Below are 72,089 nucleotides of genomic sequence, written 5' to 3' on the forward strand. Positions count from 1 at the left end.
AGAAATGGGAGATAATGTCTAGATGCTTTTTATAGTGGGGATGAAGTTTATAAATTGTCTGGCTGGGCTGATGAGACAGTGGATTGCACAGTGAGATGGAACAGAGTAAATAGGCATTTCAATATCATAGCTTTAGCTTGTGGTAATTTGGGGAATAGACACCTGCTGGAATGCTGTTTTAACCAATTAGCGTCCAGGATCAGACCCACCCGTTGTATAATTCCCTATAACGCACAGTATATCAGCATAGTAGAATTCAATGGCTATAGTTAATTCTTTCATGTTCTATGTTTGAGCTGCTTTTGAAATAAAGTCCAATTGAAAACACTATTGGCATTGTTGAATTTGATTTTCATAATAGCAAGCTGATGGTTAGCTAAACCAGCAAGTCTGTTTGGTTACCAAGGCATCTCCTGCAGCTATCTAGTAAACTTGCTAGCTTCTTCAGTGAATGTTGAACACATTTCTTCCTGCAAGTGAACACATTTCTAGTGGCAAATGCCAGGGCTGCAGGTAGCCTAGTGCAGGTAGCCTAGTGGTTAGAGCGTTGGGCCTGTAACCGTAAGGTTGCTGGATTGAATCCTGAGCTGACAAGGTAAAAAGCTGTCATTCTGCCCCTGAACAGGGCAGTTAACCAACCCACTGTTCCCCGGTAGGTTGTCATTCTAAATAAGAATGTGTTCTTAGCTGTCTTGCATAGTTAAATAAAAATGTACAAATTATGTTTTTTTTTAAACAATTTGAGCCATGGTATAAAAGGGATAATCAACTCAGGGCTCTGTGTTCTCTGGAAAATAATGTGTCATTTGTTAGATGCCACCTTGCTAGCGCATCTTGGAACACACCTTCCATGTTGTTCATTATTTTAGTTGATTATCCCTTACTCATAAAGGCCTGTTTGTTGAGTATATCCCATTCTTACTCAAAACTATTGAAAGGCTGTGATAGGATAACAGTGAACATGGACCGAACTAGACGGACACTGTAGCAATGTTCCATAATCAAACTGCAAGACAATTCATTTGCATCTATCCAACACTATTTTAAAATATACTTGTTACATTATTAGTAATGTAACATTAGTATTGTTCCATTATTTCAAAAGAAAAAAACACAAATAGAATATAAAGTGACAGAAATAATTGACAGTTGTAGAATTATAGCATTCATCGCATAGCCGTGCATTAAGTTATGACTAGTCTACAACACCAATTGCTAGATGGGATTTTACAGCAAATGGACAACTACAAAACGTAATTTAGATGCAAAACATTCACCCTAAAACAATAAATACTCAACATTGACCCTAGAACAATAAATAAAGTGACAAATGATAAAACAAGAAGAATGCACTTCAAGGTAATAGCGTAAACACATTTTCTTTACCCTTATATCTACAAAAGTGTTTTCTTCCAATTCTGTCAAAAAATGCCGTATGCCTATCAGACTGTTCTCAAAAGTGCTACTCAGCCTCCATCTTCATTCAAGCAACTATCTCTAACATTGAGATGAACTGAGCTCCTCAACTACAAACAAGATCATTGAAGAACTGGGATATAGTCTGTTGTGAGACAGAGGATTCTGAGCAGACAGTCTTTGAGGGGTGTTTCTGCAGCAGGGGCTGCAGGATGAGGCTAGGGGTCAGTAGGTGGTATCTATAACGTTGCCTTCCATCTGATGTCTGTAGGCCACTCTTGCCTTGTGGGAAAAGTAGACAACTCCTCCTCCAGCGCTGGCATAGGTTGTCGGGGCAAACTGGGGCTCCGCTTCAATGTATGGAACTAAACAGGAAAAGGTGAGATGAGAGGATTAAAACCCCATTAATATTACATTAATACTGACATTCATCTCTGTTGGGAAGTCACATTCCCATACTGTACTACTATTGATGATGATGAACTGTCAAAGGGTTGTCAGTCCAAAATTACATTCCAAGTCAATTGTAAATGGCCTTAAAGTCAAACAGACAGCACTAGCAACATCAAATCTTATAAAAATCTATTCATATACACCCCGAGGAAGAATACTTCTTTCAATCTTTACTAACGACATGTCACTGGCTTTGCAGATGACTTAACACGATACACGTCAGCTACTACCGCAACTGAAATTACTGCAGCACTTAACAAAGAGCTACAGTTAGTTTTCCGAATGTGTTGCAAGGAATAAGTTAGTCCTAAAAATGTTAAAAAATAAAAGCATTGTAATTGGGACAAATCATTCACTAAACCCTAAATCTTGTAATGAATAATGTGGAGCAAGTTGAGTGGACTATGCTTGGAGTAATCCTGGATTGTAAACTATTATGGTCAAAAAATATTGATACAACAGTAGCTAAGATGGGGAGAAGTCTGTCCATAATAAAGCGCTGTTCTGCCTTCTTAACAGCACTAAAAACAAGGCAGGTGTCACGTTGGTCATAGTGAGGAGACCAAGGCGCAGCGGTGTAAGCGTACATCTTCTTTTAATGGAAGAACGAACACTGAACAAAACAACAGAACGAACCGTGACGCTATATGACTAGTGCAAACAAGCAATTAAACTTAGAATAACAACACACAAACTATCCAAGGAATATGGCTACCTAAATATGGTCCCCAATCAGAGACAATGATAGACAGCTGCCTCTGATTGAGAACCAATCTAGGCAACCATAGACATATAAACACCTAGACTAGAAAAAACCCTAGACATACAAAAAAACCTAGATAATACAAAAATTAAACAAACCACCCTTGTCACACCCTGACCTAAACAAAATAATAAAGAAAACGAAGATAACTATGGTCAGGGTGTGACAGCAGGTCCTACAGGCCCTAGTTTTGTCACACCTGGACTACTGTTCAGTCAGGTGGTCAGGTGCTACAAAGAGGGACTTTTGGCTCAGAACAGGGCAGCACGGCTGGCCCCTGGTTTTACAAAGAGAGCTAACATTAATAATATGCATGTCAATCTCTTCTGGCTCAAAGAGATTGACTTCATCACTACTTGTATTTGTGAGAGTTAATGACATGTTGAATGCACAAAGCTGTCTGTTTGAACCACTGGCACACAGCTCAGACACCAATGCATACCCCACAATACATGCCACCAGAGGTCTCTTCACAGTCCCCAAGTCCAGAACAGACTATGGGAGGCGCACAGTACTACAAAGAGGCATGACTAAATGGAACTTCTATTCCACATCAAGTAACTCATGCAAGCAGTAAAATAGGATTTAAAAAATACATAAAAATACACCTTATGGAACAGTGGGGACTATGAAGCAACACAAACATAGGCACAGAGACATGCATACATACACACATGATAAGATACGCGCTATACACACATGCACACATTGGTTTTGTGTTGTACATATGTGGTAGTAGAGTAAGGGCCTGAGGGCACACACTTAATGTGTTGTGAAATCTGTTGTGAATGTACTGTAAGGTTTATAGAAATGTATAACTGCCTTAATTTTGCTTGACCCCAGGAAGAGTAGCTCAGCTAATGGGGATCCATAATAAATACAAATACGATGACAAGCGAGCACTTAGATATGGTCATTTTCACGGTTTCATAAATTCATAGAATGTTTCGGAATGACGTAGAGTAAGGCATTTGTGGAAACTCTATATAAATATAGAGTGGGAAAGCAGCTGTGCATTTGGACTATTAATAGACACTGCACTAAATAAAACCAAATAAAGACATCTGTCTCATCCAGGACCGGAGTCTATGCAGATCGGTGCACCATAGCCAATAAGAGCTACAGTAGGCCTTTATATGCAACTAAGCCTTTGTGCAAATAAGCAATTTGCCACAAGGGCCTGCCATCATTCACTTTGAACTGGACTGTGTGTTTACAGGCAGTAGCAACAGCACAATTTAGATCATTCGAAAAGCATTCGCCAAAAGCCACAAAATACATCTGAATGGATTTCTGCAAATCAGTAAATACCATGGGAGGACTCTTACATTTGGGAACTTGACATACCTATTGATCAAACAACCATGAAAAGTAGTCTCCCCTTCAGTTATGCACATCAACAACAACAACCTCAACAACTAATGCTAGCCAGAGCAAGATAAGCTCAAATCTAATGAGGAACATTAGATAAACCCTCAAACTTTTTTCAGCTAGTTGGCCGTCAAAATTGCACTGATAAACGACGGGGAATAGTAGCCTGCTCGTCCTTTTGCAGCTTGCCTGCCAATGCACGCATGTTCCAAGACACGTTTTGACAACGGAATGGGAACTTACCTGCCAACCCATTTGATCGATGCCAAATACATTTCATTGACAACTAAGGGTGCCTGTTTCTGCTCTCAGGTTCAGGAATGGCTGAAAATGCATAACATTGATCTAAAATTGACCCTAGAAGTAGTACTGTTGGGAGATCTGGAGAGACCGGGTCAGTCAATAGCTAATATACTAATACTCTTAGTAAAAGTATTTATCTTCAATCTGTGGATTCTATTCGATTAGATAGATTGAAATTGTATGTTAAACATCACAGCATAGCTGAAAGATATATGGTGCATAGAATTCCGAAGAGGGTGGCCAGCAGAGATAGGTGGGATGGGCTGAGGGAAGCTGAGGGATGGAATGACGGTCAAAGATAAAAGTATAAAAAATAAAGTCAAAATAAAACATAACAAAAAGTATGTTTGAATGACACTGAGGGGCAATGTTGTTACTGCTAATGCCGGTTTGCCTGAGGCTGATGCTGTGCAGGCGTTTGTGCACATGCATATACACACACACTCATTCAAATGCACACAGGTGCACATACATGGTCACACACACATGTAAATAGTGCCATACATGCACTTAAACATATTCAGTTGTCCTTGATGTTTTTTGCTTTCTGTTTTCCTTTGTCTTTGTATTTTTTCTCTTTTGTTCATTTTCTTGGTTACTGGGGGAGGTCTTGGGGGTGGGGAATGGAATATTTTTTTCTACTTTATTTTTTTATCTTATTTTCTCAGGGGAGGGGGGACTGTGTATGTGTGTGTGTGTGGGGGGGTCTCAGATGGTTAAAGGGCAGCTCTTGGGAAACTGTGGGGGGGATCTTGGATGGCTGGTGGCCTGGTGGTTAGGAGCTTGGGCCGGTGGCTGATGGATTGAAAAAAATGTAAACCCATTTGATTTACAAATAAAATCACTCAGTGTTTCAGAGTGCACTCTGGGTCGTTCGTAAACGCAGAGTGCTGTCAGATTGTCTGTTGGTAAATTCAAAGCGTCCCCCCCACTGCACTATTGATATTGGACACTGGCCATGGAGTATGGTTGATCCGAGCATTCCTCACAACAGCCAAGCTAAGTGACTAAAGTTGGCTAACCTGCTAGCTACTTCCAGACACAAATGAGGGAACACTTCGCTCTGACCATTTTACTTGCCCTAGCAGAGCTGGTAAGGCTGTTTACATGTTATCTAGAGCGTAGTGACTAACGTTAACTGTGCTGATGGCAACAATTGAATTACTTTTTTTGCCAACGTTTACTGACACCGGTCATATTCAGCCAGTGTTAAGTGTTCGTCAATTCATCAGTTATTCTGCGCTCTGGCATACTCAGACAAGGAGAGTGCTCTGAAATTGGACTAGATAGCCATAACAGTCGTTCAAGTTAAGCATAACTAGCTAGCAAAGCGATTCACATTTCTTGCAAGGTTACCAAATGACACCAGCATCTCTAGCTGTAGCCACTGAAAAAGTATATAAATGAAAAAAGTCGGTCACTCACCACTCCTCCAATGACGTGACATCCTCCCAGCAACGTAAAAAAAAGTGACTACCTTTTACCTTACTTGTCCAGTTACCCCAAAAGTTAGAAACTAATTTTAAAATGTTTTCTTCTATCTACCCTGTTAATGATTTCTTGCACAAAAGATTCAATTTTGACAAAATGCCTTGTGGTTTTTGTTCCCCTGATTCTGATTCAGAATCTATAGAGAATGTATTTTTTGTCATGCCACCAATCTAGTAAACAATGGATTGAAATTCATGAATGGTTGTGTATAAAAGCTCCAGAATTACCTATGTTACATTATGCTTATCCTTGTAATTGCGATCATAACTATTTTATTAACATTATTACTCTCTTGGCCAAATATTATATTCACAAATGTAAATGAGGTGGAAAAATTCCTTATTTTGTAGTTTTTTTTTCATTGAACTGTTACAATTGTATAAATCCCTCAAACTTGTGAAACTTAAAAAGGGGGGGGGGGTCATATTGATGTGTAATATTGTTATTATTGTCGCAATAATAAAAAAATAAATAAAATAAAAATAAAAATATAGAAATAAATAAAATAAAAAATAAAACACTAGGCTCTGCGTTTTTAGCTTGCTAAATAAATACCTAATTAAATAGATATGCTAGCCTATTAGCCACGTTATGACTGACTTGTGATCATTGCCCTTGCTAGTTTTATTATATTGACATTCCCATCCTTAGTTACATTCGTCTGTTTTTGTCCAAAAAATGTAGTAATTGAAAATGAAACAGTGCATCCCGAATGGGTGGAAGCAACAAACAATTTTCCAGACCAGCTGTTATTTACAACCTGATAGCAGTATTTTTGGGAAAACCAACAATTATATTAATCATGCATTGAACTACGCCTTACTGTACGTCATGGAACTTTGACTTAAATATAACTTATTTTCAAAACCTCTTATAAAGTTGGTTTTGTAGCATAAACTGGGATTTTTATATTTTTAACTGATATTACGACTCTCTGTTTGTTTCATATCTGCACATTGGTTAAAATGCTGTCAGTTCCAATTTAATGAACACAGTGTTCTTCTCTTTGCAAATAGTGCCCCATTGAAAAAATCAAAACAAATACAGTGCCTTGCAAAAGTATTCATCCCCCTTGGCATTTTTTCTATTTTGTTTACAAAATTACAATCTGTAATTTAAATGGATTTTTATTTGTATTTCATGTAATGAACATACACAAAATAGTCCAAATTGGTGAAGTGAAATGGAAAAAAAATGACTTGTTTAAAAAAAATTGTAAAAATAAAAAAGAGAAAAGTGGTGTGTGCATATGTATTCACCCCCTTTGCTATGAAGCCCCTAAATAAGATCTGGTGCAACCAATTACCTTCAGAGGTCATATAATGAGTTCAATAAAGACCTGTGTGCAATCTAAGTGTCACATGATCTGTCACATGATCTCAGTACCTGTTCTCAACACCTGTTCTGAAAGGCCCCAGAGTCTGCAACACCACCAAGCAAGGGGCACCACCAAGCAAGCGGCACCATGAAGACCAAGGATCTCTCCAAACAGGTCAGGATCAAAGTTGTGGAGAAGTACAGATCACAGTTGGGTTCTAAAAAAATATCTGAAACGTTGAACATCCCACGGAGCACCATTAAATCCATGATTAAAAAATGGAAAGAATATGGCACCACAACAAACCTGCCAAGAGTGGGCCGTCCACCAAAATTCATGGACCAGGCATGGAGGGCATTAATCAGAGAGGCAACAAAGAGACCAAAGATAACCCTGAAGGAGCTGCAAAGCTCCACAACGGAGATCGGAGTACTTGTCAATAGGACCTTAAGCCGTACACTCTACAGAGCAGGGCTTTTCGGAAGACTCCCCAAACATATGGAAGAAGGTACTCTGGTCAGATGACACTAAAATGTTGCTTTTTGGCCATCAAGGAAAGAGCAAACCCAACACCTCACATCACCCCGAGAACACCATCCCCACAATGAAGCATGGTGGTGGCAGCATCATGCTGTGGGGATGTTTTCCATTGGCAGGGACTGGGAAACTGGTCAGAATTGAAAGAATGATGGATGGCTCTAAATACAGGGAAATTCATGAGGGAAACCTGTTTCAGTCTTCCAGAGATTTGAGACTTGGACCTCAATCCAATGGAGAATCTGTGGTATGACTTAAAGATTGCTGAACACCAGCGGAACCCATCCAACTTGAAGGAGCTGGAGCAGTTTTGCCTTGAAGAATGGGCAAACATCCCAGTGGCTAGATGTGCCAAGCTTATAGAGACATACCCCAAGATACTTACAGCTCTAATTGCTGCAAAATGTGGATCAACAATATATAGACTTTGGAGGGTGAATAGTTATGCACGCTCAAGTTCAGTTTTTTAGTCTTATTTCTTGTTTGTTTCACAAAAAAACTATTTTGCATCTTCAAAGTGGTAGGCATGTTGTGTAAATCAAATTATACAACCCCCCCCAAAAAATGTATTTTAATTCCAGGTTGTAAGGCAGCAAAATAGGAAAAATGCCAAGGGGGATGAATACTTTTGCAAGCCACTGTAGGCATCACACTCCTGCAAAAACTGTAGTTGGTGTTGTTACCTGCTTTAGGGGGGCAGTGTCTGCCCTTGCCTCTGTCTTTACACCTCCTGTACCAGGGAAAACACTGGAGAACCTTCACACCCATGGGCGCAGCAGCTCGAAGAGCCAGTCTGAAAAAGAGAGAACAAGGATTTTGTTATTTAAAAGAAGCATTAGCACTGGGCACTCTATACCTTTCAAAACCTGAAAACTGAGAAAACTTCAACAACCATATTGCAAATGAATTATGAGCCTTTTTCGGGGAATTTAAGAGCTACTCATCCCTCTATATGAATTGCACCAGCAAAATTGGGTTGTTATACATTTCTAAAACTGACACACTCCAAACTTTCCCTAAATGTGTCATTCTGGTTTGGTTTTTAGGACTATCATAATAAAATATATTGATAGTTTTTATGTTTAAGAGAGAGAAAGAGAAAGAGAGAGAGAGTGATAGCTTTATGGTATTTTCTTAATATTTTGGACCCTGGAGGCGGTGAACCATTTAAATGATTACTTCCAGCTATGACAGAAGATCGAATAGATTAAAAACAGACAATTCATCAAAGGGAGCTTTTAAATGAAATAACCCACTAGGCACAGACCTCAGTTCAACATCTAGTTTAGATTCACATGTGGTTGAGTTATCAAGTAACGTAAAAAAAACATTTTTTTTAAATCACAATGTTGTCGGGAAGTAGTTTGGGGGTAGATAGCTATATCGGGCTAATATAGGACTATTAAATGCCCAGTGCACTACTTTTGTGAAAAAAAACATTTCAACCCCCCCAAAAATGTTTATTTAAGAGGCTCCTCTGTCCTTCACTCGTTACATGTATTAATGGCACCAGTTTGAGCTTATCAGTATAAAAGACACCTGTCCACAACCTCAATCAGTCACACTCCAAACTCGACTATGGCCATGACCAAAGAGCTGTCAAAGGACACCAGAGACAAAATTGTAGACCTACACCAGTCTGGGAAGACTGAATCTGCAATAGGTAAGCAGCTTGGTTTGAAGAAATCAACTGTGGGAGCAATTATTAGGAAATGGAAGACATACAAGACCACTGATAATCTCCCTCGATCTGGGGCTCCACGCAAGATCTCACCCCGTGGGGTCAAAATGATCACAAGAACGGTGAGCAAAAATCCCAGAACCACATGGGGGGACCTAGTGAATGACCTGCAGAGAGCTGGGACCAAAGTAACAAAGCCTACCATCAGTAACACACTACGCCGCCAGGGAATCAAATCCTGCAGTGCCAGACGTGTCCCCCTGCTTAAGCCAGTACATGTCCAGGCCCATCTGAAGTTTGCTAGAAAGCATTTGGATGATCCAGAAGAAGATTGGGAGAATGTCATATGGTCAGATGAAACCAAAATAGAACTTTTTGGTAAAAACTCAACTCGTCGTGTTTGGAGGACAAAGAATGCTGAGTTGCATCCAAAGAACTCCATACCTACTGTGAAGCATGGGGGTGGAAACATCATGCTTTGGGGCTGTTTTTCTGCAAAGGGACCAGGACGACTGATCCGTTTAAAGGAAAGAATGAATGGGGCCATGTATCGTGAGATTTTGAGTGAAAACCTCCTTCCATCAGCAAGGGCATTGAAGATGAAACGTGGCTGGGTCTTTCAGCATGACAATGATCCCAAACACACCGCCCGGGCAACGAAGGAGTGGCTTCGTAAGAAGCATTTCAAGGTCCTGGAGTGGCCTAGCCAGTCTCCAGATCTCAACCCCATAGAAAATCTTTGGAGGGAGTTGAAAGTCCGTGTTGCCCAGCAACAGCCCCAAAACATCACTGCTCTAGAGGAGATCTGCATGGAGAAATGGGCCAAAATACCAGCAACAGTGTGTGAAAACCTTGTGAAAACTTACAGAAAACGTTTGACCTCTGTCATTGCCAACAAAGGGTATATAACAAAGTATTGAGATAAACTTTTGTTATTGACCAAATACTTATTTTCCACCATAATTTGCAAATCAATTCATTAAAAATCCTACAATGTGATTTTCTGGATTTATTTTGTCTGTCATAGTTGAAGTGTACCTATGATGAAAATTACAGGCCTCTCTCATCTTTTTAAGTGGGAGAACTTGCACAATTGGTGGCTGACTAAATACTTTTTTGTCCCACTGTATACAAAAGTATAAGACTAAGACGTGTAGTGGTAGGCCACACAAGCTCACAGAACGGGACCGTTGAGTGCTGTAGCTCGTAAAAATCATCCACCACCATGCTTCATTGTGGGGATGGCGTTCTCGGGGTGATGAAAGGTGTTGGGTTTGCGCTTTCCTTGATGGCTAAAAAGCTCAATTTCACCAGATCTTATTTAGAGGCTTCATAGTAAAGGGGGTGAATACATATGCACGCACCATTTTTCCGTAAAAAAAAAAAAGTTAGTTTTTTCATTTCACTTCACCAATTTGGACTATTTTGTGTATGTCCGTTACATGAAATAAAAATAAAAATCCATTTAAATAACAGGCTGTAATGCAACAAAGTAGGAAAAATGCAAAGGGCGATGAATACTTTTGCAAGGCACTGTACATCTCATATCACTCTTATTATCTGAGGACCGTGGTTACGAAAGTAACCTTAAATTTTGCAAGCAGCAAATCCCAGGAGGCTTAGCGTGTTTCTTCAGGGAATTGTGAGAACAAGGGAAAACACTGCCAACAAGATGATCTAATCTCAGATCTCTCTCCTTTACAGTACAGGACAAGGCAACCTCAACATGGTGATCCCCACATGCCCAACTAAGCTGTTATTGCTTGTGTGTCTATTTCGGTTTGTGCCCACAATTCTGAAATAATGTGAGGTTCCATATCAATGATTTCACATAGTCCTACCTGATACAAGTATAGACATTTAGGGGGTGCAGACTTAACCTCTGTGCAGTGTCAAAACATTGTAGGCTACTCTTTTGTGAGGCAGACCTGCAGGAATAACCCCAATGGTGGGTAAGAACTGCACAACAGATGCACTACAAAGGCTGGGTCCTGCTGTCACCAGTGTAGCAAATAAGTGGAGAGATCAGCAACCCTAAGGTTACAGGGCAAGTGCACTTACTTTGCTTACTGTATAAAGGTGCTGTCCGGAGGGTGCTAAACTTGTTCGCATGCCAGACTTGTTGCTGTCAACCGGTAAGCTACAGTAGGCTATTGATACACTGCGTTCTCTGAAAAGACAGTTACATAAACCGGCAGTAGCATAATCTGTTGTTGCCATTGAAACTAGAGCAATTTACGCAGAGAAAGGCAGACAGATCTCTCAGTATCCCATAACGGAATTCAATGCACAAATGAATGACTGCATTTTTATTTCTCTAAATTCTGATCTTAAAATGAGAGATTTTGTGTGTTGTTATGCACAAAATAGCTCATGTATAAAGTAGGCCTGGGCTATATGCAAATTAAGAAATCATGTAAGAGCAATAATTCTGAATTTCAATAGCCTTTCAAATATTTTAGAGGCCCAAATGCAGTCAAAATGATGTTTTCTTGTGTTTTGTATCATATTGTACAGTAGCTGATGAAACTAACACTGTAAAAGTATGAACAAATTTGATCATTGTTTGATTTCCTGATAGTTGCCAGTTGAAAATGCAATCTACACAGGACCTTCTATTCAGCAGGTTTGCATGGGCAGGAGTTTTGTACGTTTGTTAATAGACCAATAACAAAAAGCATTCCAAACCTCTCTGACAATGGCTAGTTTTCAGTTTTCTTGCTTGAGAAATACTTTTTTGCTTTAAAAAAGCATTTTCTTGTCAATTTTAATGGAAAACTATTAGACTTCACTAAGATATTTAATTGGTACCCAGAAATTATATTTATATAATGGCTGCATTGGGCCATTAAGATATTTGTCTTCTTACTCCCTCTCCTTCCCAATTACTCAAATTTAAAAAATCACAATAGTCAAATGTAGCCATACCCTACAACCAATCAATAACTGTATGAAGGTTACATCAACCTAATACGAAATGTGAAAACAAAACATTGAAATATCCCTGTAAGTTATGGTGCTATTGAATAGCTAAAAGAATAGAATAGTCTATAACTCACCTGTAAATAAAAGATCAAAATGGTATGAACTTGTTTTTGTGAGTAGGTTTGGTTGGAGTTCTCTAAAAAATGGTATCATTTGCTTTTTGATGTCTGATCTTCTGGTTTGATGTCACGAGGCAGTCAGAACTCATTCCTCTGACCACTGATGCTGTAAATGCAACCTGTCTTGTCCCTGGTAGAGCGTCTATCACTCTCTCATTGATACAACAAGGGCATGGAAATTTTCCACTGTCGACTCTGCGTCTTTAAATAGCTAATCCCTCAGCGCGTGGCCACAAAACAAAACATGCTTCCCCTGACGCTGTCCCGCACTTACAGTGTATGTGTGTGTTGGCAATTTAGTATGAGCAGTAAATAGATTTCAAGTGAAGTGTTGCTATGTATCCTTGTAAATAACTGTTAAAAACAAGGACATGAATGGTGATCTAATTGGTAAGGGATGCAATGATAGTCAATATGGTGTGTTTACCTACACTAATATGTAAAACACTTTATTTTGCATATTATATCTCCACATAGTAAGATACAATTTTTTTATATTTTTTTAAAGGTCAACATATGCTGTTATTATCTTGTCCATCATCAACACGACGACACCAGTGCATTCAACCAACACAAAAGTCTACCGTAACGTTGATCATGTCTGAAAGGTGTCCTTACCTGCCTGTTTCTGAATAACCTATTTTGAATGACAGGCAGAACAACGCTGACCTTTGGTGACCCTGAGCAGTGAACTTTCCAACAGCTGACATACAGCACAACAGCTGACATACAGCACCACCGCTGGCATACAGCACAACAGCTGACATACAGCACAACAGCTGACATACAGCACAACAGCTGACATACAGCACAACAGCTGACATACAGCACAACAGCTGACATACAGCACAACAGCTGACATACAGCACAATAGCTGGCAGGGAGAAAATAGGTTATTTTGTAGTTGTTTATATGAAATTGGCATAGCTTTAATAATCTTTTGGGGGGGATTATCTATTTAATACCATTCTATTGCTATAATGGGCAATTAGAAAGCCTGTAATATACTCAAAGTATTTTTTTCCAGGTATTCTCAATTACGTTACAACAGCTATTCACAGGCCATGATTATATAAACATGACAGAAGTTGATTGTTTTAGCTTACTTTAAAAAAAACACACATTTGGCAAGTTACTCATGTATTTATTACTGCATGACAACTGTTTTTGTTATCCACAAAATATGAGTATAGGTTGTCAACAGTTTTCTATGAATGTCATCATTCTATTCAAGCCCAACAAGGGAATCCAAGCAAACCCTTCCTGAGTGAAGTGATGTCATGAAGTTACTGAGTGAAGTGATGTCATGAAGTTACTGAGTGAAGTGATGTCATGAAGTTACTGAGTGAAGTGATGTCATGAAGTTACTGAGTGAAGTGATGTCCTAAAAAGCTTTTTGATTGATTCTGTACACCATTTATAGGATGTATTTGTGACTATAACTCCCTTCAAACTTGGATTAAAGAGTCAATATTTGACAGCTGCCAAATGGCATCAGAGAGATGGTAGCCTTGGTATCCCACAGGCTTGTGAGGTGATGTCATGGTAGAGGACATCTTGTGGTCCACTAGAGGGAGGTGTTGCCATTTCATGCCAGACAGTCCACAACAGAACCTGATTCCCTTTTCTTTATTTCTTTAACACAAAGCAACTTTTTCGATATGATGGAACATTTTATTCTAAACAAGCATAGAGTAATAAAAGTACAGCATTATTGAATATTTTAAAAAACAAACGCAATAATGTGACATTGAATTACAGCGTAGTTACAGGGATATTTGATAGTACTTCATGTAGCATAGTTGTGTGTTTTTACAGCTTCACCTTTGCTCTCTACTTATAAAAGAACCAGTGTATTGTAAGATCCACCTCCACACCACCCCCAGACCTACAGACATATGAAAGATGTCCATAATCTCCACACCTCATGCTCTGTTTTCTTTCTCCATTCCTTCACATTCTCCCCCTCCCTGCTCAAAGTACAAGTTGCCCCTATCCACAGATCTAGGATCAAATTACTTGACCCCCAATCCTAACCTTCACCATAAGGAGGAAGAAAATGTTATCTGACCCTGCATCGGTGGTTGGGTCAACATCTACTCTACTCACACCCACACACTGCCTTTGCCCTCCCCCTCTGAGGCCCCATGCTGGCCGCAGCAGTCCCCTCCACGGTGGCGCGAGGCAGGCAGGTTCTTGTATACGGCCCTGCTGTAGGGGATGAAACAGAGGCCCAGTTGGAGGTGGCGGGCCAGGCGGCAGTAGGCAGCCAGAGCCAGGACCAGGAGGGGGGTGACCAGGATGAAGCCCACCACCAGCAGGGCCACACAGCCACCGTCATCCAGCAGGTCTGAACAGTACAGGGACGTGCCATTGGGCTGCACCTGGGGACGACATACACACATATTTAAACTACTCATGTGTCACACTGCAATGTTCAGGTGGTGACTCATGCTCTTTCTTTCCCCGCGTGTCAATGACTCTTTCCTCTCTGTTTCTATCTCTCTGAGACACACAGACTTCCTTCCTGGATGGCAGTCTTACCGTGGAGTGACACAGGAAGCCAAACACGACCATGACCAGCGCTGGGGTCAAGATGGTGCCGAACACGATGCTGGCCAGTGTGCCGTTGACCAGTGCGATGATCAGGTTCTGAGCCGTCACCAGTACTGAGCACGCCCAGCAGTCCAGAGAGCCTCTCAGCTCCAGAGGGGCGTCTGTACCCCCTGATGCGCTGCCCGCCACTGAGTACGGGGGTGGCACCACCACTCCTGACCCCCCCGTGGGTGACCTTGGCACAGAGGTCACAGAGCCTGTGTGCTGGAGGTGGGATGGCAGTGATGACAGAGGTTCCCCATTATTAATGTGATTCAGCTGGGTGATGCCCTTCTCCAGGGTCCCGTTTCTCGACAGACTCATCCTCCCTGGGCCTTCAGAAAACAAAATGATTAGGGTTGTTTAATTAATTCATTAATTCATTTATGTGCATATCGTACAGTACAATGGTATAGTCATTATTACTAGTGGCAGTGCAGTTGGTTATGGGTTAAGTGGTATTGGGCGGGCCTATTACTTCTATTCTGTTAGGGTGCCTTAGGAGTTGCAGTTACATAGACTGGGAGCCCTGATAATGAATCCCCTTTACAGAAAGGAATCTGTTTGGCATGCCCATGTTTTTACATGATGGAGTGAAAAAAGCCTCTGAATGTTGCTCCATTAAAGTGAGAGTAGCAAAGTTTCCTAAAGTACAGTGGTGAGAGCTGCGGAAAGAAAACACAGATAACTACGCAACTCGGGGAAGTAGGAAATAGACTTCCCTTGGCCCCACCCCCAGTCTCCTGGATGACTACAGTCTCAGAACAATGAGCCAGGAACGAGCCCCCCCCAAACACCCCTTCTGAGAAACCCTCTACCACTAATTTTAACAGTCAACAACCTTTAGTTAAGTTGGATTTGAAATGAAAATGGATCATTATAATGGACTTTAAAATATATATATTTCACACAACTTCCCAGTTGTCTTTAGAAGTGGGGTGGTACCTCAGCCATAAGTAATGGTCACAAATCTAATACTAGACTGTTGGTATTGAGATGAAGGTAGCATGTATGACCTCTGAGAACATCATGGTAAAAAGGATCATGGATTTAAATAGTTCATTTTCCATTCAGTCTCCATATGAACCTAGCAATGAACGGGTGGATTAAAACCCTTCAATTGAAGTTATTCAACTCTCCTGTAATACAATGCCAAATGCTAATTGTCTCGTCACACCCAAACATGCACTAGCAGCATAAACACTACACGCTGCAAGAGAGTTGACCATGATCTTTGTTAGGATGTTTAGTTTTAGTTTCCATGTCCCTCCTTCATCCCTGGACACCCATAACGACCACAGTGAGATGTGTTTACTCACTGTGTGATTGGTGGAGTCGTTCTGAGGATCTGTCTCTCTCTCCTCTCACAGTCGCGGTGAGACGATGAGAATGTACTCTGTTCTTTAACCTGTCCTCCCACTCTGAGAACGCCCGTGGAGAGAAGAAGAGGTCGGCCTCCACTGCATGAACATCCAGATCCTGAGGTCAGAGGGATGGGATTGATCAGGTGGAGGTTAATAGCCTTTATGTCGAGGGTTCAGACCTTTCTCTGCTGTATCCGGGTCTTTCAGAAGGTAAACTCCCGGTATTCAGCAGATGCTTTGTGCCCTCACAGCCCTCAGTCAGTGTGACTATCGTTCTCTTCTGCTTTGTGCTGAATCCGACGTTCTGAACAGTTAAGGCAAATGTTGCTTTCCTGCTTGGCTCTGGCTCTTCATTTCCTGCCGTGCCGTTTCCTCACTTTTACTCCAGCTTGTTTAGTCACGGAGTCTCCCCTCTGTCTCCTGCCTGTCTCCTCTCTGCTGGGTGCGTGTCTGTGGGCTGCTGGTGGGTACAGAGGCAGCTGGGGTGTGTTAGGGGTTGGTGATGGTATTTGGGAAGGGCGGGGGCACACAGGAGGGATTACACTGATAACCCCTGCACCCAGTGGGGAGCGAGGGGGTGGGGAGGGATGGGAAGGCAGTCACTCCAGAGAGGGAGAGTGTTTATTTGGATAGATTAGGAGTCAGGGGTGAGGGCCAAACTCTAGCAGTTGCTACAACCACTAACCACTACCTTCTGCTGAAGTCACTACAACCACTAACCACTACCTTCTGCTGAAGTCACTACAACCACTAACCACTACCTTCTGCTGAAGTCACTACAACCACTAACCACTACCTTCTGCTGAAGTCACTACAACCACTAACCACTACCTTCTGCTGAAGTCACTACAACCACTAACCACTACCTTCTGCTGAAGTCACTACAACCACTAACCACTACCTTCTGCTGAAGTCACTACAACCACTAACCACTACCTTCTGCTGAAGTCACTACAACCACTAACCACTACCTTCTGCTGAAGTCACTACAACCACTAACCACTACCTTCTGCTGAAGTCACTACAACCACTAACCACTACCTTCTGCTGAAGTCACTACAACCACTAACCACTACCTTCTGCTGAAGTCACTACAACCACTAACCACTAACTTCTGCATTCGAATATTGAAAATGTGTGGATAATAAAATCCTAAACAAATGAGAACAAATAGTAGAGTGGAACTTTCTGAAGCAAGTACATTTAAGCATTTAAAACAGGAATGTGTAATTTAGTGAGATGGTGATAAGACGGAATAAACTGTTAACGTTTTGCAATGTGTCTCCATTGCAAGATAATCCGATCCAGTACATCTGTTTTACATTTGCCATACATTATTCAGAACATGGATAGTTTCTCACATAAGATCCGTACATTCCTATCTACTCCTGAGTGAGATGTAGATGACGGGGGAGGGGAACTCACTGATTGCACAAAGATAAGACGTAGCTTCTAATAGCACTATAGTATACAGACCCCGTGACAGAGCACAGAACTGAACACATGAACTATGTAGACGGTAGGTAGGGACAGCGGCTGCCTGGGCCATACAAGACATAGTTGTTTTAATGTTGTGCCGAAGGTCAAGAAGGAAAAGGGGACTGGCACTTGCCGTCTTGATGAAAAACAGAACACCAGGTTCAGAGAACGAATAGGAAATGTGGATGGGGTAGAACGGAGTGATGTGGCAGGAGAAGGAGAGGATCACCAGATTGATAAGAGACCAGTGGGAGTTTAGTTCAAAGAGCGAGAATTATTATTGGATGTTTTTCCCATTTTTTCTTCTTCTTCATCTCAGTCTGGGCAAGTTTTGTTTATTTCTTCAGGGGGCAGATAGGAGCTCCCTCTGGAATGAGAGGGAGAGATTGAATAAAGGAGGGGGGCTGAGGAGAAGAAAGAAAGGTGATAATACAGCCTTTTGTGTATGTTGAGAGGTGTAGGGTTGCGGGAGGAAGAGCAAGACCAGTCTTCCTGTCTTAGGAACCAGGATATCCTGCTCTGTCCGTAGGTCTAGGGTGAGTTGTCCCTGCATCCTCTTTAAACTAAAGGTTTCCTATTCCCATGTCCCCAGCAGTGATACATCAAAAACAATACGCTACTAGCATTCTCTCTCTTTCTTAATAACTGGGAGCAGAACCATTCAAGTCACTCTTATGTCACCACTAATCCAAACACTGTCGTGTGTGTGTGTAATGAAGGAGATTCTGGTTGACGTGCTGTATTAAAGCAGGCAAAGTGCAGGACGTGGGTAAGGATATGACAGAAGACATGATGGCTAAACGCTGAGAGGCGTTGACATCAGCAGGGGATGAAGAGAGAGGGTAGATCCTAGGGATGGAATACATCTCCCTCCATAGAGATGTTGCAGCTCAGACATAAATCAGACCGTACTCTGTGAAATGATCAAGGCTTCTTATCAATACCGGGAAACCAATTCAATTACAAACATGACTCAAAGAATTCCTTCAAACATTTTGATTTTATTTGGATTAATATTACTCACAATAATGTCACAGAAACATCACAGGGTGTTTGAGACAGGTCTGGATCAGGCCTCCTTTGATAGGAGTTTTTTCTTCTTTTAAAACAGTGCAGCTTCAATAAACAGTCAGAGGAGAGCAAGATTACAACCTTGAAATGATACTCATGAGGACAGAACACGGAAGGAACCCAAACCCACACCTATACATCCCTAAAAGTCTCGTTCAAAAGTGGCTAAAACTACAAATACTGATAATATCCATCATAAAATCACAAATGCGTCACAATTTTATGAATTTCGTATTAATGCAAAAAAGTTGAAAAAGGGTATTGTTTTTATCAGTTAGATACAGTACAAAGACATCATTCTATTCATTTACCAGTAAGCGTAATGACGCGGTTCTAAGCACCAACCTCTCGGTTTCAGTTATATTCATTGACTTATATTCATAGATCATTTATACACAGTTAGTGAGGGGTTGGGCGAGGCAAGAGGGGGTTGAGCACCATTAAAATCCAACCTCCCCCTGTTTGCCCTTCCCTGTCCACACACAATAGGAAACTTTAAAAATAGCTGGTGTCCCCAGAGAAGCACCATCAATATGCAATAAATACATTTAAGAAAGCAAAACATATACATGTATAAATAAAGTCACAATTTACAATTCTTCCATTTTCTCTGTAATCCAGAAAAGAAGGAGATAGCAACCAAAAAAAGAGGTATGAAAACAGGGAGAACGATACCATTTATCAAAAGAAAAAGGAAGGGGGTCCTTTTTAGGGTATATTGTAGCAATCACATCTCTCTCTACCAAACATTATTTAGGATTATTATGCAAAAACTAAAATCACAAAAAAACAGACTCGATTTCCAACAAAGAGTGAAACCAGATTAGTCCTCTCATAAACCCGTATTTCTTAAATGAATATTCCTAACGCTTTTCGAAAACATTTTCTGCATGTTTGCATTCTTCCCTTTCATCTAAATACAGTTCGGAAGGCCAATGAGGTGTACTTCTAGGCTGGTTAAACTTTTGAAATACCTAGGTCAGAATAAATGAAATGGAAATAGCACCCCAAAGAGTATACAGACAGGAATTATAAATGTCAGAGTTCACCTGAATAGAAAACAAAACCAAAACAATGTAATTTCATTGAGACTATTGGCTACTTTGCTAGTGAAGCGATTCCCCTGCTGTTAGCGTCGCAACACAGTAAATTCATGGGTGTAGAATAACTAGATTGGTGTAAAAAAGTTCCATCGGATTTGCATAAAAGTACCTGAATTAATGCACCATATACCGGCTACTTGACGCTTTTGAATCACAGCAGTGTCCGTTTTAAATAAGACCTGATTTTTCAGTGCTAACTATGTTCACATTTTCTGTAGTTGTCTGACATGTTTTTAACGAGTAGTTGTACCAGTCTAGTCATTCTATCTCAAGACTCAAGTCCAATCAGCAGCTGGTAGGAGGGGAAGACAGTGAGCTGGAATTCAATTGGCTGACGGACGATATCTTACGGTGATGTAAACAACACTGAGTAAACATGGTTGGCTGTTCACCAAGTGTTAGCAGTAGTAGTATTCCTTGAAGACGACGCCTGTGCTGCCACTGTGTAGGAGTTTTGGTTATGGCTGTTGGACAACAGGAAGGAGGCCTCACTTGGAGCAGGGTGATGGAGTCTGGAGAGAGAAAGAGAAGGAACGAAAGTCTTAAAGGGGGGGTAAATAGGGTGGACATGACCTCACAGCACAGATAAACTGTGTGTGTGTCTCTCACCACACAGAGGCTGTCGTAGGTTCTCATCAGCTCCTCCACGCGGTACTGCTCCAGCACCACTACTCCTGCCAGCGAGGGGCTCTTGGACACAGTCCGGGCACAGTCCTCACAGTGCACCATGTAGGTCTTCCTATTGCCAGACTCACTGGTCACAAACAGCAGGTCAAACACCTCCACCTGCACACAGACACAAACACAATCGCTCACTGCAGAAATAACCAAAGGCATACATCAACACTCTGTTGGTAAGCTACTTGGGTCATGGTAGTTCATAGCGGGTCTGATTCAGGCATACATCAACACTCTGTTGGTAAGCTACTTGGGTCATGGTAGTTCATAGCGGGTCTGATTCAGGCATACATCAACACTCTGTTGGTAAGCTACTTGGGTCATGGTAGTTCATAGCGGGTCTGATTCAGGCATACATCAACACTCTGTTGGTAAGCTACTTGGGTCATGGTAGTTCATAGCGGGTCTGATTCAGGCATACATCAACACTCTGTTGGTAAGCTACTTGGGTCATGGTAGTTCATAGCGGGTCTGATTCAGGCATACATCAACACTGTTGGTAAGCTACTTGGGTCATGGTAGTTCATAGCGAGTCTGATTCAGGCATACACCAACACTCTGTGGGTAAGATGCTCGGGTCATGGTAGTTCATAGCGGGTCTGATTCAGGCATACACCAACACTCTGTGGGTAAGATGCTCGGGTCATGGTAGTTCATAGCGGGTCTGATTCAGGCATACATCCACAGGCTGTTGAGAGGGACTTACGTCACACTCGTTGCAGTAGTAGGCTGGTTCGTCCTTCACACGGCTCTGATAAGAGATCTTCTTCCCTGCAGCAACCAGCTGGTCTCTCAGAATCTGGATGTGCTTGATGGACTGTAGGAGACAATGTCTGAGAGTGAGAGCGAGAGAGAGAGAGAGAGAGAAAGGTAAGGTGTAGCAAGAAATAAACATGCATACTAGATAGGTGACGAGGCGCCCACACAGTCTTGTATAACTAACACACGCACACGCACACACACCCACTTGACCATCTTGTAGGTTTCTTGGTCTGTGATCTTGATGGTGCGGGCCACATTCCAGGAGACATGGATCATGGGAACGATGGACTTGACCTTCTTCACCTCGTTCCACTCAAAGCGCTCCAGAGCCAGCTGATACTGGTATGCTGAAAGGGCAAAGACGACACACAAGGCTCACATTAGCAGTGTTAAGGCCAAATAATGGCAGTGTTCAGACACTATGGAGTACATTTGGAGAGGGATTTTAATAGTATACTGAACAAAAATATAAACAACATGTAAAGTGTTGGTCCCATGAAATAAAAGATCCCAGAAATGTTCCATACGCACAAATACTTATTTCGCTCAAATGTTGTGCACAAATTTGTTACATCCCTGTTAGTGAGCATTTCTCCTTTGCCAAGATAATCCATCTACCTGGCAGGTGTGGCATATTAAGAAGCTGATTAAACAGCGTGATCATTACACAGGTGCACTTTGTGCTGAGGAAAATAAAAGGCCACTCTAAAATGTGTAGTTCTGTCACACAACACAATGCCACAGATGTCTCAAGTTTTGAGGGAGCCTTCAATTGGCATGCTGACTGCAGGAATGTCCACCAGAGCTGTTGTCAGAGAATTAAATGTTCATGAGCCTAGTATTGTAATAACCTCTGGACAGGGATAGGCCAAGGAGGCTTCAAAGGCCTTTACATTTGGGTGGGGGGGCTGTGGAACATTTTCATGTCTCTACCATAAGCCTCCTCCAATGTTGTTTTTGAGAATTTGGCAGTACATCCAACCGGCCTCACATCCGCAGACCATGTGTAACCATGCCAGCCCGGCTTCTTCACCTGTGGGATCGTTTGAGACCAGCCACCCTCGGACAGCCGATGAAACTGAGGATTATTTATGTCTGTAATAAAGCCCATTTGTGGGGAAAAACTCATTCTTATTGGCTGGACATGGCTCCCAAGTGGGTGGGCCTATGCCCTCCCAGGCCCACTCATGACTGCGCCCCTGCCCAGTCATGTGAAATCCACACAGTAGATGAGGGCCTAATAAATTTACTTCAATTGACCGATTTCCTTATATGAACTGTAACTCAGTAAAATCGTTGAAATTGATGCATTTATATTTTTGTTCAGTATAATTTGACTGAGGTAGAGAATAGTGTACAGCCAACTACAAGCTACACTCTTCTCTGCTGTTCTGCACTGTGTATGACCCAGCTCCCCTTTCCAATCTATGGCTTCCCCTGCTGGACACGGTTAGTAACTCACAGTTGAGAGGTCCAACATTCCAGGCGATGTTGTTGCACCAGCCCACAGCCTGCACCCAGTGGATGGACCCTGCGTTGATCCACACCAGGTCCCCTGGTCTCTGAATGAAGCGGTACACGGGGATGTTGGAGCGGTACAGATCCTCCAGAACAGGCCACCAGGACCCCGTCAGGTAGTCTACTCCATGCCTGAAGGAGGGAGCAGAGATGGCATCTAAGTGGCTAGTTTCTGGTTCAAATCCTCTGTGGGTCACCGCTATGCCTTTTTTTTTTAAACGAGCAGAACAGCTCAAACGCTGAACTAAATGCAAAATCCTCACACACACACACACAAAAAAAAAACACCTCATGACTCACTTCTCACAGAAGTTGTTGACGTGCTCCCAGTAGTGCTCATGGACTGCAAACCACTCACAATCCCCCGGCCCGATGTTGATGTTCACAGAGCAGAAGTTATTATTCTCCTGGTGGCCTGAAAACAGACATACACAGAGATATTTAAGCCCGTGTTCAGATGCGTGCAATACGCACCTAAAAACACACCCAGGTAACACTGACCAGGCGTGCGGCTCCCGGGGACCTTCATGTAGAGCTGGACGGTGTTCATGCCCAGGATGGTGTGTCCCACGTGGCTCAGCATGTTTCCATTGAACTCCACACGCATAAAGGCTGGCAGCTTCAGCAGCTCCTGCAGCTGGGGCTTCCACCTGGTAACACACGTACATTATAACACTCTACTTCCTCTCCAACGGTGTCCTTTGAGCTTTGAAACAATCTGCCACGGGGAAAGCTCATCTCACCTCTTAGGATCAGAGAGGTCAATGTTGGTGCCGAATTTGATGATATTTCCAGTCGATTTTGCCTCTGGCCTGTAGGAAAGAGGAAGTGTATTTAAAAATAAATAAATTCAATAACGTTGGAATATTGTTTTGATTAAATGTATTGCATTTGGTTAATTAAAGAGTTTATTAAGGATGTTCTGACCTGAGTGTGTTAGCAATAGGGGTAGGGCCGACTTTGCTAGCAACCACAGAAGGGTTGGCTTTGCTAGCAACCACAGAAGGGTTGGCTTTGCTAGCAACCACAGAAGGGTTGGCTTTGCTAGCAACCACAGAAGGGTTGGCTTTGCTAGCAACCACAGAAGGGTTGGCTTTGCTAGCAACCACAGAAGGGTTGGCTTTGCTGGCGCCAGACGCAGCGGTGGTTGATGGGTCAGAGGACGGAGCCTGCTTCTCTTCTTGTTCTTCCTTATCCTCATCCTCACTGTCCTTCTCTTCCTGTAGACACATAGAAGTACACATGAACTTAGCTGGGCAAAGAGAGGAAGTGGGGGGAAATGTATGGAACTGTGTGTATGTGCACATCCCCAACCTGGAGGCTCTCCTGGAAGCTGGAGGCCTGGTACTGGGCGTACTTGGCGATGGTGGTGTGTGAGCGGCTGCTCTCGCAAGGCCAGGTCTGGCCTGAACCAGTGGCGTCCCAGTTCTCATCAGCAGGCTGCTGTACCTGGGTCCTCACCTCCACAGCATGCTCCGCATTGGCCTCCACCAGAGACTTAGTGGAGAACAGACCCAGGTCTGACATATAGAGGGAGAGAGAGGGGGAAGGAGAGAAAGAGGGAGTGATAGAAGAGAGAGGTACTATATAGTGAGTCAATTTGAAATGATGTTGCTGTTTTAAAAGGGCAACTCCACCACTTTTCAACCTGATTTCCATTACCTCCAGCACAATACCAGTGCCTACATATGTGGAAACGGCAGATTTGAACGTTTTGTAGAAAATAAACAAAGTTAAAAAAGTTCTACCCGATGACATGATCAAAAGTGAAAACATTTTAAAACGGTGAACTTCAAACAATATGACATTGGCAGTGACGTGGGGAGCAAGAAAATGCCCTTTTATTCCTACCCTTTGATGTCACAAAGAAGCATTATTTAGGACCGTGTCTTTTTAAACCACAGACCATCGAAACGCACCGTTTTCACATATAGACACTGGTATTGTGCCGGAGATACAGATATTTGAAGTTGAAAAGTGACGGAGTTGCCCTTTAAGGTTTTAGCCCGGAGAAACATCAAAATACGTCAACTCACTGAGCCGGAGGGATCCAGCCAGGCCTCGGATGACAGTGACAGGGTTCTTGGGATCAGTACAGAACTGGAGGAGGACTGGGGAGAAGGCATCTCTCTTACTCTCCAACTGGACACAGACACACAAGACGATACAGAAGTCCATCAACAACGTGTTGCGCAAATACAGAACTGTGATACGTGAGAATGAAGAAGAGAATAGGAAAGAGAGAAGATCAACTTGAGATGTATTTCTGTTGTTGGTGTTGCTTTATCCCCCCCTCCCCCCAAGGCAGCTTGAAGCATAGGGCCAACCGCAGTGCAGCGCCCCTGGAGTGAGGACTCACATAGATGCTTGGTGTGGGGGGGTTAAGCTTCTCTCGTGGGATGGGTGGGTCGGTGATGAGAACAGGCTTGACAGAGAAAGCACGGAGCAGATAGGACTCCCGAAACTTCCCCTTTACCTTCGCCCCCCTGAAACAGACAGAGAACGAGACAGATGAAGAGCTAGAATTCAATCAGATGTCCTTTAGCCCACTTTTCCTTGTGCTGTGTACTCACTTGCAGGCCCTGATGACCTCGCTGGCTGTGTGTCTGATGCTGACCTCTCCTAGGGGGATCCGGTGCTCCTCGACCTCGGAGGCGATGAACGTCTCTCGGTCTGCACTCTCCACCTTGATCAGACGGATCTTCAGCTCCTTGGGAGGGCCCATGGACAGAGCCTTCAGTTTCAGGAAATCAGCAGCAGCCAGGGGACAGGGGGTCCTCCTCACTGGGGCAGCAGGCGGGGCCGGGGTGGGGGTAGCAGTAGAGGGAGTGTTGATGGTGCTAGTTGCGGTTGCCACTGTGTCTGTGTTGCTGCCTGGTGTGGACGTCATGGTTTCAGGCTCACTGCACCTCTCCTCCTTCCTCACTGTCGATTGTGCCCCCTGCTCTGTGTTTCCTGTGTGCGCCTTGTCTTTCTGTCCCTGGATGCCTTTGCTCTGGAGGCCGAGGTTCCCCGGAATCGGACGGCTCTTCTTAGTGTCTTTGAGCTGCTTGACCGGGCTACTGGGGGGTGGTGTATATGAGGACAACGTAATGGAGGAGGCTGATTTTCTGTCTCTCTTTTCTTCTATCTTCTTCTTTTCATTGCCTCCACTCCTCTGATGACTGCTATCTTGTTTCCTTCTCTTCCTTTTCCCATCCTCTTCCCTGTTTCCATCTGCACTGCTTTGTACCCTCTTCCTGCCTGTCCGCCTGCGTACCTCCCTCTGCCCCCGCTCCTCCTTGGTGGTGGCAGGGAGGCGGTGTGTGGTGGTCAACCTCAGCTCAGCGCTCAGAGACCCGGCTGTCTCCCCGCTGTCTACACCCTTAGTCCGCTCCTTCTTCCTCTCATTCTGAATCTCCTCCAATCTCGCGTGCTTCTGTTTCGTGCGCTCCCCCACGGAGAGTTGTGGTTGGTTGAGGTCTAAGGGAGGACGGGGTTTAGAAGGCGGATCTGAGGTAGTGTGAGTGGGTGATTGGGTAGTGAGTCGTGGGGGAGTGGTGGAGTCAGATGTCGGGGAGGGACACTGCTGGTCCTGACAGTTGGTTTCCGGGTCCATGGCGAGGGAGGAAGAGTACTTCACTCCTCCCATGGAGCTAGGAGGAGGACGCCCAAACGGACCGCCCCGATATGTGTACCTCTGGCCCCCCAGGAACGAGGCCAAAGACTTGAAGACATCAGCCACTCCTGTCTGGTGGAGGTGTGGCCGACGGGGAGGCAGAGAGCTGGATGAAGTGTCCCCACTACTGTCCTCCTCTTCCTCATCCTCCTCTTCCACTCCATTGGGAGTATCAGGCAGGCCATAGAGCTTGGCCAAGTCGCTATGGCGAAGCTCATCAGCACCCCTCCCCTCACTGACCTCCTCTGCCTTCTCATTGAGCTCCTCTAAGTTCCCATGGGGGGGTGAGATGGACGGGCTGTGGGTGGGGCTGGGCTGCAGGACGGGTCTCCTCATCACTCCTCCCTGCTCTTCCTCCTCTTCGTCCTCACTCAGGGCTGATGCTGGGGAGCCTTGCCAGCTGAGCACAGGGGGGCTGGCGGGGGGGTTGTCTCCCAGTTCCTCCACACTGCCCACCCCCGCCGCAGGCTGGAGATCTGGGGCCCGCAGGACCCCCCCTTCTGGACACATACCCATTGTCTCTGTCTGGTTCTGCTGGCTTGGGATGGACCCCCCTGACCCAGCCACAGTGGGAGCTGCTGGGGTTTTGGATGAGAGTGTGGAGGGGGTAGAATCAGCCTTCCCCTCTGTGCTGCATTTAGAAGGTTTTGGAGGGCTGGTGGGCTGAGGACTGGTCTTACTGGTCTTGCTGATGTTGATGTTAATGGTGGTGGTGGGTGGGGGACAGGTTGGCAGTGGTGAGCCCTTGACGGGGTGTTTGGGTTGAGCTGGGTTTGACTTGTACAGGGTCCCTCCCCTTCTTGACTTTTTGTGTTTGGATGGATGTGGTGAGGGTTGGTTAGGATGGGCGGCAAGCGGGCCAGCAGGTGGCACTGTCTCTGAGGTATTTGGAGAGCTGTGGTCATGGGACGTTCGACCTCTTCCTTGGCCCTTCTCTCTGTGTTTGACGGCGGTGGATGGTGTCTGGGAGGGTTGGCCTGGCTTCCCTGGAACCCTAGATCCAGACTGAGTCTTAGGGGAGGAAGGCCATACTGATGGAGGGAGGGATGATTCACGTGGGGAATTTGAGCATCCCATCTCTGCTTTCTCCAGCTGCTTAGCCCTAAGACTCTCCTCACTTTTCTCCATCTTCCTCCCTTCCTCTTTCCTATTTTTTCTCTCCACCTTGTCCCTCAACTTATTCTTTACCCCATCCTGCCTTTTCGCTTCTTTCTCCTTTCTCCTTTTCCTCTCCTCCATCTTCTTCTCCATCTTCCTCGTTGGTTCCCTCTTTCCCACCTCGCCTCTCTCCGCTCGACTTTCTTTATCCTTATGGGTCCTCTCTGTCTGTTTGTGTCGATGAGGCTGAAGCCCTTGCTTGTTGACAGTAGGTCTGTTGTTGTTGACAGTAGGTCTGTTGTTGTTGACAGTAGGTCTATCCTGGGGAGAGCTGGGTGGGGTCTGGGGCTCTGAGCCTAGCCCTGTGCGGGAGGCAGAGAGAGGGGGAGGAGTGGGACTGGGTGAGGGGGTCCTTGGTCCCCGTTTATGGGGTGTGCCAGCGGCAGTGTCAGGACTCCTCTGATTGGGTGGAGGGTCTTTCTTCCCACTGGCCTTACTAGGAGTGGTGGAGCTGGAGAGGCCAGAGGGGCAGGAGGAGCTCAGGGCTGTGAAGCCTAAAACTCTGTGGCTGCTGTTGCGGTGGGGAGGCTTTGTAGCAGAGGGCTGGGAGGGGGTCTGATCCCTCTTCTGTCTGTGGGAGCGTGGAGCTGGGGGCTGTGCTGAGGTACTGAGGGGGTGATGGGGGCGCTGGTGGTGCTGGCTGTAAGGCACGCCGGTGTGTTCTGCTGGTGAGGAGGGGGGCTGGGACTGGCCATACACCTCCACCCAGGATCCATGGTGGGGGGGTCTGCTACCGCCACAGGGCTGGGATGGAGGAGGGTGGCGGGGATAGGAGGAAGGAGGGGGGCCTTGACCATCGAAGGGGACCTGGGGAACTGGACTATGGGTAGAATGATGTGTACTATAGTTGAAACGCCCTAATCTTGACTTGATGGATTCCTGAAATAACAAGAGAGAAAGGATTGTTCATCAATGAGTAGTCTTAAGAGCACTGTTCCCTTGAAGAACATTGACTATTAACCGACTTACTTGTAACTCGGTAGACGAGGTCCTCCTGTCAGCATGGGTGCGAGAACCAGGTCTGTCATATGATTGGTTCCAGAAACCTTGTTTGGGAGGGAGGTAGTGGGGTGGTGAGTGTGGCTGGTCTGGTCCAGATAAATGCTTTGAGCCACGGTGAGAGGGCTGGTGAGAGAGAACAGTACTAAACAGTAAGTGTCTTGGTGAGGTGTATTGATCCCTACCAGAAGGTGGTGCTATTGTATAAATATCACAGCTACACGAGTGACTTCAGACGACTGTTCCAGGATCAGATATCACCATAATGGTTAAGTCTAGCAGTAGAGAAATCTGATCCTAGATCAGGTTAGTAGACATGTTCCTCAAGCATTGATACAGGACTAACTGTGGGCGGGGACCGTCCACTCCTGGCAAACAAGATCATTAGCTCAAGTGATGACTGACCTGCTCAGGGCCAGAGCTCCTGCTCCTCTTGGCAGGGCAGTCTTCCTTGGGGGGCGGAGAGTGCTGTGAGTGTGGGGAGCGGTGTGGAGGTTGGCCACGGTGGTGCTTGTGGGGGGGCGGGCGCTTCCATGGTCCTGGTCCCTGGTCTATCATCCTGCCTGGGAAGGCCCTGGAGCAGTCTGAGGTGGCCCACCTCTCTGCTGGGGAGCCCAGGTCTCCGGGGGGATCTCTGGGCCGTTGGTGCTGGTGGGGACCCCCATACTGAGAGAGACAATTATCATCATTAAAGTCATGCAATCAATAAGAAAAAGACATAAACCTAACTACTGTATGTAGTAAATAATGAGTTATGTAGAGTATAGAATAGGCTGTTGATAGGCTGCCCTCTTCCCCTCTCACTCTGGGAGGCTGGTTGTTGTAAAAGTCCCAGATGGTGTAGGGTTCCCCCGGTCCTGTTTGGTAGCCTCCCTGGTTGCGGCCATGGTTTTGAAATGACCGTGGGGAGTCCTGGTGCCAGCCCTGGGTCTCATAAGCCTGGTCTTTCTGGGCCCAGGGTCGTGTTGCTGGTCTCTGGTCCCTCTGAGGGCCCCTTCCCTGGACATGGAAGGAGGGCCTGGCCCCTCTACGTTCCAGAGAGAAAGTGGAGATCACTAAGGGATCACTGCAGCAAGGAGACAGTGGACTAACATTTCAAAGATGTGCTCTGCACTCAATGTAAGATGTGAACAATTGAGGTTTCACTCACCTGTCATAAATCTTGTTAACGTGCTGGGATTGGTTGATTCCTCCGGTGTACCTACAGTAGATAAAGGAGGGTTACCATTGGCTCAGCACAGACTCCATCACAGGTGTGTCAGTAGACTGTGGTGTAAGAAGAGGGCTCACCTGTTTGGAGGGCCCCAGGGGCGACTGTTGACGGGGGCCCATGTTCCTCTGTGAGGTCCTCCAGCAGGGTAGGAGTCCCTGGTGTTACGTCCATGATACTGCTCTGCTGGGTGATACATTCAGCCTGAGACAGGATAAAACACACTTTTTACTGGACTAGGGTATAACGTGAGCAAACATACACACATGAACACACACTGTAGTCTACACGAAGGCAAATGGTTGCCATGGACACAAACAGTACTGTACACAGAGGTAGAAATACTCACCACACTTGGTCTGTGTCTGTGTAGCCCTCTACTATAGAACTGAAGAGGGTTACACGACAACACCAATCTGTCTTTCCTTCAATAACTCTCAACCACAACCTAGAGAGAGATTAGTGTTCAGTTGCTAAACCACCAAAATATCAACCACTAACCACATCATGCTTGACGTTCACAGTCTCTGCAGACTCGCTACACTGTACATGTTAATGCACCTCCAACACTGCACTACAACTCCTTACACCAGCAGACAACTGCCACTGCCCACACACCTACAATAGACAACCTTTAGGTACTGGTCTAAGATCCTATAATGACAACAAATACAATTCACTGCAACTACAAACACACAACACTCTCCTCTCCCCTTTTCTGTTTCACTTTCTCTCCGTGTCTGCCTCCTAATCTGCTGGAACACTCATGTTTGTTTGTGGTTTATCACCAGTCAGCCAGAGCTGCACCCTGCATCCAGCCCCTCTCTGATCACCAGCTCCCTGCAGCAACTGCAGCCTGTGGCCAGCCACTGATAAAGGCCTGTCTGCTCTATTTCTCCAACCATTCTAGTCTGGACATGAAGGCAACACAGACAGCAGAGACGGAGAGAGAATAGAGGGGCAGAGCTGATATGCTGTTTCTACTGTTGATCAGGGAAATGGATGTGTGTGACAGCAACAGAGATGGAGAGAGAGCGTGTGTTTGTGTGTATGAATGTACTTTAAGTAGACAGTGAGAGAGGACTTTCCCGTCAGGCTGTTTATATTCATGTTGGAATGCTACTGTAGTGCTGAATACTACTGTGTACTACAGCACAATGCAAACACACATACAGAGAAGAATGTTTATCTTATGTTCCAAAAGGACAGCTGTACATTGCAGGTCATTAAAGGCACTAAATAATCTCTCTCAGGCCCTATATTCTCTCTGTCTAATATGCAAACCAACTCCAGTTCATTCAGCTGCGTGGTAGTAGTGGTAACAGTGACAGGTGAAAACTAGAATATATGTTGCTATTGAGACACTATGATGCTAAACTAAAACATCAGTTTAGCCTGTTATGGTTTCAGCTACCTACTTTTCCTATACACTGAATAAATAACCTTTTAGCCCATCCATAGGATCCTGGGTGCCAGTAGAGTACGGGTAGGGGAGAGGGCTGGGGTTGATTAAGATGTGTGAGTAATGAGAAAGAGATCACCAAAGAATAAAAGAGGTTCTACACACACTTGGTCTGTCTGTCTGTGTGTGTGTGTGTGTGTGTGTGTGTGTGTGTGTGTGTGTGTGTGTGTGTGTGTGTGTGTGCGCTCGACTGTGCGTTGTGTGTTTGGGATCGAGTCAAATTGAGGTAAACACAGCATTTTATATTCAGTCAAACCCAAATATTCCGACCCATGGGACTGGCCTGTGACCCAGTGAATCAGAGTACAAGCACACATTGTGCTCGGTGTGTAGAACAGCCAGAAACACACACCCCTCGCCCCTCCTCCTCGCCCCTCCTTCACTTGTCTGGCCACTCAGCCACACCCCTCGCCCCTCCTCTGTGCACTTCATTCCTGAAGAACGGACAATCGCTCTTTCAAACAGGGGTCCTGGATGGATGGGGGTGGGTATGGGGAAAGTGATCCTCTGTCTATGTGAGGACAGACAGGTCTCTCATCCAATGAGAATACAAAAAAAAGACGTCAAAGAATTTAGGCAAAACAAGAACCCAGAAAATTCATGCTATGAGATGTAGCTATTAAATATATCACCAGAGAGATAATACATAATGTCTGTGAAGGTTGAAACCATGCATTCATTTCTCAATTCTATTGGGTTCTTCCAAGTTGCATATCCAATCTAGCACTTGTAGATCTATGCTTCATGGCCTGCATGCACCACCATCATGTATGTCAGATCTAGTGACTACATATACACGTCTGCCTCCAGGCACCTTTAATGAATTAGGAGGGCAGGTGATAGAGGGGCCTTGAGAGAAGGTTACATGATATCAGCCCTGTGTGTGTGTGCACGTGTGTATGTGTGTGTGTCTGTGTGTGTGCACGTGTGTATGTGTGTGTGAGATCGCAGATGGATTATAGTATGTCAGCACACAGGAAATTGCACTCATTCAGGGGGTTGTGGGTGAGAGTGTGTAGGGGAGAAATATTTTGACATCCTCCCTACACATACATACACACGTGCACACACACACACACAGTCCACAGGCAGAGCATAGACTTTTGCTTACTCATCCACTAGAACTGCCAAAATACACAGCACTGTGGATACTCTCTGACAGAAACATTAAGCATGCATGCGCGCACGTGCACGCAAACACACACACACACTTACAATAATGGAGAATTTATTGCTCCTATGAAACCATGATAGATAGACAGATCATATCTCATCTTACATCCTCTCTGTCCAGACCACATCACACACAGTGCAGTATACAGAGTAGTAATGATCTGTGTGCCTCTAGTGGTGCCTGCCTGGTGCCTGAGATCACCATAGCAATCGATAATGATTCCATTTCCTGCACAAAAGCCTGGACTCCCCTCACCCACCCCTCACTACATTTCTACCCCAAGCTGTGTCTCACACACCACCTCTAACACACACATGTAGACATTTCTTGTGTGTGTATGATGACACTGAACAATGAATAAGATTGCATATTTGTTTACTTAAAGCAATGCAAAACAGAGGCAATACTACAGCAGATTTCCAACGCACAGAGGGAGAGTAGGAGAGAGAGAGAGAGAGAGAGAGAATGGACATTTCATAAGACAAATGGAGACTGTATAGCTGTGCAGCTGAGTTAGTAGAGGGTGGAGGAAGAGGGTGGCTCCACATTTCATCTTTACTAGCTCAGTCAGTCAGTCAGTCGCTTCTGAGCAGACTTGTCCTTCAGTTTTCAGGAACTGCAGCCCTCTATCGGTCTCTATCACCAAGGAGACCGGTGTCTTTGTCACCAGAGAAATCACTGTCCTCAACACTCACTAAATCTCCCTGGTAACCGGTGTCTCTGTCACCAGGGAAACACATAACCCTCACTTACACGTATCCCTCTCCAGGGAAACCTGTTTTTTTACTGTGACCCCCTGCCCATATGTGTGTGTGTGTGAGAGAGAGAGAGAGGTGAAGGATCATTCTAGTCTTACCTTGCTGCTGAGTGCTGTGAGAGAGAGAGGGAGGAGGGGACACCGTCTGTGTGCTCTCGGTGTGAAGACGCCACTCACTCAGGGACAGAGGCAGCAGCCCACTTCAGCTTCAGCTTCAGCCTGAAGTCCTGTTAAACAGAACAGGCGTCCACTCCCTCTGCTAGCCAGCACACACACATCCACAAACACAGGAGAGAGGGAGGAGAAACCACTGTCAGGTAGGACACAGATGTGAGGACATGAAAGGGGGTTATTGTCTAAAAAGAAAGTAGGTATCTCTATTCGATTCTGCCATCTTTTCATTCCTCTCTTGTCCTCCCCTCTCCCCCCTCTCTGTCACACACACTGTTCTCTCTGGCGTTTCTCCCCTCAGTAGACAGACAAAGAAAGGGAACGAATGGCTCGGTAGAGAAAGCAGAGAGGGAGAGGGAGAGTGTGAGGATGGCCCAGCCCCCTTTGACCAGCCAGTCGGATTTCATTTATTTTTGCCTTCCTCTCTCTGGCCCCTCCCCTATCGCCTCGTCACCTCTCCTACTCCAGACCCAATTCAACAAGACTGATTCCTCTCCAGCTCCCTCCTTCTCTCACTCGCTCTCCCACTTACTATCTCTCTCCACGTGTCTGCTACTCACTCTTTGTCTCTCTCTTTCCCTCTCTTACTCACAGACTGTGTCTTGTATCCTTGGCAACCAATGATATAATTTACCCCAGAGCCAAGAGCAAGACTCTGCCTTACCGAGACACATTTTCTTTGCTGTGTGTGTGTGTGTGTGTGTGTGTGTGTGTGTGTGTGAATGGCCCTTGAGATTTGCGAGTGTCAATGCCATTGTTATTATGGAATTCTCATTACTGAGATGCTGTTCTGTGGGTTGTGTGAAGGGAAACAAGTCTAAAACCTGTTCTGTGGGTTGTGTGAAAGGGAAACAAGTCTAAAACCTGTTCTGTGGGTTGTGTGAAAGGGAAACAAGTCTAAAACCTGTTCTGTGGGTTGTGTGAAAGGGAAACAAGTCTAAAACCTGTTCTGTGGGTTGTGTGAAAGGGAAACAAGTCTAAAACCTGTTCTGTGGGTTGTGTGAAAGGGAAACAAGTCTAAAACCTGTTCTGTGGGTTGTGTGAAAGGGAAACAAGTCTAAAACCTGTTCTGTGGGTTGTGTGAAGTAAAACAACACTAAAATCTGTTATTAATAATACATCTCTTTTTTACATCTGCTTTGGAAGAAAAACACCTAAGAGAATAAGTCACCTCTAAACGATGATATGGGCCTTAAGTTGTTCATAAAGATCCCCGCTGCTGCACATCTTAAAAACAAGACGCTTCTCCACTGACTTATTACTTATGTTCATTTTAGTTTGGTGCGATATATCGGTTATACTGTATACCGAGGTATTTCTTCTTCTTTCTAATAACTATTAGGAATCTAAATGACATCCAGCCCAGGGCTCCAGCTATGCTTTTGGTTTGCTAATCTGCTAGTTGAGTGTAGAGACGTCAAGATCAAGCCTCTTGGTTACAGCAGAGACATCGAATCCCCTGGAGGAAGATCCTTGCTGCCTAAATTGTTTTGTGCATCAACAGCAAAAAATTGCGCCCCTTGTGTGCACTTCCGTTAATACCGTGTACCCCGGTATGGTACAGAAACGGTATGACAGTATGAACATCTGGATACCGCTCAACCCTAGCTCCTGTGCTGAATAACCATGATAGAGTAAACTCCCCTCGTCCTCTATCTTTACCCATCTCTCCTTTCTCCAGTCAGGTGTCAGCCCCAGGGGTGAGAGTGCCCCTTCCTCTCCCCCAGAACGACCTTACAGGAAGTAACTAACCTCTCCAGATTAGCAGAAATGCTTTCCTCAGTGATCAACCAGCCTGCTTGAAAAGGTGCAGAATAATACCATGCATAATAGTCTTCTGACAATGGGAGTCATGCTTTAAATTCTCCAATTTGAGTTGCCTCAATAGAAGCATACATCATCCTATAATCCTTCTGCGGTCTCTAGAGTGTTGAAGTTAGCAGAAATGTTGACGTTAGAGCAGAATGTCTTTGCACTGTCAAACCCTGCCTTTCAACTGGGGCTCCCGAGTGGCGCGGCAGTCTAAGGCACTGCATCTCAGTGCTTGAGGCGTCACTACAGACACCCTGGTTCGAAATCCAGGCTGTTTCACAACCGGCCGTGATTGGGAGTCCCGTAGGGCGGCGCACAATTGGCCCAGCGTCGTCCGGGTTTGGCCGGTCTAGGCCGTCATCGTAAATAAGAATTTGTTCTTAACTGACTTGCCTAGTTGAATAAAGGTTCAATGTAAATGTTAAAAAACTTATCTGCAACTGACACAAGAACAGTAGTGTCCCTCAACCAAAGAGGCAGAGACAACAGATTCCAATACAGCATTAATGCTCACCCTGTTGCGCTACACTGACACACTGAACAGTGTGTTTGTATCTGCCTGCTGGTGGCATAGCAACCCAGTGCAGATGTGCAGCTTTCTGTGTGGGTGAACATGGCGGAGCCTCTACAATCAGGGCAGTCACACAGACAGACAGAGGTCACTAAAGCTGCTTAGTGGAGGAGGAGGCAGGAAGCATACTGATCCTATCTTATATGGGGGGATGGGCTGTACCACCAAACCACAACAGACCTGGCTCTGATACCCAACTCCCATTCCCAGGTCAACATGTGGAGCATTTAGACACAGAGAGAAAAATAGAGAAAGAGAACTGAGCGAAGAGGGAGACGTCACTTCTCAGTGACACCTACAAAACACAACTACACAAATCAACCTGGAATACAGACTGACAGGGCAGCAAGCAGACAAACGGACACTGAAACATACAGCCTCCCATCCACAGGTTAACAGGCAGAGACACTGATGCGTATGTAGCCTACTGTAAGTACTCAATGTCTGTAAGACAATGTAAAATGCTGACCTGAGTTGACACCAAGCAGAACGTATGAGATTCATAAATATAGCTTTTCTAAAAATAACTTTTTATAACCTCACAGCCCCGTTCTCCCTCCCCTCCTCTCCCACATCTACCTTCTCTTTCTCTCCAAAATGGAGGCTTCTCCCTCTGTATGCTCCAGAAAGCACAGACCTCAGACAAGTACTGGAATGTACCACTGCAGGCTTGGAACAGGGGGGCTCGAGGGGGGCATCTTTTCTTGCAAACGATACCGACAGACCAGGTGGCATTTCAAAGACGACAGCAATGAAGGAGTGTGTGTGTGTGTGGTTGTGTGTTAGTGAATGAGTGTGAGTGTGTGTCTGCGTGTGTGTGCGTTAATGTGTGTCAGAGAGAGCCTGCCTGTGCTAGTATGTGCAGAGGACTGGTTGTCATGGAGATCATCACTAGGCAAGTGCATCAGCAGGGCAGGAACTTTATGATCTGTGACCCCGCAGGGCGGTAGAGGGGCAGGGACCTCATCAGAAAGCTGTGACACTGACCCCTCACCCCTGACCTCTAACCCTGGCCTACTGCTGAGTCTCTCATAACAAAGAAATATTTACCACTAAATGAATGAAACACACGGACCAATCCGACCACCTGGAACCTATTTGGGAGGAAAACAGGCAGCTGCTGAGTGTACTGAATATTAACCTCATCATAGAATCAGCATGGTCAAGTGGTTGGGTGTACTGGTTGGTGACCAGTGGTGAACCACAGAAGAGTTGAAGAGGCCAGGTTGCAGTTGCAAATGAGAATTTGTTCTCAACTAGCCTACCTGGTTAAATAAAGGTGAAATAAAATGTTAAAAACCAGAGAAGAAATACACCCTGATGCCCAGAGTGTGTGTGTGTGTTAGGGTGATAGTATGTGTTTGTATCCACATGGGTGTGTTATTGTAACTTAGCAAGGGCAAACAAGGCTGTTCTTTACTCCTTCTATTTGCAGCTGCCAGAGTGAGTCACTGTAGTGTATAAATACAGCACTAAATGTGGGTCAAAAATGCTCGGCCATTTTTAGCACAAGGAGGACAAGTTAGCCCACTACCAGGCTCCCTGTTTGGGCTCTGCACACTAGGAAAACCCCTGGCAAGCTTCAATCAAAAAGGCCTGCATTTTCATAGAAATTCGGAACAATACACTGGGTTTATCCAATACATAAAAATAAAAAATTCGGAATACAATAACATCTTTCAGCAATAAACTGAGAAGCTGCACTCCCTATCGGGAAACTTTCTATTAACACAATGTTTATCAATACCTACACAAGGTCACGCGCTGCAATCACTGGACTCTCTCCAGCACGGAAATGTAAGGTTACGCTCTGTTTTACTACTGTATCACAGCAACCAAACCACACACATCAACACGGACCAAACACTGCGTTGCTGTAAAGCACAAGTTAAAGCCTGAGTCTAAACAGAGGCTTAAAGAGACTAACACGACAGGAATAACCATTACTCTAAAAATCTTTCAGCACAAGTCAGCTGACTGTGTTTATGTACAGTGTGTGTGTGTGTGTGTGTGTGTGTGTGTGTGTGTGCTCATAGTGCATAACTGTGCCACACAATCTGCAGACATGCAGCATAGTAATAGTACAGTATGTACAGTGGTAATATATCAACACAAAAGACATGTCCTAACATGCACCGATATATGACCCAAAACAATATTTGCACAAATGTGTACACAATTGCACCCCTTCTGTACAGTAACACAAAGAAACAGACAGACACACTCTCCTTGTTTTACCTGCACTCTCCTTTTGTTCTCTTCTTTTACTCGTTCTTTCTGCTCCACACACCCCTTGGCTCCTCTCCCTTTCCTCTTTCCTCTCTCCTCCCCCAATCCTCTCCTCTTCCTCTCTTCCCTCTCCTCTGCTCCTGGTTTCCTCTCCTCTCTGATACTCAGGCTCTAACAGCAGACTGATCCACGTGCAGAGACCTAAGGGGCGGGCCCCCACACCGCCATTTAATTCACACCAGCCAATAAGGGAGGAGGGTCTCATGCCAATCCTCCTATGCTAAACAGGAGGAGGGGACAAAGAGAGTGAAAGATAGAGACACCCCCTCTCTCTGTGTGAGTGTGTGTGTGTGTGTGTGTGTGTGTGTGTGTGTGTGTGTGTGTGTGTGTGTGTGTGTGTGTGTGGAATAAAGCCAACAGAACTAGCAGCTATTTTTAAACCACCACAGTGAGGTAGCAAAGACTCCATTTTCTCTGTAGCAGATATTCCCCAAATCGTACTGCATCCTCCATACTTAGTACTGGCAACTGTATAGGTTTCCATGAATGGCTTGATAGTTATGAACTTATGAACTTGTAGTTATGAACTTGCCCTCTAAGCACTGACTCCTACTCCTACTACAAGAGCTCACAAAACCTGCAGTTTAAAAGCACCACAAGAGAAAAGTAGTGCCATGGAATGACTGGGATTTCAATTATGTCAGAGGGTAAGACATTACATGTGTGATAAGTCATTTGCAGAAAACAGACAGAAACCTGTCAGACTGTATCCTCTTAATATAATATATTGGAGGAATATAGAGTCATAATGGTAAAGTAGGGTGCTGCGCAGACTGTGCCCTGATGTGTGTAATAATTGATGTCTGTGTGATTAATCAGGACAGTGGTGATTATGTGCAAGGCTCTGACAGACAGACATTAGAATGAGGGATGACCAAAGGGTCGTAGAGGACGACTAACCAGGCCAGTAGCACTGGACCCACAGGACGTCAGCTGGTTGTTACATGGGCCGGGGAAGGTGGGGCAGGGGGCATTGGGTTTATGTGGGGAGGGTCTTGCCTACGTGACATAAAGCCCACACCCAGTAGAGCTGCTTCTCACTGGCCCCCTCTCCTCACTTCACCCTTAATCAACCAATACACCAGAGACAGTGGATAGACACAGACAGTCTGAAGGACAGATCTGAGAGAGAGAGAGAGAGAGAGAGAGAGAGAGAGAAGAGTCCAGCTGACTCTCCTTAGCAACAGCCCCAATGCTGCCTCTACCCCATTGGCCAACCATCTGCTCACAGCACAACCACATGTGGCCATATGAGCCAATCAGCAGGCACTGCTACAGAGGCTGGATTCCATATTCACCATGGAAACTGAACATTACACCCTCCATGTACGAGTAGTGTAACATGGACACTCACCCAAGGCTCTCACACATACACACAGCTTGAATGCTGTGTGCCCCTCTCTACCACTGGGGCATCTTGAAAAGCAAATCACTGCCTACTTATTTGTATAAGCTATACATACTGCATACAACATAATGGCAGCCATAGTGTGTGCTGTGGCTGCATAATGTGGATGGTACGGTCCTGTGCATCCAGACACAACATTAAGAACCTGTGGCGGGGAATCGATTGTAATCAAAGCATTGAGACTTGTAGCAAGAGATGATTTGTGAATGCTAATAAGAGCTTGTTCGATTTACCGTCATGGGTTCCTTTATTTTGGTTATCTATGCTAAAGGATGCAAATAGTGGCTGTGGCTATGTATACAGGAATGTGGACCAGACAATCTCTTCGCGCTCAAAGACTATTTGAATTATTAATAATTTGGTTGAGCTATCTCTTTAACGTGTGATGACATTTCCCTTCCCATAGGCTGAGCAGATTTGGAAACCCACCTCATCTTGGAGGCTATTGGCTTAGTTGGACTTCATCTTCTGCAAGTCAATCAAACCATGTCTTCCATTGGCTATAGCTGACATCTCATCTTCTGTCCTCTTCTCCTATGGCCCACCCTTGTCCTAGGTGTGGATGCATCGCTCTCTGCTATTGGCCCACAGAAAGTGCTACTCAATTGTAGGTGTCTGATAGGGTGTCTACAAAGGCGGTGCCATTTTTCACCTCTCGTTACCTGCCACCACCCACTGTCAAGAGAAATGAAAAAGTGATTAGCATGTGTTAATAGCATGCAACTGACTAGAGCAAACACTGCATCGATCATTTAAATCAGAGAGTAACACAGATTGAGAGCTGGCTCATGTTAAGGAGGGCACACTTTCTTACATGACAGAATCATCATGTCCGTTCCATGTACCATTCATCTGAACGTTCTGTAACCCCACTGATCACCTACCCGGAGCCCATTTTATATGACAAACAAATAGAGAAGTACTAAATTGAGACCTGATTAGATTGGTACTGACAGAAGTTATTTGATCTAGTATCTTATTCGGAAAATTAATTATGGCTCAACTGGCCAATAACCAAACTCTGAGAAATGTAGTTAATTACTAGTGAATTACAACCACTAATTGAGAATAAACATGTAATAATCTACATTAGACAATAATCATATTCAATCATCTGCACTAAACAGACCTACGTGTAACTGTACGAAAAATAATCATAGACCTCCACACAAAAGTAGGCAGCTATATCATCCATGCACAAATATCGCCACCTTGTGGACAACAATCCATATTGCGTCACAGAAACTAGTGAAACAAATTGGGAATAGTGTGTGTGTGCGTGTGTGAGATTGAGTGGGAATATGCCAATTCCGCATTCAGTTAATTTCCCAATTCCCGCCGCAACTTCACGTGGCATTTAAACGTGATAATGCGACACCATATTTACACAACCAAGTGGACATTTTGAGAATGGTAATGATTCATAAAATGAGTAAGTAATAACCAACTAATTTATTAAAGAAAAAACAGTATAGCATGACCACCTATGGAAATGTCCTCTAAAAGTTATATTTTTTGGAGGAACTTGGTTAACTAAATTCACATACTAAAATAAAACCACAAAGGTGGATCGCCCAGTAGCCGCCTACAATAACATGTGCATTATAGTCTAAATTAATAGTTTTATGTAACTTGAATAAGTAGGCTACATTTCTATAGCTTGATTGTAGATACCTATATATCCCTTCTCATGCACATTAAGAGTGAAATATGATTGATTGTTGGCTTTTCAACGGCATTATGTAAGCTTTTCAATAATCAAGTTATGGCGCAGAGAGAAGCTTCTGAATTAGAATGTTTACTAGACAAGGTCCGTCGCTTAATAGACAACAAATAGCCTTTCATACAAACAGCCTGGCAGAGTATAGCTATCGATAACTGTCCCTCCAGCTTACCTCTGACAAACGAAGATGGAAAACATTTGAGTAGCGAAACAGTCGGGATGAGTGATTCAGCTTTCCTATTGCGCAGTTGTAAAGCCACTGATGGGAGCCACTCAATACGAACGCCTCAGTCTATGGCGCAGAATTCACCTACTCCTCCGGTCCTCAGTGGACGAGATACAGCTCGCGCCACGATGCACGCTGGCACTGTCACTCTTAAGGAAACAGAACAAAAGGGCCACGGAATTTTGAAGAAGACATGCGGTGATGTTGTCAAATTTCCCAAATAAGGACTGTGGCGCTTCACGTGCCCACAGATGAGACAAAGTTAAACAAATGTTATCATTACAGTTGTCACAAAGGGCTTTACAATAACTAGGCGGAGGTCCCTTAACAGCAGTGCCAAGGAAAAACGAAAGGACGAAACCTCTAGAACAGGGTTCCCAAACTGATGGCCCGCGGGCGATTTTATTTGGCCCCTTAAGTACTTTAGTGTGTGGAATTTTCATTGTTGGACATAAGACTGTAAAATAAAAACAGGAAATCAGCTCCAAGGGATTTTAATTTAAGAAATCTGTTCCTAAGTATTCCCGCACATAATAGAGAGACACAACTTGATTATATACAAATGTAAGCAAGGTTTGAAATGAGTTTGTGTTAGTCAAACATTATACTCTACCTTTCAAAAGTTTGGGGTCACTTAGAAATGTCCTTGTTTTGCAAAGAAAAGCACAATTTTTGTCCATTTAAATAACATCAAATTTATCAGAAATACAGTGTAGATATTGTTAATGTTATAAATTACTATTGTAGCTGGATATGGCTGATTTTAATGGAATATCTACATAGATGTACAGAGGCCCATTATCAGCAACCATTACTCCTGTGTTCCAATGGCACATTGTGTTAGCTAATTCAAGTTGATTATTTTAAAAGGCTAATTGATCATTAGAAAACCCTATTGCAATTATGTTAGCACAGCTGAAAACTGTTGTCCTGATAAAATATGCAATAAAACTGGCCTTCTTTAGACTAGTTGAGTATCTGGAGCATCAGCATTTGTGGGTTCGATTACAGGCTCAAAATAGCCAGAAACAAAGAACTTTCTTTTGAAACTTGTCTGTTTTTCAGTCTATCGGTCCCCGCTTTGATGCACCTGTACTGACCTCGCCTTCTGGGTGATAGCGGGGTGAACAGGCAGTGGCTCGGGTGGTTGTTGTCCTTGATGATCTTTTTGGCCCTCCTGTGACATCGGTTGGTGTAGGTGTCCTGGAAGGCAGGTAGTTTGCCTCTGGTGATGCGTTGTGCACTACCCTCTGGAGAGCCTTACGGTTGTGGGCAGAGCAGTTGCCGTACCAGGCGGTGATGCAGCTCGACAGGATGCTCTCGATTGTGCATCTGTAAAAGTTTGTGAGTGTTTTTGGTGACAAGCTGAATTTCTTCAGCCTCCTGAGGTTGAAGAGGCGCTACTGCGCCTTCTTCACCACGCTGTCTGTGTGGGTGGACCATTTCAATTTATCTGTGATGTGTACGCCGAGGAACTTAAAACTTTCCACCTTCTCCACTACTGTCCCGTTGATGTGAATAGGGGGCTGATCCCTCTGCTGTTTCCTGAAGTCCACGATCATCTCCCTTGTTTTGTTGACATTGAGTGGGAGGTTATTTTCTTGACGCCACACTCCGAGGGCCCTCACCTCCTCCCTGTAGTCCGTCTCGTCGTTGTTGGTAATCAAGCCTACCACTGTAGTGTCGTCTGCAAACTTGATGATTAAGTTGGAGGCGTGCATGGCCACGCAGTCATGGGTGAACAGGGAGTACAGGAGAGGGCTGAGAACGCACCCTTGTGGGGCCCCAGTGTTGAGGATCAGCGGGGTGGAGATGTTGTTATCTACCCTCACCACCTGGGGGCGGCCCGTCAGGAAGTCCAGGACCCAGTTGCACAGGGCGGGGTCGAGGCCCAGGGTCTCGAGCTTAATGACGAGCTTGGAGGATACTATGGTGTTAAATGTTGAGCTGTAGTCGATGAACAGCATTCTTACATAGGTATTCCTCTTGTCCAGATGGGTTATGGCAGTGTGCAGTGTGATTGCGATTTCGTTGTCTGTGGACCTAATGGGGTGGTAAGCAAATTGGAGTGGGTCTAGGGTGTCAGGTAGGGTGGAGGTGATATGGTCCTTGACTAGTCTCTCAAAGCACTTCATGATGACGGAAGTGAGTGCTACGGGGCGATAGTCATTTAGCTCAGTTACCTTCGCTTTCTTGGGAACAGGAACACTGGTGGCCCTCTTGAAGCATGTGGGAACAGCAGACGGGGATAAGGATTGATTGAATATGTCCGTAAACACACCAGCCAGCTGGTCTGCGCATGCTCTGAGGATGCGGCTGGGGATGCCGTCTGGGCCGGCAACCTTGTGAGAGTTAACACGTTTAAATGTTTTACTCACGTTGGCTGCAGTGAAGGAGAGCCCACAGGTTTTGGTAGCGGGCCGTGTCAGTGGCACTGTGTTGTCCTCAAAGCGAGCAAAGAAGTTGGTTAGTTTGTCTGGGAGCAAAACTACAATTGACATCATTTGAGTGAATTGGAGGTGTACTTATGGATGTATTTCAAGACCTACCTTCAAACTCAGTGCCTTTTTGCTTGCCATCATGGCAAAATCAAACGAAATCAGCCAAGACCTCAGAAAACAAACTGTAGACCTCCACAAGTCTGGTTCATTCTTGGGAGCAATTTTCAAATGCCTGAAGGTACCACGTTCATCTGTACAAACAATAGTACGCAAGTATAAACACCATGGAACCACGCAGCCATCATACCGCTCAGGAAGGAGACGCGTTCTGTCTCCTAGATAGGGATGAACGTACTTTGGTGCGAAAAGTGCAAATCAATCCCAAAACAACAGCAAAGGACATTGTGAAGATGCTGCAGGAAACAGGTACAAAAGTATCTATATCCACAGTAAAACAAGTCCTATATCGACATAACCTGAAAGGCCGCTCAGCAAGCAAGAAACCACTGCTCCAAAACCGCCATGAAAAAGCCAGACTACGGTTTGCACCTGCACATCGGGACAAAGATCATACATTTTGGAGAAATGACCTCTGGTCTGATGGAACAAAAATATAACTGTTTGGGCATAATGACCATCATTATGTTTGGAGGAAAAAGGAGGAGGCTTGCAAGCCGAAGAACACCATCCCAACCGTGAAGCACGGAGGTGGCAGCGTCATGTTGTGGGGGTGCTTTGCTGCAGGGGGACTGGTGCGCTTCACAAAATAGATGGCATCATCTGGCAGGAAAATTATGTGGATATATTGAAGCAACATCTCAAGACATCAGTCATGAAGTTAAATCTTTGTCACAAATGGGTCTTCCAAATGGACAATGACCCTGAGCATACTTCCAAAGTTGTGGAAAAATGGCATAAGGAAAACAAAGTCAAGGTATTGGAGTGGCCATCACATAGCCCTGACCTCAATCCTATAGAAAATGTGTGGGCAGATCTGAAAAAGCATGTATGAGCGGGGAGGCCTACAAACCTGAATCAGTTACACCAGCTCTGTCAGGAGGAATGGGCCAAAATTCACCCAACTTATTGTGAGAAGCTTGTGGAAGGCTACCCAAAACGTTTGACCCAAGTTAAACAATTTAAAGGCAAGGCTACCAAATGCTTATTGAGTGTATGTAATCTTCTGACCCACTGGGAATGTGATGAAAGAAATAAAAGCTGAAATAAATCATTATGTCTACAATTATTCTGGTATTTCACATTCTTAAAATAAAGTGGTGATCCTAACTGACCTAAAACAGGGCATTTTTACTAGGATTAAATGTCAGGAATTGTGAAGAACTGAGTTTAAATGTATTTGGCTAAGGTGTATGTAAACTTCCCACTTCAACTGTATGTATTTTATGTATGTATGTATTATTTATGCCTATATAGATATTCCATAAAAAATGTCCAGCTTCCAGCTACAATAGTTATTTACAACATTAACAATTTCTACACTGTGTTTCTGATCAGTTTGATGTTATTGTAATGGACAATGTTTTTTTATTTTCTTTAAAAAACAAGGACATTTCTAAGTGACCCCAAACTTTTGAATGGTACTGCATGTTTTGGCTTCTTGCTGTCAATTTGCAAATAATATGTAATTATGTTCCGGCTCCCCGACCATCCACTCAAGAAAGAAATCAGGCTGAATCTAGTTGATGATCCCTGCTCTAGAGGAACCAGACTGAGGGGAGGCCCATGTATCCAGATAGTTAGAGATACTCAATACACATAACTGTAACACCCAAAGGTTCTACGGCTGTGTTTATGCAGCCACCCTAAGAAACCAAATTTGATTTTCTTTCTCTAACCTAATGTTTTTTTCTGACTGTCCAAGATCAGTTTCAAACAACCCATATCAGATTTGGGTATTCACACTGAAGTAGTACACAGACACAAATGCTAATTTCCTGTCTCTGTTCCTTTACATTTTGGGGTGGTTGTCATGATTATGGCCAGTGGTGTAAAGTAGTAAAAATACTTTAAAGTACTACTTAAGTATTTTTTTGGGGTATCTGTACTTTACTTATCTATTTATATTTGACAACTTTTACTCCACTACATTCCTAAAGAAAATAATGTACTTTCTACTCCATACATTATCCCTGACACCCAAAAGTACTTGTTACATTTTGAAAATCCCTGGTCATCCCTACTGCACAGTGGTGTAAGGAACTTCATTTTTGGGGGTGTCTGTACTTTACTATTTATATTTTTAGTAACTTTTCCTTTTACTTCACTACATTCCTAAAGAAAATAATCTACTTTTTACTCCATAAATGTAAAAAATTTAAAAATAAGAACATTGTGCAGTCTGGTTTGCTTAATATAATATTTGATTTGATTTGATTTGATATAAGGAAGTTTAAATTATTTATACTTTTACTTTTGATACTTAAGTACATTTTAGCAATTCCATTTACTTTTGAAACTTGATTATATTTAAAAGCAAGTTCTTTGACTTTTATTCAAGTAATATTTCACTTTTACTTGAGTAATTTTCTATTAAGGTATCTGCACTTTTTTTTTTACTCAAGTATGACAATTGAGTACTTTTTCCACCACTACTACTGCATCCGATCTGGTGGACTCACTTAACACAAATGCTTTGTTTTTAAATGATGTCTGAGTGTTGGAGTGTATTCCTAGGTATCCTTAAATAAAAAAAATTTAAAAAATCATGCCATCTGGTTTGCTTAATATAAGGAAGTTGAAATTATTTATACTTTTAATACTTAAGTATATTTTAGCAATTAGATTGACTTTTGATAATTAAGTATATTCAAAACCAAATACTTTTTTATACTTAAGTATGATTTTACTGGGTGACTTTTACTTTTACTTGAGTCATTTTCTATTAAGGTATCAAGTATGACATTTTGATACTTTTTCCACCACTGGAAAGGTCATGTGCAAAAACAAAAAAACACTCTAGAGTTAAAAAAAATCTGATCTGAGCATCCAGACAGAGGTGACATATGGAGGATTGGGTTTGTATCATGATTTAAATCCACAAAGGCTGCGTTTACCCAGGCAGCCCAATTCTGATCTTTTGCCCAACTGTTGGTTTTTTGACCAACCAGATCAGATCTTTTGCCAATAATTGGGTAAAAGATCAGGATTGGGCTGTCTGTGTAAACAAATTCATATGGAGGTGGTATGAATTCGATGTCAAAATATCAGATTCGCTGTCTGAATTGGGCTGCCTGTGTACACACAGACTTGATAGGGTTGAGTAAATTAAGACTTGAACTGAGTACTACAGGCACTCACAACACATGGTTATCGTCACAAAGTATAGATTTTATTACAAAGAATGATTAATTAATGATTAAAGGTGATTAATAGTGGGTATCAGGTCTTCAGTACAAAGGTAGCAATTCGGTGTTCACGTGCGATATTCAAATCTCAAGTAAACATTGTATCTCAAAAGGCCAAGCAAATCTTAAAGAGCGGCTGATCTCCCTGATTTGGTCTCATTTTAGATTTGGGTCATTTAGAAATGCTAGCGCCATGACTGAATTTAAACGCTAATTGGTTTCTGGATGACGTGTGATATGCGTGTCTTGTGTGTGTTCACAGGTGCGAAGAGCTAGCCAAATTTCTTTGCCAATTGACACAATGTAAATTAGAATATATTTTCATGTTGCACACCTTTTAGATTTCTCATACAATTATTTCAATAATTTGTATATTAATTTCTACAATTTGTAGTTGGTTTGAGGTTTTTAAGTCACTAAAATTGGAGCTATTGGAATTTTAAGATTGTCCCATGTACATTGTGTAATTTACTTATGGTCCCCAACTAGCCCCATAGGGATATCCAAAATCAAACCCAATTTCCCACGTGCATTGCAATCGGGTCACATGCAGCTGCACTGTTTACTTGGGTGCTGCCAGCTGTGGGTTTGTAGGCAGGTTTGAAATAAACCCAATCCAAGGAAAACTGTAATTCCATGACATAATTTCCCTTATCATCTCGCAAATTTCAGTTTTGGAAGAGACTGACTTTATGAACAAAATTATCCTATTTACACTTTGTAGTAAATTTTGACACTAGAATAAATGTTTATGACTCTTATCATGCCACATAGCTATTTTCAAAGTGAGAAGTTGTTTTTAAAGGGCAGGTGCTCTTTAATGGTAGGCACGGCAAACCTCACACAATACTTTAAGTAGGGATAAATATCAAAGACTAAAGTGCTTATGCAGACCTTTGTACAAATACACAACAAAACACAAATACATTTGCTGGCTGTCTCCTTCTTCGAAGAACATTATCTTCTTCAAATTGTGTTCTGTGGTCTGTAAATTGCTTTAAGCTATACTGCCCCCATCTAGTGGCCATAATAAATGAATGACAAAATTTGGTTCAGGATTCCAGCGCTGCATGTGGTTGAAAATCACTAAAATTAGCTTCACACTTTTTTCAAACACAAAAGAAGAATAAAATTGACTACATTAAAATGGAAAACAGGATGCTTGGGAAGTTCCAACTCTGAAGTCAACCCATTGAAGTTGAAATTTAAAACGGTTAAGGTAAGGGTTATGGCTAAGGTTAGTGTTGAGCCGTCCGCATACATAGGTTCGAACTACTCGGCAAAGTGAACATCTGTGCTCGCAAACTCCCTTAAAATACCTTTGCTTGAAAAAAGTGGCCATATTATTGTTTGTCCCTCTTGAGACGCCGTACTAACAAGTACAGTTCCTTAAAATAGTCTGAATTTACCTAAGATAAATCAAGAAATCTGTAATTAATTTTGAAAATGTAGCTGTTGTCTTAGTTGTGCAATTTTACATGAACTAAAATGTGTATGAAAGCTAGTTGTCTGTCTTTAATTGACAACAAACACTTAATTGAAGAATCTCTACTGTTGACCAATCCCTGACTAAGGGGTGTAGACTTCGTGAACTGGACTTTGACCAACCTCAAATGAATTTACTCTAATAATGGTACCTCCACCCTGTTACAGTACTCTTTGTTTCTCAACCCTGGTCCTAGGGGCCCAAAGGGGTGAACATTTTAGTTTATGCCCTAGAGTTGATTATTTGAACAAAGTTTGTGAGTGCTAGGGCAAAATAAAGAATATGCACCCATATGACTGCGTTTACACAGACAGTCCAATTCTGATCAGATAGGGCAAAAGACAAATTAGTTTAAAAAAAAAAATCAGAATTGGGCTGCATGTGTAAACGCAGCCTTTGGGTCCCCAGGACCAGGATTGAGTACAGCTCTAGGCTGGAAGGGAAACTCAATCAAATGTCTGATTGCAAGAGTATAATGTTACAAAATGTTGCCTATTAATTTCCCGATTGACTTGATTTGCCAAAATAAAAATGTGCTGGCTCATTATACCAGTCATTCAAATTCAATCATTTCCATTTCTATCTCTAGGTCAATTCATTCAAATGGGATTCAGGTCACTTCACTTTGAAGCCATTTTCCATTTATTCATAAGATTCCTCAATTTCAATCGACATTCTAAGATGTATTTTTCCCTCTAGAGAAGGATTACACACAAATCCTGTCACAGCACATTGCTTTAATCCCTTCTCAATTGTCCTTCCAATTGAAACTTATTCAAATTCAATATGTCATAGTCCATAAAGGAGTACATATATACTGTAGATGCAAAGCAGGTTTGAAATAACCTGAAAATGCCATCATGACATGACTCGCTCAGTTATTCGTATTCAAGGTTCCATCATACAAGGGAAGTTTGTATCCAGGATACCACATCATACCAAAATCTTGACATGACAACAGTGAATGCTCAGTCAAGACTTGTACATACTGTACATTCATTCTGTTGCAGCCCAGACAGCAGAACATAACCACGTTTAGAATTTCTTGTCACCACCAAATATGGTGATGAGAGGAAGCCCAGTGGCGGGAGGTGGGAGGAGATGGAGCTAGATTAAATTTGGCCGACATTCTACTCATTTTCTAATCAATGAAACATTCGATCTCAATACAGTTTTCTGTTCCCAAAACTACATTCTGTTACAGAATTGACTTTTACTTTTCTAAAAGCTTTTAAAAATGTCATTGTTTAGGAGTGCAAGGGTGAATTTAGTTATTGCATACGCACACTTCACAGAGTAGGCCTTCCCTAATGGAAAAATGCAAATGTATGCTAGGATGCACCAATGGGATCTCGCCTGCTCATTCTTGGCTGTGCCCACATCCTTGCTTGTTCTGCCCACTATGCTCCATTTGCTCTCAATTGGAAACAACACCGGTGGTGTATCTTGGGTTAGTTGCCAGTATCTTTGACGTAACTTTCCAAATGATCAACTGTCTGACACGACAGTCTGAGAGCACATTTGATTGTCCAAGGAGGACTGTGCTCAGGGATAAGTGGAACACTTTAGAGGACATTAATTTAGCCTAATAATGGACTCATTTGCATGTAATATGTTGAGAGTGTTCTGTTTGAGTAGCGGAGGTCAAGACGCTAGCAGTGGGTTCATATAGTGAGATACCGAAGCATTATTATCTGGCTGCCTGGAGGGCTGCCGTTGTCATGGCAGTGTGTGGAGGGAGAATACCAAATGCTTCAGGAAATGAGAGAAACAGCCTCTTCAGCATAGAGACACACTCTTGACCTCCAGCACAGACGAGGGGTTATTAACCACACATTCACACAGGCAAACAACTCATACATAGGGAGAAGAGACCTTGATGAAGACAACAAGCAGAGCCTCACATGTTACATGTTATCTAACCTGAGAATGCCACATGCAAACCTAACACACACACACACACACACACACACACACACAGCCATATAGAGATTGACAGCACACTGCATATAGTCACATTCACACTGGTATCGTGACCTTGGGACTATAAGGTTCTATCTGCACAAAGCATAGTTCTGAGATATTCAGCATAATACTTTTCATAACGCAGATCTCAGAACTGTTTTGAATTGTTCTTTCATAACCCATTAAGGTTCTCACCTTAAAGATACCTGAAGTGCAGAGTATCAAAATGCTGAGACATTTGTAAATCCATTTTTTAGGGGCGTGCAATCACAGATAGAACCTTACGGCTCTGAAATGTCAATCTGGGTTCAACCATAAGGTTCTGTCTGACACTTCTGAACTAGACGTGTTCAGTTAAGAAAACTAGCTATTTGAATGCATCAATGATAGACTGAAACTATTTTATCAAGATAGAGTCAGAACACATCTTCAACTATATTAAGAAATGCATTATGATCATCAGATGAAATGCTCTCATCACGGAACAACGATGTGGCAACATAGCTTCCTTTAATATTTCTGACGGTGCGTGCCATTACTGCTGGCTAGACTAGCCTAAAACATACTTAAAGGGAGATGTATTTGTTCAGATTGGATTGCATATTGAACCTTATAGCTCAAATGGGTTGATGCAAACATGACTTTCTATTTTTCAAAAAACTTCACCGACATATGAAGAACCATCTAAGATCAATTATATGTAACTAAACTCATTTTTGACAAAAAAAAAAAGTCAAATAGAACTTTCTAGTCCCAAGGTGTCACTATACTAAGCACAGTGTACGTTGGTCAAACACACACTCTTATACAGCAGATATATTATGGACAGTCATAATGTGGTTGATAATGTGAAATAAAATGCCGTTGTCCAAGTCTAGTCCTGCCATGCAGTGCTCATTCTAAACACCTGGGGGCGATATTACACTTTGAGTAAACGGCAGTTGGCCTGTCAGGGAATGTGTGTCATTTGTGGCATCCTCCGTTTGGAAGTTTATGCCTCGTAGAAAGCGACCATCATAGAAAGATAAAGGAATGCAAAAACCCGTAGAAACCCATTACTGTTTGCACCTTCATCCTCCTCCTCAATCACCATCAACATGATGATCATCCATTATTATGAGCGAGTGTGTCTCGGTATTTATGCAGGGATTCTTCCACCAGCGTTGCCTCAATGTTCTTAGAATGCTTTGACAGCTCACCTTGAATCTTCTCTTACCCCAGTAGCACAAAGAGAACACGTGAAAGTTATGTCTGAATTAGACAGTAGATCCAATCCTTGAATACATCAATTACACCGACAGTCAGTTTGGGCCGTTAGTGATGACAGGAATTTGAACCCTGACTGGGCTTGGCTCCTGGACAGAACACTATGGCTGTGTCTGTCTGCTGTGGCTGTTTCGTATTGGCCTTTTCTCTGACTGTAGATGTTGAGGTCACAGTCTTTGTGTTGCTCTTGTGAAAGTCCTTGCTGCTGATTGGTTGGGACATTTCCTGGAAACCCTTATGCGCCATGTTAAACACTGAAGCAAATACATATGCTTTCACTGTTTTCTATTTGAGAGCTCCAGTGCTTTGAAGAGCAAAGTATGATACAACTGGCAATATTTCACATTCTTACTCATCCCTCAGCCTTTCTCTCATGCTCACAGCTCTCTGACCCTTGCGAAGGAGATGATCATGTTCATGTTGTTTCCAAGCTGTTGGCTCGTGCAACATTTTGACAGGATATCTATTTTTTCTAACAAAACATCATATCTTGTGGCATGGATTATGCTCAATTGCCAAAACACATGGTTGAGATCATTCTCTCATAGAATAACGAGAAGCATATGAACGTGCACTTTCACATGTCAATGCTTTCCTGTAGACGTTCATGTGTTCGTATTAGCATTTTAGAAGGTCAAGCTCATCATCTCCAAGGCGGTGGTTTGAAACTCATGCTGGAACTCGGCTGGATCCAAGGCTCCTAACAGAGCTCCTGTGGGTTTGGGAGACGAGACGAGGGCCTGACCTTGAATGAGCCTGCTGTAAAACCATAAACCAACATTTGGCCTGAATATATAGGAAAGGGAATGCTTGATGTGCACAACTGTCTCCCTGGGTCAGACTCATTGGACCAGTTGCCATATGAATGCTGCTGGCTGCGATTCACCCAGAGACAGACTCAGGCTCCCGCTCCCACAATTTTTCCAAGCCAAATACTGACAGTTTCATTGCAGGCTGAGGGAAGACTCCTCCCCTGCTCTCCAACAGCAGCTCCTTCTATTCAGCCTGGAATTGAAAGTAGACGCCCTGGAATTGAATGAAATTGAATAGCCGATGCCCTGGAATTGAATAGCAGACGCCCAGGAATTGAATGGAATTGAATAGCCAACGCCCTGGAATTGAATAGCAGACGCTCTGGAATTGAATAGCAGACGCCCTGGAATTGAATAGCAGACACCCTGGAATTGAATAGCAGACACCCTGGAATTGAATAGCAGACGCCCTGGAATTGAATAGCAGACGGCCTGGAATTGAATGGAATTGAATAGCCGATGCCCTGGAATTGAATGGAATTGAATAGCCGACGCCCTGGAATTGAATGGAATTGAATAGCAGACGCCCTGGAATTGAATGGAATTGAATAGCAGACGCCCTGGAATTGAATGGAATTGTATAGCCGACGCCCTGGAATTGAATGGAATTGAATAGCCGACGCCCTGGAATTGAATGGAATTGAATAGCATACGCCTTGGAATTTGGAAGATTGTCTAAACCGTCTTAAATGTTCCTTTGAATATCTACGACGGAGAGGCTGCATCCCATTTGTGAGTGGCCAGGATTGCATCAGATATATTAATATGGGAGGCCACAGCCTCTAACTCGGCCTTCAGGGGAGATAATCCAACAAATCCCCATTATTGAAACCTCAGCAAATATAAACCCTCTTAGACTGGAAATGAAAAGACAGGAATCAATTGGAGGAAGTCAGAAAAGCAGATGGGCACAAACAGAGACGCAGAAAATACACCCCGAGGCAGGCAGAAAAAGAAATTGGCAGATATGAGGGAAAGACAAATACCGGGAGAAATATTAAAATGAAAGCATGGTGAGAGAGTGGTGGTGAGCCAGTGTGACAATGGATTATGTCCAGTGCCAGGCTTATTTGGAGCTGACGTTTGGTATTGATTTCCCTGTCTGGCCCAAGCCTACCTACAATGGCGTACAGGGGAAACTGCAGTGGATTGGAAACTGTCAGGGGCCAGGGCTTTAGCGTGCTCTCCACATCCAAACCAGGGCCGCTATAGCCTTTTGGGGGCCCTAAGCGAGATTTGGTTGGGGCCATCTCACCTCGCAGGTAAAACATTTTAGTGGCTCCCCCTCTTGACGGCGGAGAGACAAATGTACCCTTTAAAAGTTAATTTCCTGCAATTCCACTAATTTTGCCATGGGGTGGAGAGAAATCATTTCAGTTTTAAATTCCTGCAATTCTACACATTTTGCCATGACTTATGCCATGTTAATGATATCCGAGTGAGAGTGACTAACAAAATCAAACGGGGGCCACCTGGGAATCAGGGCCCCTTGGCACGGGTCCTGCGTGAAGGTATTCGGCCATGATTACTATAATTTTAGATAGCTGGCTAGAATAATTTAACAATAAAATAAATTGTTAGCTAACATGGCTAACTGAGGGGCTGACATAACAAGATTTAAAAAAGCTGATGCACAACTCAATTTCGAACTTGCAAAAAAAAGAGCGTTTGGGGCCCTTAAGCAACTGCTTATGTCGGTATGCCTGGAGCCGGCCCTGATCCAAACGCTTAACTCTGTGCATCATACCCACTGCACAGGACACTCTGATACACACTATTTTAGCTCCACACACAGATGCTCAATTCCCACAGCTGTACACCCCTCTCAGAAACAAACACACAAAGATATTATTTGTCCAGGTGTGTAACCCTTTTTATTGAAAAGGAGCGACGTTTAGTATGCAAGACATCGGCCAGGTGATTTGCATACTGTGTATTTTGTGAGAAAGAGAGGCCCACTCAATGAATAGCTGTCTAGTTGTCCATCCCTCTTTTTTTTTGTAAAAGTGTCAAATGCCCTTGTGAGTTATTATGAATCAGAGAGACTTGCGGTTCCCCACATTTAATGATCCAATGTGACTCAATCCAAGTGTAATTAATGGAATTTGGATTTGGGTTCAGCTCTATTTCGGGTTGGTATCACGCCCAGTCCAGGGTACATTAACTTGCACTGTCGCTCATCCAACTCTGGGATTACTACTTTACAGAATGCCTGGCCTTTCTCTCTCTCTCTCTCTCTCTCTCTCTCTCTTTTTCTATGACATCACCACAGACTGCCACACGCCTGAATTAACCTAACAAGGAGTCCTGCAGGTATGTGACACATGGCTGCCACTGTAGTCAAGATTTGATGGTCTGCACCTGGTAGTGTGTGAGCGTGTGTACGTGTGTTGGTGCGTGATTCATTCGTGTGAATGTATGACTGCATTTGTGTGTGTAGAACAGAAGCCTGTAGGCTTTTAGTATTAGAGGATGTTGTCACGTTATTAAATAAATCTGTGCAAAGACAACCATGCCCAAAACGAGGAATACGGCGACAAAGAGAGAAAGGTAGATGTTTTTATTTTTTATTGAACCTTTATTTAACTAGGAGAAATGAGAGATGGATGAAGGAGAATGATGGATAAGGGTTGTGCAGAAAAAGAGAAATGGGAATAGGGATTGAGAGATACAGAGCGATAGAGAGAGAGAGTTGGGTCTAGAGAAAACAACGTGTCTGGTAGCTTTATCTGCCAATTAGTGAGATAACACACCCCTTGAAACATCCCTGGAATGTAGCTGGTAGCAACTTCTAACTTGGGGGAGCTCTCAACAGTCGTTGTTGTCTCAATCCCTTATCTTAGAGTTACTGCTTCAATGAACAACAGGATCTATTATTTAAGCACCAAATAGTGCTCCAAAGTACAGCACAATGCTAGTACTGTGAATCACAGGGAAACTTTAGGTCTGATGTTTTAGGACAAAGGGTATTCATTCACGTTACTCTTGACAAATGGCTTCATAGAATGAGATAATGCTGATATCATACAGTGCATCCGGAAAGTATTCAGGCCCTGTGACTTTTTCCACATTTTGTTACGTTACAGCCTTATTCTAAAATGGATTAAATACAAATAATAATCTCAATCTACACACAGTACCCCATAATGACAAACAAAAATAGTTTTTTAGACATTTTTGCAAATGTATAAAAAAAACAACAACAGAAATACCTGATTTACATAGGTATTCAGACCCTTTGCTATGAGACTTAAAATTGAGCTCAGTTGCATTAGAACCATCAAGACTCTTCCTAGAGCTGGCCGCCCGGTCAAATTGAGCAATCTGGTGAGAAGTGCCTTGGTCAGGGAGGTAACCAAGAACCCGATGGTCACTCTGACAGAGCTCCAGAGTTCCTCTGTGGAGATGGGAGAACCTGTCACGGCCGTCGAAATAAAGTAGACCAATGCGCAGCGTGATCAGCGTACATATTCCTTTTATTTAGGATGATGACGATAAAAACAATAAACAATACAAAACAACCGTGAAGCTTAATTTCTATGTGCCACAAACAAAGTTAACTTCCCACAAAGAAAGGAGGGAAAAGGGCTACCTAATTATGGTTCCCAATCAGAGACAACGATAGACAGCTGTCCCTGATTGAGGACCATGCCCGGCCAAAACATAGAAATACAAAATCATAGAAAAACAAAACATAGAATGCCCACCCCACATCACACCCTGCCCTAACCAAATAGAGAAATAAAACGTCTCTCTACGGTCAGGGCATGACAGAACCTTCCAGAAGGCCAACCATCTCTGCCACACCACCAATCAGGCCATAAAAGGCACATGACAGCCTTCTTGGAGTTTGCCAAAAAAGCACCTAAAGGTTTCAGACCATGAGAAACAAGATTCTCTGGTCTGATGAAACCAAGATTGAACGTTTTTCCAGAATGCCAAGCGTCACGTCGGGAGGAGACATGGCACCATGCCTACAGTGAAGCATAGTGGTGGTTGTATGTGTGGATGTTTTTCAATGGCAGGGACTGGGAGGCTAGTCAGGATCGAGGGAAAGATGAACAGAGCAAAGTACAGAGAGATCCTTGATGAAAACCTGATCCAGAGTGCTCAAGACCTCAGACTGGGGCAAAGGTTCACCTTGCAACAGGACAACCACCCTAAGCACACAGCCAAGACAATGCAGGAGTGGCTTCGGGACAAGTCTCTGAATGTCCTTGAAGGGCCCAGCCAGAGCCCGGGCTTGAATCTGATCGAACATCTCTGGAAAGACCTGAAAATAGCTGTGTAGCGACGCTCCCCATCCAACCTGACAGAGCTTGAGAGGATCTGCAGAGAAGAATGGGAGAAACTCCCCAAATACAGGTGTACCAAGCTTGTAGCGTCATACCCAAGAAGACTTGAGGCTGTAATCACTGCCAAAGGTGTTTCAACAAAGTCCTAAGTAAAGGGTCTGAATTCTTATGTAAAATGTCATATTTCAGTTTTTATTTTGAGAAATGTGTAAAAAAAAATCTAAAAACCTGTTTTTGCTTTGTCATTATGGGGTATTGTGTGTAGATTGATGAGGGAAGGAAACAATTTAATACATTTTAGAATAAGGCTGTAACGTAACATAATGTGGAAAACGTCAAGGGGTCTGAATACTTTCTGAATGCACTGAATGCATCTTCATGTTATAGTAATAGACAGATGATTATAGTGGAAATAAGCCAGACTATGACAGAGGAGAGGACACATTCCAAAATCACAACATCCTCACAAACTTTTCATTTTAAAAAGAAAATCCTTGAAAAATCCTTGAAAAAAAATTGAAAATGTTTACAATTTTACAATATGTATAGGCTACTGCAGTGGTATGGACCAAGGAATGTCTACACAGTCTACTTTTAGATGCTACAGAGGTAATCATGAAAACCCTGTGTAACTGCAGAAACCAAATGAAACAATAACACCCGATTTCAAACTATGAATCGATCACACACACAAACACATTCACACGCAGCGCACGCACCCAGAAAAAAAAACAGTGACCTGTTCTGTCATTGTTGGAAGAGGGACAGTTGTCGTGTCGCTGACTGGTTTTGGCCCATGAATAAACAGTAGAGGACAAAGCCTTGATGGTTGGGTGAGTGTCGTTTGGGTGAGTGTTTGAGGACGGATGCTCGGAGACAGATGGACGGGCACAGCGGCAGGACACTCCTGTTCAGGTCCCGCTAACGGTGAGGACACATGACATTGCCTCTGTCATCTCATCCAACTGTCAGATTGAATCAAAGATGCAACTAAACAATGCATCTTTCGGAGAGTATTCATCCTGCTAGTCTGTCAACTCCTCAGGGTTCTGAAAGAGGCTTCACGGTGACTGAACACTCTTTGAGAGCTGAATGACTGTAGGATGGATCTACGTTTAACCCTTCAGTGCAACACGAAGTTACAAAGGCTCAATTATGCAGAGAACAAGAGATCCAGTAAACGGATTCGTTGAGAAAATCTATGAAGCTGTCACACTGTCTGTTTTGTGTGACATACGAAGAGAGATGAACACAATTAGTTGGCTGGCACTTCACGAACAGCACGATGATTCATTTCTTGGAATGAGATTGAAAACATCTGGACACCATAATGTGATCTCTAAGAACTCTGACGTGAGAGGACTGTCAACAGGCCTATTCAGAGGAACACCTGCGCTTTCCATGACAGACTGGCCAGGTGAATCCAGGTGAAAGCTATGATCCCTTATTGATGTTATTGATCTGTTAAATCCACTTCAGTCAGTGTAAATGAAGGGGAGGAGAAGGGTTTAAAGAAGTATTTTTATGCCTTGAGACAATTGAGACATGGCTTGTGTGTGAGTGCCATTCAGAGGGTGAATGGAGAAGAAAAGGGTTTAAGACGCACCAGTTTGAGTGTGTCAAGCTCTGCAATGCTGCTGGGTTTTTCACACTCAAAAGTTTCCCGTGTGTATCAAGAATGTTCCACCACCCAAAGGACATCCAGCCAACGACAGGCCAGTGGTCGGAAAACGGGTCATTGATGAAAGAGGACAAAGGAGGCTGACACGAATTGTGCAGAGCAACAGACGGGCTACAGTTAGTCAACTGACAGTCCAGTACAACATTGGTGCCCAAAAGAAAGAACTCGTCGTACCTTGGCACAGATAGGGATGATGACCCTAAAGAGTTCCACTTCTTTCAGCAAAAAAACAATAAACTGTGATTGCAGTGGGGTAAGGAAGGAAAGAGCATGGAGAAAACCACAAGTACGTGCATCCATTATGCTGCGTGTCGACACTGCAAGCTGGTGGTGGTGTGTTTTCATGCACACATTGGGCCCCTTGATAAAAGTGGAGCAATGTTTGAATGCCACAGGATATCTGGACATTATTGCCAATCAGGTGCATTCCTTCATGGCAGCAGTGTATCCATCTGCAAAACATTTTTTGGGCCAGCATCCCTGTACAAAACATCTACAAGGTGTCGAAAGTGTTCCATAGGAATGCTGGCCCATGTTGACTCCAATGTTTCCCACAGTTGTATTAAGTTGGTTGGATGTCCTTTGGGTGGTGGGCCATTCTTGATACACACAGGGAAACTGTTGAGTGTGAAAAACCCAGCAGCGTTGCAGTTCTTGACACACCCAAAGCAGTGTGCCTGGTACCTACTATCATACCCCGTTCAAAGGCACTTCAATATTTTGTCTTGCCCATTCACCCTCTGAATGGCACATATACACAATCCATGTCTCATGATAAGCTGTAGACCACACTATTTACCAAGAAAGTTTTCATCTATATTCTTCGTATCCGTCTATTTACCACCAGAAGCCGATGCTGGCACTAAGACCATACTCAATGTGCTGTATATGGCCGTAAGCAAATAGGAAAACACTCATCCAGAGGCGGTGCTCCTAGTGGCCGGGGACTTTAACGCAGGGAAACTTAAATCCGTTATACCTCATTTCTACCAGCATGTTAAATGTGCAACCAGAGGAAAAATAACTCAACTCTAGACCACCTTTACTCCACACACAGAGATGCGTACAAAGCTTTCATTCACCCTTCACTTGGCAAATCTGACCATAGTTCTATCCACCTGATTCCTGCTTACAAGCAAAAACTAAATCAGGAAGCACCAGTGCCTCAGTCAATAAAAAAGTGGTCAGATGGAGCAGATGCTAAGCTACAGGACTGTTTTGCTAACACAGAATATGTTCCGGGATTCTTCTGATGGCATTGAGTATACCACATCAGTCACTGGCTTCATCAATAAGTGCATCGATGACATCGTCCCTACAGTGACTGTATGTACATACCAGAAGCCATGAATTACAGGCAACAGCCGCACTGAGCTAAAGGGCAGAGCTGCCGCTTTCAAGGAGAGGAACTCTAACCAGGAAGCTTATAAGAAATTCTGCTATGTCCCCAGACAAATCATCAAACAGGCAAAGCATCAATACAGGACCAAGATTGAATTGTACTACACCGGCTCCGACGCTCGTCGAATGTGGCAGGGCTTGCAAACTATTACAAACTACAAAGGGAAGCACAGCCGTGAGCTGCCCAGTGACACCAGCCTACCAGACGAGCTAAATTACTTCTATGCTCACTTAGAGGCAAGTAACACTGAAACATGCATGAGAGCATCAGCTGTTCCAGACTGAGTGTATGATCACGTTCTCTGTAGCCGATGTAAGTAAGACCTTTAAACAGGTCAACATTCACAAGGACGCAGGGCCAGACAGATTACCAGGACATGTACTCGGAGCATGCGCCGACCAACTGGCAAGTGTCTTCACTGACATTTTCAACCTGTCCCTGACTGAGTCTGAAATTACCAACATGTTTCAAGTAGACCACCATAGTCCCTGTGCCCAAGAACACTAAGGTAACCTGCCTAAAGCTCAGAGTTCAACACAATAATTCCCTCAAAGCTCATCACTAAGCTAAGGACCCTGGTACTAAACACCTCCCTCTGCAACTGGATCCTGGACTTCCTGATGGGCCGCCCCCAGGTGGTAAGGGTAGGTAATAACACAGCCGCCATGCAGATCCTCAACACGGGGGCCCCTCAGGGGTGCGTGCTCAGTCCCCTTCTGTACTCCCTGTTCACTCATGACTGCATAGCCAGGCACGACTCCAACATCATCATTAAGTTTGCCGATGACACAACAGTGTCCTACAGTAGGCCTGATCACTGACAAGGATGATACAGCCTATAGGGAGGAGGTCAGAGACTTACCCGTGTGGTGCCAGGACAACAACCTCTCCCTCAACATCATTAAGACAAAGGAGATGATTGTGGACTACAAGAAAAGGAGAACCGACACCATTCTCATTGACAGGGCTGTAGTGGAGCGGGTTGAGAGCTTCAAGTTCCTTGGTGTCCACATCACCAACAAACTATCATGGTCCAAACAGACCAAGACAGTCATGAAGAGGGCACGACAAAGCCTATTCCCCCTCAGGAGACTAAAAAGATTTGGCATGGGTCCTCAGATCCTAAAAAAGTTATACAGCTGCACCATCGAGAGCATCCTGACCGGTTTCATCACTGCCTGGTGTGGCAACTGCTCGGCCTCCGAACTCAAGGCACTACCCTCTGTAGTGCGTACGGCTCAGTATATCACTGTGGTCAAGCTTCCTGCCACCCAGGACCTCTATACCAGGCTATGTCAGAGGAAGGCCTTAAAAATTGTCAAAGATACCAGAGCACCAAGTCTAGGTCCAAAAGTCTTCTTAACAGCTTCTACCCCCAAGCCATAAGAAGACTATTTGCATTGCCCCCCCCTTTTACGCTGCTGCTCTCTGTTTATTATCTATCCATAGTCACTTTAACTCTACCTACATGTACATATTGCATTAATTACCTTGACTAACCGGTGCCCCAGCACATTGACTCCGTACCGGTACCACCTGTATAGCCTGGCTATTGTTATTTTACAGCTGCTCTTTAATTACTTGTTACTTTTATTATTATTATTTTTTTACTGAACACCTATTTTTCTTAAAAGTGCATTGTTGGTTAGAGGCTTGTCAGTAAGCATTTCACTGTAAGGTCTACTACACCTGTTGTATTCGACGCATGTGACAAATAACATTTCATTTGATTGATTTGATTTGAATTGCCTCAAGACTTAAAAATCTTTCTTTAAACCTCCCCTTCAACTACAATGATTGAAGTGGATTTAACAGGTGACCTCGAAGGGATCATGGCTTTCACTTGGATTCACCTGGTCAGTCTATACTATGGAAAGAGCATGTTCATAATGTTTTTTTTTTACACTCAGTGTACAGTGCCTTGCGAAAGTATTCGGCCCCCTTGAACTTTGCGACCTTTTGCTACATTTCAGGCTTCAAACATAAAGATATAAAACTGTATTTTTTTGTGAAGAATCAACAACAAGTGGGACACAATCATGAAGTGGAATGACATTTATTGGATATTTCAAACTTTTTTTAACAATTCAAAAACTGAAAAATTGGGCGTGCAAAATTATGCACAATAATAATGGCTGAAATGGAATGGTATCAGACACATCAAACACCTGGTTTCCATGTGGTTGATACCACTCCATTGACTCCATTATCATTATTATTTATTTTTATTTTTTTACCTTTATTTTACTAAACAAGTCAGTTAAGAACAAATTCTTATTTTCAATGACAGCCTAGGAACAGTGGGTTAACTGCCTGTTCAGGGGCAGAACAACCTTGTCAGCTCGGGGATTTGAACTTGCAACCTTCCGGTTACTAGTCCAACGCTCTAACCACTAGGCTACCCTGCCGCCATATTATTATGAGCCGTCCTCCCTCAGCAGCCTCCACTGGGCCCTAGCACGTGGTTTGGGTCTGCTTCTAAAACCTGATCCTTCTGAGTGAGTGGCAAAATCCCAACCGCTCTGAGAACACAAAGAGGAGGAATCAGAGAGAGGGTGAGTAAAGGATGGATAGAGGAAGGATGCCACACAGTCAGTCTATAGTTCTGCATCTACAGTAATTGCTTTTTTCAGGTCATCAACTGGGTGAGCTACGTGATAACTTCACAGTAGATCTGTAATTAGTTAACTGCCTGGGAGGAGTGGAATAGAGTGAATAAAGGGAGGGAGGTCATGGATAGGGCACTGAGGAGGAACACAACCTCCACCACATACACGCATGCACGTACTGTATGCACACGCGCACACACACCTACAGTGCATTCGTTAAGTATTCAACCCCTTCACTTTTTCCACATTTAGTTAAATCAAATCACATTTTATTGGTCACATACACATGGTTAGCAGATGTTATTGTGAGTGTAGCAAAATGCTTGTGCTTCTAGTTCCGACAGTGCAGTAATATCTAACATGTAATATAACAATTCCACAACAACTACCTAACACACACAAATCTAAAATATACATATAAATATATGGATGAGCAATGACAGAGCGACATAGATGTTATAATATACAGCATATACATATGAGATGAGTAATACAGGATATGTAAACATTATTAAAGTGGCATTAAAGTGACTAGTGATCCATTTATTAAAGTGGTCAATGATTTCAAGTCTGTAAGTAGGCAGCAGTCTCTCTGTGTTAGTGATGGCTGTTTAACAGTCTGATGGCCTCGAGATAGAAGCTGTTTTTCAGTCTCTCTATCCCAGCTTTGATGCACCTGTACTGACCTCGCCTTCTGGATGGTAGCGGGGTGAACAGGCAGTGGCTCAGGTGGTTGGTTTTCCTTGATGATCTTTTTGGCCTTCCTGTGATAATCGAGTGCTGTAGGTGTCCTGGAGGGCAGGTAGTTTGCCTCCAGTGATGCATTGTGTAGACCGTACCACCCTCTGGAGAGCCTTTCGGTTGTGGACGGTGTAGTTGCCGTGCCAGGCGTTGATACAGACTGACAGGATGCTCTCAATTGTGCATCAGTCTCCTGAGGTTGAAGAGGTGCTGTTGCGCCGAGGAACTTAAAACTTTCCACCTTCTCCACTGCTGTCCTGTCGATGTGGATAGGGAGGTGCTCCCTCTGACGTTTCCTGAAGTCCACGATCATCTCCTTTGTTTTGTTGACGTTGAGTGAGAGGTTGTTTTCCCGACACCACACTCCGAGTGCCCTCACCTTCTCCCTGCGCTGAACACGCACCCTTGTGGGGCCCCAGTGTTGAGGATCAGCGAAGTATGAGGATCAGCGATGTGGAGATGTTGTATCCTACATTCACCACCTGGGGGTGGCCAGTCAGGAAGTCCAGGACCCAAATGCACAGGGTGGGGTTCAGACCCAGGGCCTCAAGCTTAATGATGAGCTTGGAGGGTACTATGGTGTTGAATTCTGAGCTATAGTCAATGAACAGCATTCTTGCATAGGTATTCCTCTTGTCCAGATGAGATAGGGCAGTGTGATAGCGATAGCATCGTCTATAGACCTATTGGGGCGGTAAGCAAATTGAAGTGGGTGACTGGTAAGGTGGAGTTGATATGATCCTTGACTGGCTACGTGGCATTCATTTAGTTCAGTTACCTTTGCCCTCTTGGGTACAGGAACAATGGTGGCCATCTTGAAGCGTGTAGGGACAGCAGACTGAGATAGGGAGAGGTGGAATATGTTCGTAAACACACCAGCTAGCTGGTCTGCGCATGGTCGGAGGACGCCGCTAGGGATGGCGTCTAGGCTGGCAGCCTTGCGAGGGTTAACACGTTTAAATGTCTTACTCACGTTGGCCACGGAGAAGGAGATCCCACTGTCCTTGGTAGCGGGCCGCGTCGGTGGCACTATATTATCCTCAAAGTCTATAAAGAAGGGGTTTAGTTTGTCTGGAAGCAAGACGTCAGTGTCCGTGACGTAGCTGGCTTTCCTTTTGTAGTTTGTGATTGTCTGTAGACTCTGCCACATATGTCTCGTGTCTGAGCCGTTGAATTGCGACTCCACTTTGTCTCTATACTGACATTTCTTTTGTTTGATTTCCTTGCGGAGGATATAACTACACTGTTTGTATTCGGCCATATTCCCAGTCACCTTTCCATTGTTAAATGTGGTGGTTCGCACTTTCAGTTTTTCGCAAATGCTGACATCTATCCACGGTTTCTGGTTAGGGTAGGTTTTAACAGTCACAGTAGGTACAACATCTCCTATGCACTTTCATATAAACTCACTCACCCGAATCACACTATTCTCTGAGGCTACCCGGAATATGTCCCTGTCCACATGATCAAAACAATCTGGAAGCATGGATTTCGATTGGTCAGCCAGCATTGAATAGTCCTTAGCTCGGGTACATCCTGATTGAGTTTCTGCCTATAGGAAGGGAGGAGCAAAATGGAGTCGTGGTCAGATTTGCTGAAAGGAGGGCAGTGGAAGGCCTTGTAGACATTGCGGTAGTTAGAGTAGCAGCTACAGTCAATATGCTGATAGAATTTGGGTAGCCTTGTTCTCAAAACAATCCCTGATGTCTCTCTGGAAAGCAGCCCTTGTCCTAATTTCATCTATCTTGTTATCTAGAGACTGGACATTAGCGAGAAATATACTCGGAAGAGGTGGGTGGTGTGCGTGCCTCTGAAGTTTGACCAGAAGACTGCTCTGTCTACCTCTTGCCCTGGATGGTTCGGACAAAGGATCCGCTTCGGGAAAGTCATTTTCCTGGTTGTAGTGCTGGTAAATTGACGTCGTTCTGATATCCAATAGCTCTTCCCAGCTGTATCTAATAACATTTAAGATTTTTTGTGCTAACAATGTAAGAAATAATACATAAAAAAACAAAACACTGCAAAGTTTCCTAAGGACTAGAAGCGAGGCAGCCCTCTCTGTTGGCGCCGTGTTACTAGAAAAGTGGAACCAACAACAGCCTTATTCTAAAATCGATTAAATACATTTTATTCCTCATCAATCTACATAAAATACCACAGAATTTGATCTTAACTGACTTGCCTAGTTAAATAAAGTTTAAATATACAGTTGAAGTCGGAAATTTACATACACCTTAGCCAAATACATTTAAACTCAGTTTTTCACAATTCCTGACATTTAATCCTAGCAAAAATGCCCTGTCTTAGGTCAGTTAGGATCACCACTTCATTTTAAAGAATGTGAAATGTCAGAATAATAGAAGAGATAATGATTTATTTCAGCTTGTATTTCTTTCATCACATTCCCAGTGATTCAGAAGTTTGGTAGCATTGCCTTTAAATTGTTCAACTTGGGTCAAACATTTCAGGGAGCCTTCCACAAGCTTCCCACAATAAGTTGGGGGAATTTTGGCCCATTCCTCCTGACAGAACTGGTGTAACTGAGTCAGGTTTGTAGGCCTCCTTGCTCACACAGGCTTTTCAGTTCTGGCCACCGGTTTTCTATAGGATTGAGGTCAGGGCTTTGTGATGGCCACTCCAATACCTTGACTTTGTTGTCCTTAAGCCATTTTGCCACATCTTTGGAAGAATGCTTGGGGTCATTGTCCATTTGGAAGACCCATTTGCAACCAAGTTTTAACTTCCTGACGAATGTCTTGAGATGTTGCTTCAATATATCCACATAATTTTCCTGCCTCATGATGCCATCTATTTTGTGAAGTGCACCAGTCCCCCCTGCAGCAAAACACCCCCACAACATGATGCTGCCACCCCCGTGCTTCACGGTTGGGATGATGTTCTTCGGCTTGCAAGCCTCCTCCTTTTTCCTGAAAACATAACGATGGTCATTATGGCCAAACAGTTCTATTTTTGTTTCATCAGACCAGAGGACATTTCTCCAAAAAGTACGATCTTTGTCCCCATGTGCAGTTGCAAACTGTAGTCTGGCTTTTAATATGGCAGCATTGGAGCAGTGGCTTCTTCCTTGCTGAGCTGCCTTTCAGGTTATGTCAATACAGGACTCGTTTTACTGTGAATATAAATATTTTTGTACCTGTTTCCTCCAGCATCTTCACAATGTCCTTTGCTGTTGTTCTCGGATTGATTTGTACTTTTCGCACCAAAGTACGTTCATACTGCGTTCACAGAACGCGTCTCCAACCTGAGCGGTATGACGGCTGCGTGGTCCCATGGTGTTTATACTTGCGTACAATTGTTTATACAGATGAACATGGTACCTTCCGGCCTTTGGAAATTGCTCCCAAGGATGAACCAGACTAGACCAGTCTACAATTGTTTTTCTGAAGTCTTAGCTGATTTCTTTTGATTATGCCATGATGTCAAGCAAAAAGGCACTGAGTTTGAAGGTAGACCTTGAAATACATCCACAGGTACACCTCCAATTGACTCAAATTATGTAAATTAGCATCTCAGGATATTCGAACGCCATGACATAATTTTCTGGAATTTTACAAGCTGTTTAAAGTCACAGTCAACTTAGTGTATGTAAACTTCTGACCCCCCTGGAGTTGTGATACAGTGAATTATAAGTGAAATAATCTGTCTGTAAACAATTGTTGGAAAAATGACTTGTGTCATGCACGAAGTAGATGTCCTAACTGACTTGCCAAAACTATAGTTTGCTAACACGAAATTTGTGGAGTGGTTGAAAAACTAGTTTTAATGATTCCAACCTAAGTGTATGTAAACTTCCGATTTCAACTGTATATATATATATTTTTATTTTTTGTAATTTTTTATTTTTATTAACGGCAAAGCAAAAACAGGTTTTTGACAATGTTTGCAAATTTATAAAACAGATAACTTATTTACATAAGTATTCAGACCCTTTGCTAAGAGTCTCGAAATTGAGCTCAGGTGCATCCTGTTTCCATTGATCATCCTTCAGATGTTTCTACAACTTGATTGGAGTCCACCTGTGGTAAATTCAATTGATTGGACATGATTTGGAAAGGCACACACCTGTCTATATCTGGTCCCACAGTTGACAGTGCATGTCAGAGCAAAAATCAAGCCATGAGATTGAAGGAATTGTCCATAGAGCTCCGAGACAGGATTGTGTTGAGGAAAGGGTATCAAAAAATGAATGTCCCCAAGAACATAGTGGCCTCGTTCATTCTTAAATGGAAGATGTTTAGAGCCACCTAGGCTCTTCCTAGAGCTGGCGTCCCGGCCAAACTGAGCAATCAGGGGAGAAGGGCTTTGGTCAGGGAGGTGACCAAGATGGTCACTCTTACCATCTCTGCAGCACTCAGGCCTTTATGGAAGAGTGGCCAGACAGAAGACACTCCTCAGTAAAAGGCACATGACAGCCTGCACAGAGTTTGCCAAAAGGCACTTAAAGGACTCTCATATCAAGACTCTCTGATGAAGTCAAGATTGAAATCTTTGGCCTGAATGCCAAGTGTCACGTCTGGAGGAAACCAGGCTCCACTCATCAACTGGCCAATACCATCCCTACAGTGAAGTATAGTGGTGGAAGCATCATGCTGTGGGGATTTCTTTCAGCGGCAGGAAATGGGAGACTAGTCTGAATCGAGGGAAAGATTGATGAAAACCTGCTCCAGAGTGCTCAGGACCTCATCAGACTGGGGCGAAGGTTCACCTTCCAACAGGACAATGACCCTAAGCGTACAGCCGAGAAAACGCAGGAGTGGCTTCGGGACAAGTATCTGAATGTCCTTCAGTGGCCCAGCCAGAGCCTGGACTTGAACTGGATTGGACATTTCTGGAGAGATGGGAGAATGGGAGAAACTCCCCAAATACAGGTGTACCAACCTCGTAGCGTCATACACAAGAATACTCGAGGCTGTAAACGCTGCCAAAGGTGCTTCAACAAAGTACTTAGCAAAGGGCCTGAATAATTATGTAAATGTGATATGTGTTATTCATTTTTATATTATTACCTTAAATGTCTAAAAACCTGTTTTTGCTTTGTCATTATGGGGTAATGTGTGTAGAGTGATGAGCGGGAAAAACTATGTAAACCCTTTTAGAATAAGGCTGTAACGAAACAAAATGTGGAAAAATCGAAGGGGTCTGAATATTTTCCAAATGCACAATTACATCCTGTACAACTTAGGGCTCAATGTCTGTTTTGACACATCAAAAAGGCTTTAAGTCACTGCTGATGCTCTGATTAGGATCAAGTGACAGATCTGCTTATTAAGTTTCTGCAGTACAGTTCTCAGAGAAGAGACTTAATGGCTATGACAGTTGAACTCTTACTGTTTTCTCAATTGACAGTGGATTTACAAGTGGATATGAAAAAAAAAATATTCACATGAACTACACTCATTTACATAATGCTTATCCTTTTGGTTTGCTGCAGTGTTGTGGCACTAACTTTGCCCGTTCAGAGGGCTGTAGGTCAAAATCAGCCACCAAAGAGAAGGGATAAAAGGCAGGAATTCAGTTGGTGAAGAGTGAAAATTGCACCATTCCTGTCAGTAGAAAACCTTGAAGAGTAGAAATATGTAAATACAATGTTCAAATGTAAAAAGGCAAAAAAGCTAGAATTTAAAAAATGAAATATGCTCAACCAGGTGGTTGATGTCAGTAAAAAGAATGATGTGTGTGTATATATATATATATATATATATATATAAAATCTTATTTATTTTGGTGAAACATTTGATTGAATTGTTGACAACACACAATTATGCAACACATTTCTTAAACCACGTTTCATGCCCCATAGGGCCAATTAATTCATATTCTGACTATAAAATAATGCCCTTAATAGTAATAAAAAAATTGCACTTTGTCATATATTATCTTAAAAGGTAGTCCGAACATGTGGGAAATATGGTGGAAAAAACTGGAACATTTGAAATGTAAGAAAACCATTGTTGGGGACATTGCACTATAGACCAACTGAAAATGCATTATTTTCAATGTATCTGAATATTATTTGGACACAAAGTAACAATCATTTGGTTAAATTTGACATCTGTCCTCATTTAACAATGCTAACCTACCTATAAAAGCCATTCAAGCGGATTCAAAGTAATTTATGTAATATTCTTGAGATTAGTAAAAATGCTATGCAAATAGCCATTCTAATATGGCATTGCTGGTATGACCCTCTTTTGACAACTCAACCGCCTGATAGAGCTCTGTAATTTCCTAAAGAAACATACATTTGTAAATGCTATTGGGAGTTCTTATTTGAGTTTTTAGAACTAGGAATTTAAATTTAGAACTAGGAACTAGGAATTTAAATTTAGAACTAGGAACTAGGAATTTAAATTTAGAACTAGGAACTAGGAATTTAAATTTAGAACTAGGAACTAGGAATTTAAGGTTAAATAATTGTTCTACACTGTTAAATAATTGTTCTAGATAAGAGACAGTTAAAGGGTTAAAACTCTTTTGACCTGCATTCATCCTCTACTCCTCTCTCTCTGGCTCTAATGGTTCTCTCAGACATTCTCTCTGTTTGTTAGCTGTATATGAACTTGGTACACTATTTAACACTGGGTATGTAGGTCTTGTAACAATCAGCTTGGCTCTCAAACTAAGTTGCAATATTAAAGTTCAAGGCAGACAACATTATATCAAGTGAGCAGAAGAAACGCATAGTTACCAATTAGATTTAAATAAAAAATAAAAATCTTTCTTTCAAATAGTTCCAAAATAAAGTTGACAAAGTCCAAAACCCAATTAGCATCCGAATGCAAAAGTCACAATGTCCAATTTTTAAAAAGTCAATCCCAAAGCAAAAAATGCACAAATATATGTATCCTATCTATCTATATATATATATATATATATATATATATATATATATATATATATATATATATATATATCCAATAACGAGTGTGAAAAAATACATTCACAGGATAAATCTCACCGGACTATAGAAGAAAGTGGAAATCCGACATTGTAGAGATTTCCTCAGAATGGCTCAATGTTCATGGAATCCTTTAAAACCAACAAAAATAATATTCCTATGTTGGGTGAGAAATAATACACATTTGCAAGGTATATTAATTTAACGGTTTGTTCTAGACTGCAAAAGGCTTTTGAACAGCAATAAAACCTTAGCCAGGTATACACCACCATGTTTCCCAGAACGCTTCCTTTCTTAAAGGGACATGCACTCTTTAAAGGGTTGAGCCACCAAAATAGCAATGGCGGACATCTTAGATTTATTTGCCAGTGCAAATAACACCGATACATAATATAACAGCATGGAAATGAAAAGACACATAAAAGTTTAACCGTGCCAAGTTTTTAACTTTACACCAGACGTATATATGTATGTGCCTAACATTTCACACTTGTGGAAGCGTCACAGTCTCACTCTAGGAATAATATGCTTCTGTAATCAACCTGGCCATCCCCCTCCACAATATTCCCCCCACCTGACTGCCTACTAACCCTTGTTTTACACGCATAGAACAGGATCATGTGAGCGGTGTCTTTGTGTGTAGAAGGAGGGTTGGTAGTTGGTGCAGTGGGTAGTAGACCATGCCTGTGTAAGGGTCTGCAGGCATGTATTGTATTTCCCTGGAGTTGTTCATGTTGACACGGTGAGAGTGGTCTTAGAAGCGTAGCTGTTGTGGGGGTCCCCAGCAATCACACAAAATCAATTCCACTTTATACATGTTCCTGTATGTCTGTAGAGGGGAGAGTAAGCCAGTCACTATGATGCACTGTGGAAATCTCTCTTCAAGAAAAACATGGGGATCAGTGGCCTGAAAAATACTGACAACTTGATCTGATGGATCTAGTTCTAGTGATTAGTTCAAATCAAATCAAAGTTTATTTGTCACGTGCGCCGAATACAACAGGTGTAGACCTTACAGTGAAATGCTTACTTACAGGCTCTAACCAAGAGAGCAAAAAAGGTATTAGGTGAACAATAGGTAGTTCTTGTGTTTTGATGTGTTACGCAATGATGGATATCGTGTTAGATATTCATGTTTTGAGCCATGTCAGCCAATATACGGTAACACAGCAATACGATACCATAACTATTGTGTCTTTAAGTCCTTAGCCTTTGAGGTGTGGTTATGGAAACAGCTGTTTATCAGTTTAAGAGTAAACTAATCAGCAGACAGCCTTAGGAAGATGATTTCTCGTAACCAGTGCAAGTGGCTTATGCTGGCTTGGCTGGGGTAATTGGATAGCCAGAGAGAAGATGGTGCTCAACTTTCTAATTACGGAAAAACAAGCTGAAGTTGTTTAATTGGGGAGAAATTAAAATGAGAAAACCTGAAGAGGCTGAGGTGTCTGAAGAGGCTTAGAGACAGAGAGGAGGTGCAGTCTG

The 72,089-nt window shown here is 43.3% G+C and overlaps 2 protein-coding genes and 1 long non-coding RNA gene across 10 annotated transcripts; all 3 read right to left on the reverse strand.

The window, feature by feature from the left end:
• Window positions 1-739: 739 nt before the first annotated feature.
• On the reverse strand, window positions 740-12,610 carry LOC112228780. Its single transcript, XR_002950090.2, has 3 exons — window positions 12,393-12,610; window positions 8,336-8,445; window positions 740-1,781 (listed from the first exon to the last, which is right to left on the reverse strand). It is a non-coding gene; the product is annotated as an uncharacterized LOC112228780 (long non-coding RNA).
• A 1,440-nt stretch (window positions 12,611-14,050) lies between these two features.
• Window positions 14,051-16,882, reverse strand: tmem88a (transmembrane protein 88 a). The gene is made up of 3 exons (XM_024394419.2): window positions 16,352-16,882; window positions 14,982-15,367; window positions 14,051-14,821 (listed from the first exon to the last, which is right to left on the reverse strand). Exons 2-3 carry the CDS (start codon window positions 15,354-15,356, stop codon window positions 14,543-14,545), a joined length of 654 nt encoding a protein of 217 aa, XP_024250187.1. The 5' UTR covers window positions 15,357-15,367; window positions 16,352-16,882; the 3' UTR covers window positions 14,051-14,542.
• Window positions 16,883-18,856: 1,974 nt separating this feature from the next.
• Window positions 18,857-41,837, reverse strand: LOC112231371 (lysine-specific demethylase 6B). Of its 8 annotated transcripts, none has more exons than XM_042309791.1 (21): window positions 41,572-41,837; window positions 40,106-40,351; window positions 33,525-33,681; window positions 30,113-30,236; window positions 29,973-30,023; window positions 29,627-29,888; window positions 29,228-29,488; window positions 28,793-28,948; window positions 25,581-28,702; window positions 25,367-25,493; window positions 25,044-25,149; window positions 24,322-24,527; window positions 23,935-24,227; window positions 23,751-23,819; window positions 23,509-23,657; window positions 23,308-23,422; window positions 22,952-23,139; window positions 21,695-21,836; window positions 21,434-21,560; window positions 20,659-20,835; window positions 18,857-20,561 (listed from the first exon to the last, which is right to left on the reverse strand). In XM_042309791.1, the coding sequence occupies exons 4-21, from the start codon at window positions 30,229-30,231 to the stop codon at window positions 20,538-20,540; spliced, it is 5,694 nt and encodes a 1,897-aa protein (XP_042165725.1). In that variant the 5' UTR covers window positions 30,232-30,236; window positions 33,525-33,681; window positions 40,106-40,351; window positions 41,572-41,837; the 3' UTR covers window positions 18,857-20,537. The 8 variants fall into 8 exon arrangements, with proteins under 8 accessions (XP_042165725.1, XP_042165724.1, XP_042165727.1 ...); XM_042309790.1 differs by having other exon boundaries at window positions 33,525-33,684; XM_042309793.1 differs by lacking the exons at window positions 40,106-40,351; window positions 41,572-41,837 and adding an exon at window positions 38,218-38,375 and having other exon boundaries at window positions 29,627-29,849; window positions 33,525-33,684.
• Between the last annotated feature and the right edge of the window lie 30,252 nt (window positions 41,838-72,089).

The sequence above is a fragment of the Oncorhynchus tshawytscha genome, linkage group LG30 (assembly GCF_018296145.1).
Source record: "Oncorhynchus tshawytscha isolate Ot180627B linkage group LG30, Otsh_v2.0, whole genome shotgun sequence".
Classification (NCBI taxonomy): Eukaryota; Metazoa; Chordata; class Actinopteri; order Salmoniformes; family Salmonidae; genus Oncorhynchus; species Oncorhynchus tshawytscha.

What these genes read in the sequence shown, in the direction of transcription:
- tmem88a (XM_024394419.2), bottom strand. Translation starts at nt 15,356, where the DNA reads ATGAGTCTGTCGAGAAACGGGACCCTGGAGAAGGGCATCACCCAGCTG. An exon ending in GCTTCCTGTGTCACTCCACG is followed by an intron (nt 14,822 to 14,981) that starts GTAAGACTGCCA and finishes TGTCGTCCCCAG; the next exon opens with GTGCAGCCCAATGGCACGTC.
- LOC112231371 (XM_042309791.1), bottom strand. Translation starts at nt 30,231, where the DNA reads ATGTATCACCCAGCAGAGCAGTATCATGGACGTAACACCAGGGACTCC. An exon ending in GAGGTCATCAGGGCCTGCAA is followed by an intron (nt 25,494 to 25,580) that starts GTGAGTACACAG and finishes TGTCTGTTTCAG; the next exon opens with GGGGGCGAAGGTAAAGGGGA. An exon ending in CCTATTGCTAACACACTCAG is followed by an intron (nt 23,820 to 23,934) that starts GTCAGAACATCC and finishes TCTTTCCTACAG; the next exon opens with GCCAGAGGCAAAATCGACTG.